Genomic DNA, 72,089 nt, shown 5'->3' on the forward strand with positions numbered 1-72,089 from the left:
GCATACAACTGTTTGAGGAGAGAAAAGTATCCTTTGCCCTGCTATTTGAACGCTCCTACCATGGTCGAGGTAGCTCGGTTAGAGCTCGTGTAGAACTGTCTGAAACCTTTGAGGAGGTATGTATTCATAACCTCAATATAATGAACACTGTTAGTCGAATAAGTTACAATTGCTAATGCGCTCCCAGTAGTGATGGCCCGCATCCTATTTGTGACGTGCAAGTAACTCGCATATAGTGACTTCGACATCAAATTATTAATGAGCTCACAGAATTAACAGTATGAGAACTGGAAGGATCTGAAGTACACATTGTACCTGTTGCTTGCGGCATTGGTGTCAAAAATTTGGAAGTATGGAAACAGCGTGGGCTATTCGCATTTAAAACATGTTTCTCAAACCACAGAGATGGTGAGAGTATAGTCTGGTGTTCTGTACTGTAATGCAGCATTGTGGAAATTGCCAAGAAACTACTTACCATACAAAGGACTTACTTCCCAAGATATCATAACCGTTACAAATACATTAATACAGGATATTTCAGTTGCATTACATATATCAGAAACAGATATGAATATTACTGAACGTGTACGACGAATTGTGGAGGCAGTTGCACAGTTAATTTTACACCACTCTGTCGAAGCTGTAAAATACACTTTAATAAGGGTGTGCACAGAAAGAAAGCGAGCTACTTGTGCAGAGGGGCCAGCGTGAGGCGGCTTGATCCAGCATAGAAAATATCCCATTGTTATGTAATGAGGCAACACACAATGGCAGCCAGGTGGTGGCAGCGACCTGCGTGGCCGTGCATCTGACAGCGAGCCAGAATGAACACGACATTGTTTGCCCGCTTTTGGCGGGCTGGTTGACGATGTGCTGCACCGTCAGAATCGAGGCGTATGCCCTGAAATCTTTCTCAGACGATTTTGTAGAAACTTATCAGTAACAAAAAAAATTTCATGTTACTTGTAGTGTCATATGTCATCTTCATGGTGAAGTGCCCAAAATTGCAAAAAATTGTCATACTTCTTGAGATATTCTTGTTTAAATAAGAAGCTGCATGAAATTCATAAAAGTCTGCAGTGAAAAATATGAGTCGCTATGATTTTGCATTTAGTGCATGTTACACGATATGTTGCTGTGAATGAAATTTAACCAAGATATTGAAATTTCCTTTATACTTGGGAGAAGGTGTCTGTCTCCAGTCTCGAGAAAATGGAATTTCTGTAGCACCTGCACTTCAAACTTCACACGCTTGAGAACAGAATATACATAACAAGCCTCATAGCTCCTAAACCTTCTGAGATATCTATACGAGATTTTTGCAAGTCGTACCACAAAAAGAGGAGGGTATTTTACTATATGGTTAACTACAGAACTTTCTTATCTGTGGTTGTATAATAGAGGCACTGGTTGTTATTTCATTTTTTCAGCAGAGTTGTGTAGTTTTTAAGTGCCTTTGACACCTATTGAATAGAGCATTTGCTACTATGGAAATGAACGTCTAATTTCTTATCTTGTATGACACAGTGAGGTTTCCTATAAGGTAATGACCACTCTGGTCACCCATTGCTTGTTGATCGCTTTCAGACCTAACTATTTTCTGGAGGAAGGAAAATTTTTCTTTGTGCTCTAATGCTTTTAGGTAATTTTGAAATGATTTTAGGTGCATGATTTATACAAATATATGGGCCCGTTTTCATATGGACTTTCAACATTTGGCGTCATTTTATCCACTAAAATAAATAATTTCGAAATATTCACTGTTACGATAAATCAACCTATAATTCGATAATTACGACACAAAATAATAAAACAATATTTAATTATACATTGGAGTAAATATGACCAACAACTCCAATGAATTCTTGGAGTCACCAGCTGCTGCACAGTACTGTATTCACTTGCTGATATTTTTACAGTGATACCCAACACGTAGAAGCGCATGTGCACGATGAAAAGATTGAACATTCACAGATGTGTACATGAGGTTTGCATTGAAGAAAAATATTTCTGTTGTAGATAATACACGCTAAATATTAATGTATACAATTGCAGCAAGGACTCATGAAAGAGTAAATAAGACACTCTGTTTCAGTATTCTATCACAATAGCCATTTCAAAGTGAGTTTGTGCAGTTTACACTTGTTTCGGTAAAAAAGCAAAATTATACCTGACTACAAGAGACATGTAGCCTTTCCTTATAACTGATGAAGCTTCTTTCACATGAGAAATGGTTAACAGTTCAGACAAAAATAAATCGCCAAAGCCCTTAGAGTTTTGACAGAATCCTGTAATCCACAGTACTTCTAATAGTGAAGGACTGGGATGGAAATTTAGTAAAGAATTTTCTCCCTTTCTTTCATCAGAGAAACGTAAAAATAATTCGCTGCAAATGGTGTATCATATTTCCGTTTCCATCCCCTTTCAGAGTGAAGTGGTGAACTAATCGTGAATAAAAAAGTTATAAATATATGTAGTCTGTCTGTAAGAAAATAAAAGATGATTGTGGTGCAGAAGTTCACAACTTCTCTCTGAATATGTTACACTATTTCCTGCGAATTGTTTTCATATTTCTCAGATGAAGAAAGGAGAAAAAAATGCTTTGGTAAGATTCCATGTCAGTCATTTACTATAAAATGTATGATGGGTTAAGGAATTATGCCAAAATTTCAACAGAATTGTACAGTTATTTTTGTTTGAATTGTTAAGCTTTCCTCCTTTACAGAACCATCATCAGTTATGATTAACGGTTACATTTTTGTTGTTGGCAGGTTTAATTTTGCTTTTTTGCCAAAACACAGTATAATGTGTACAAACTCGCCTTGCAGTACTATAATTCTGAAACAGTGTCGTATTGCGGTTGGCGACCAGAGAGATCAAAAGCTTACAGAAAACATCATTGTTTCGGTTCACAGTAACATAAGGGAAGAAATTCCATGTTTATTTTCATACTAGCGAATTCTCTTTTCAATAGCTGTTGAAGACACTTAAAAAAGCACAGTACACTGGACTGAAAAATAAAAAAAAAAGAAGTAGCTTCTGCTATATCGCCGTAGATAAGAAAGTTTTTTATTTTAACCATATAGCAAAATACTAGCCCCTTCGCACGCTATCAATTTCCAAAATCTCATATCGATATCTCGAACAGATTAGGATATATAAGAGATGTTATCGATATTTCATTCTCATGCATGTGCGGTCGGCAATGAACGTGCTAGAATTCCATTTTCTCGAGATAGGAAACAAGTAGCGACCTCCTCACAAGTCTAAAGAAAAATTCAATATCTTAACTAAATTTCATTCAGAGCAACATATGGTGTAGTATGCATAAAACGCGAAATTGTAGCGACGCTATTTGTCATCACATACTTTTTCGAACTTCGTGCAGCAATTTACTGAAATGAAAATATCACAGTAAGTATGACCATTAGGAAGACGATGGGCACTTCACCATGAAGATGAGTAGCAGACTAACCAGCGTTCTTTGTATGCACCCATTGGCGTGTATAGCCACGCTGGACGGCGCGGCGAATCGGTATGCAGACTACCGGCTTTCATTCTGAGCCAAGAAAAAACGACGCACTTCGGAGTTACCCGAATGGGACGGAAATCGGTAGATATGATGCACGTATACAGACAAACGAATGATTACAATTTCAAAAAAACTGGATCATTTGTTCAAGAGAAAGAGCTTCACAAATTGAGCAAGTCATAAACTCATTGGTCCGTTTCTGGCCCTTACGGAAGTAGTTATTAGGCTTGCCATTGCTTGCCAGAGTTGTTTGATATCATCTTGGATGGTTTAGTGCCAGATACTGTCCAGTTGGTGCATTAGAACGTCAAAATTCACAGCTGGTTGGAGAGCCCTGCCCATAATGCTCCAAATGTTCTCAACTGGGGAGATCCCGGAGACCTTGCTGGCCAAGGAAGGATTTGGCAAGGGCGAAGGCAAGCTTTAGAAACTATAGCCGCGTGCGAGCTTCATTGCTGAAATGGAGACAAAATAGGGCGTAGAATGACGTCTACGTACCACTATGCTGTAAGGATGATGCGGATGACAACCGAAGGGGTCCTGCTGTGAGATGAACTGGCACCCCAGACCATCACTCCAGGTACTCGGGCCGAATGCCGTGCAAGTCACATTAGTGTCCCACCGCCGTCCGGGGCGCCTCCAGACACGCCTTCACTCGTCACAGGGCTTCAGTTCGAGAACGGGATGCATCACTGAAGACAATTCTACACTCATGCTCATAAATTAAGGACAATTCCAGAATGTGGTGCCACACAACGTGACACTACACACTGGCGCTAATAGCATAGGCACATAGGGAACACACACGACACAGATCTCTAAGTCCACGGTATTGGTGATAAGTTGAGAAAACCGTCCCGAAACACATGTGCAACAAAATACCACTGCTTCCTCCGCATGTACCCCGACATCAATATGGGATATGATCACCGTGCACACGTACACAGGCCGCACAACGGGTTGGTATACTCTGGATCAGGTGGTCGAGCAGCTGCTGGGGTATAGCCTCCCATTCTTGTACCAGTGCCTGTCGGAACTCCTGAAGTGTCCTAGGGGTTTGAAGACGTACAGCGATACGTCGACCGAGAGCATCCCAGACGTGCTCGATGGGGTTTACGTCTGGAGAACAGGGAGGCCACTCCATTCGCCTGGTACTCCTCCACGATGGCAGCTCGATGGGGCCGTACGTTATCATCCGTCAGGAGGAAGGTGGGACCCACTGCACCCCTGAAAAGGCGGACATACTGGTGCAAAATCACGTCCCGTTACACCTGACTTGTTACATTTCCTCTGTCAAAGACATGCAGGGTTGTACGTGCACCAATCATAATCCCACCCCACACCATCAATCCACGACCTCCAGACAGGTCCCTTACAAGGACATTAAGGGGTTGGTATCTGGTTCCTGGTTCACGCCAGATGAAAACCCGGTGAGAATCACTGTTCAGACTATACCTGGACTCGTCCGTAAACATAACCCGGGACAACTGTTCCAATGACCATATAATGTGTTCTTGACACCAGGATTTACGGGCTCTCTTGTGACCAGGACTCAGTACGATGCACCTTGCAGGTCTCCGGGCGAATAACCATGGCTGTTTAGTCGTCTGTAGACTGTGTGTCTGGAGACAACTGTTCCAACGGCTGGGGTAAGGTTCCGAGCAAGGCTACCTTCAGTACTCCTTGGCCGTCTGCGGGCACTGATGGTGAGATATCGGTCTTCTTGTGGTGTTGTACATTGTGGACGTCCCGTACTGCAGCGCCTGGACTCGTTTGCTGTCTGCTAGAATCGTTGCCATAATCCTGAGATCGCACTTTGTGGCACACGAAGGGCCCGTGCTACGATATGCTGTGTTTGACCAGCCTCCAGTCGTCCTATTATCCTACCACTCATAGCGTCATCAATATGTGTTCTTTGAGCCATTTTCAAAAAACAGTCACCCGTAGCACGTCTGAAAACGTCTGCACACTTGTTAGCTGCACCGTACTCTGACTTGCACCAACACACCTCTGCATATGTGAACTGCTGCCAGTGCCACCATGCAACGACCGCAGGTCAAATGCACCTCATGGTCATACCCCGAGGTGATTTAAACCCGCAAACCGCCCACCAGAGCATTTTTTCACCGTGTATCAGCATTATCCTTAATATATGAGCATGAGTGTACTTCAGTCAATTATATTCCACGTTGAAACACATCTGGAGACAATCTTATATTTCACTCTACACTTCTGTGAGAAGTGACATGGCCATTAGCATCAGCATCAAAGTTTCTCGTTGACGTCACCTTATTTGTCTGTTGATAACGAAGCTAAACGGAGATAGATTAATTACGTATTTTCGGGAAACTATGTAAAGTAACAAAAAGAATGGTTCAAATAGCTCTGAGCAGTATGGGACTTAACATCTAAGGTCATCAGTCCCCTAGAACTTAGAACTAATTAAACCTAACTAACCTAAGGCAGGATTCGAACCTGCGACCGTAGCAGTCGCGCGGTTCCGGACTGAAGCGCCTAGAACCGCTCGGTCATAGCGGCCGGCTGTAACGTAACATCCTGTGTTTTATGGGGCATGTTGTTGCAATGAGTGACCGCACAGTGATTTGTCTACTCTTATTTACTTCACCAGTAATTCAGTTTTCAGTACAAAACTTCAACTCGCAACACGAACTATATCTCTACCCGCACACGAAAAGCGCACTACTTAGACACGGCAGCTAGGTGTCTTCACTATGACGTCACAGCAGGCACCCCTGGCTGACCGAGTTCTGGGCGGGAAGCTAGGGTACATCCCATTGGGTCTCAGGCATTGTCACATACTGAAACAAAGTGCATTCACAGAGAACGTATATTACATAACGCAAAAATGCAGATTCTCTTGTGTAGGTAATTTTTGTGTGCTATTCGAGCTGGTGAACCGTGCGCGCATTTCAAATGAAGCAGGCACGCGCGTGGTTGTGAACCTGTAAGTAGCAACACAGCTCCAACAATGCACCATGTTCGCCTTTGTTCTCTATTAACATTAAACTACGAAGAATAACCAGTACTGCAGCAACGACTGAGCAGCATTGCTCCACGGCGGTAAGCGAGTCTCTCTTATAATACTGGTTACTTTTCGTGTTTTGTCTGCAGCTCATGGTCTTGTGGTGGCGTTCTCGCTTCCCGCGAACGGGGTCCCGGGTTCGATTCCCTGCGGGGTCAGGGATTTTCCCTCCCTCGAGATGACTGGGTGTTGTTGTTGTCGTCATCTTCATCATGACTCATCCCCATTACGGTCGGAGGAAGGCAGTGGCAAACCACCTCCGCTAGGACCTTGTCTAGTCGGCGGTGCGGGTCTCCCGCATCGTTCTCTGGCTCCTCGGAGTATGGGACCCTATCATCATCTCGATGTTTTAGTGTCCCTGTTAATAAATACGGATAAAGCATATATCGCATTAGACTAATTACAGTGCGTTCCAAAGAATGGACACGTAAAATTCCGCTTTAATAATAATTTGGTTTGTAACGGGAAACAAACCGACTCTTTCCGTCGACTCTAGCCGTCGCTTAAAGCCGTGAAGAGCAGTATTTGTTGGGGGAGAGTCGAACTACACATGACAAAAGTGAAATTTTAAGTATCTGCCGAAACACCAGAGAAAACGCGCCAGAGAGCTTTTAGGACGGACACCATGCATATATTGTAGCCACTTGCTGACAGTGTATTTTACCTCTGAACAGGAAATGTGTTCCCTCCTAAGCAAATGTTAGTGTTGCATAAACCTGAACATCAGTTGTCGCACTGGCTTGAGAAGAAAAACGGATAAAAAAGACGCTAAATTTCTCTATCTGCATGCTAGCAACAGATGAACAGGCGTTAAGGGAGGATGTTGAAACGAAGCTGGAAAGCACTTGTTCTCGGAAGTTGACGTTACATAACATAGCTGCACTCCAAATCTAGCCCTCCCCCGCCTTCTGCCCACCCACTCCCTCCATCCCCCACTGTGTTCACCTGGTCTGTAATAGTGGACGGTTGTCCGCCACAGAGCTAACGACATTTTTATAGTTCCTATTGCAGTAACACACCTGTTGCAGTACCATTCTGTGACGGACCTCAATAGGTTTCACGATTTCACTACTGCAGTGCCGTGCACATCGACGATTTAGAAGCCACGTTTGCACTGCCTCTACTTTCCGTAGCGTCTTCTGTTGACGTGTAGGTAGCTCTTGTGAACAGCATTCTGCTAAGGATTATTTTGTTTTCCGACCACTGCCACATTTTCACGTAAGTGAGCTATGCATTTTCACCTGCCGACGCTGAAAACTAGAAGATTTACCACGCAGTACTATTTGAAGCTGCAGACAACAATCGACTACACTTCATGAATTCTGAGTCTTTCTTAGATATACTATTTACAAGCTTACCCTGTTCTTGTCGATCCTGGCACAGCATATTGTAAGCAGAAATGGTTTGTAGTATTCTTCTCTTGTGTGGCATAGAAAGGTGTGAACCATTTGGCCAGCAGCCCAGTTATGTAAATAATTTAATTTCAAATACAATTCTAAATCATATATCACGACAAGTCCTTCTACATCATAAATAATGATGAAAATGGTCAGACCGCTACCATATTTTTCATTCACAAAAAGCACTTTAAATATAATACTTACTCTTCTGAGGTAACAATAATGATCGATGTACACGTAAATAACCAAACTAACACTACGTCTGCTGTGCCTGTGTGAAATGTGTAAAAAATAAAATGTTTCCAATACCGTTATCTGTCAATCACGGGTTTGGAAAGACTGTCCATTGCTTTCTGAACTGCCCTACAGATCTTCTGCAGTCTCGCTCATACTGAAACAGATTTGTTAGCATTCTGCTACTATTTATAAGAGTATCATTTCTGTCTTAAGTAGTGGTTGCCTGTCTGGAGCATTCCAGATATCGTCTTCTGTAATGTGACCCTAACGCGTGAAGAGCCAAACTGATTGCAGGAACTGTCTCATTGCTATGTGTAATATTTCTTCTTTCTTCTTCCCTGTCGCCTGTTCTTTACTTCTGTATGTCAGGCGAAAACTGTGTGTTTTATACAGCTTTAACCGTGTCAAAGTATTTTCTTACACTTCAGTTCTTTGTTTTTGTACCGTATACACAGGACGTCACATCCTTTAGGGTCGATGTAATACAGACTATGGGGCGTCCGTAACTGAGTTTTTCAATATAATGAGCTAATAGTTAGGAATAGATATTCATTTATTTAATTAGCAAAAATAACTTTTACCTAATAATAATAACTTAGGCGGCTGGAGTGGCCGAGCGGTTCTAGGCGCTACAGCCTGGAACCGCGCGACCGCTACGGTCGCAGGTTCGAATCCTGCCTCGGGCGAGGGTGTGTGTGATGTCCTTAGGTTAGTTAGGTTCAAGTAGTTCTAAGTTCTAGGGGACTGATGACCTCAGCAGTTAAGTCCCATAGCGCTCAGAGCCAATAATAACTTAACCCAATAACTACTATGGCGAATAAGATTTTTACGCTCTCTCAGTAATCCCAGTGGTCTCTTGGCAATGAGAAGAGGCAGCTAGGAGCATACCAAGTAGTCCCTTTTAAGTTTCTGCATGGGTGTTATAAACACACAGTGTCTTGTAACGTCATAAGATAAAGTACACAACGCAGACATCACAGGCGATTGCGTATTATTTTTCTAGGCAGTACCACCAGTCTCGACCAGAAACATAAGCTGTTTGCAAACGTATTCCAACAGCTCTTAAAATGCTCATTCCTGACAATTGCTTCCTTACCTAAAAAACTCGGTGTAGCGTTATCTACTATCTCAATGACTTTGGCTCAAACCATGACTCGAGTCTGCCCACGTGGTTCGTCCCAGTAACCTATTACCTTACGTACGAGTTGGATACTTTTATGTCTGTCATGCATTTTGTGCTGTTGATCTTTAATACTGATGCAGATACAAGCTGTTTTGAACTGACATGTATCCTGTAATTGATGTCGTTTCATATCAGAGAATAGTGTATTGTCTGACTGAAACTGATTATACTTTTAGGTAATAAAATGACATACAGCTTTTGTACAGCTCATGATTTTTCAAACATAGGGGCTGACAAATGAAAACGAAACATATGGAATAAAGCAAGTAAAGTGATTATTCCAGAATGAGATTTTTCACTCTGCAGCGGAGTGTGCGCTGATATGAAACTTCCTGGCAGATTTAAACTGTGTGCCGGACCCAGCCTCGAACTCGGGACCTTTGCCTTTCGCGGGCAAGTGCTCTACCAACTTTTTTTATTTTATTTTTTTATTATTATTACAGACATTTGAAACGTGCACACTGTAGTCTCGTCTTGGTCTGCCTCGACAGTTTTTAACCTCTACACTTCCCTCCTTTACCAAACTGAAGACTCCTTGATGGCTCAGATTGTGTCCTACCAACCGATGTCTTTTATAATTATGCTACAGATATCTTTTCTTTACAACTCAAGTCACTAGCTCTCTGTTAGTTATGCGATCAATTCGTCTAAGTTTCAGCATTCTTGTGTGTAAGCACTTGTCGAAAGCTTGTGTTCTCTTTTTGTTTGAAATTTCCATCAATGAAATGTGACTTCCTTGCTGGCACTTACATTTGGAAAACCTTAATCTTTACTATGTAACTTTTCGTATCATTACTTTCAGAAAGATAGGTGCTGCACCCTGTGTAAAACCTCGTGAAATTAATCACGGAAGTTTACCAACTGAGCTACCCAAGCACGGCTGACGCCCTGTCCTCACAGCCTTACTTCTGCCAGTACCTCGTCTCCTACCTTCCAAACTTTACAGAAGCTCTCCTGCGAACCTTGCAAAACTAGACTCCTGAAAGAAAGGATATTGCGGAGAATGAGATTTGCACTCTGCAGCGGAGTGTGCATTGATATGAAACTTCCTGGCAGATTAAAAGTGTGTCCCGGACCGAGACTCGAACTCGGGAGTTCGAGTCTCGGTCCGGCACATAATTTTAATCTGCCAGGAAATTTCAAAGTGATTATTAGTGAGACATGACTGTCAATGCCTTCATGGCAAAATGTTTTCCTACGGAACCATGACTGTACCCAGGCCCGCCAACATGTTGCCAAGGTTGTTTTAACTGCACTGTAGGAGATTCGCTGCGAAGCCCTTACACATGTCAATACAGTCCCGATCTCTCCCCGTACAACTACCATATTTTTGGAGCCATGAAGACAGACATTCGTAGCTTTTGATCCGCTTAAGACGAAGAGGTGGACGCCTGGTTAGAATTACGATATCTTAGGCCATTGCAAACATTTTTCCGTGAAGTCAAAACCGTCTTGTCTCACAGTAGCGTAAACGTATTGATAGTTATGGCGATTACTTTAGAAATAATAAACAGTTTACTTATTTTTTCCTATTGTCTGCCCCTTATCTATTTAGAAACTGTAAATCACTACCACCTTAAAAATGTCACTGTCCTCGACTTATTGCTCGATATGGGTTATTCCGCTTTATATAGTGTGTAACAGGTGTAAGTGCACATAATTTTATATATGGGACCTTAGTATGTACACACATCAGCGTGTGCATTGTTTATTCTCTGTGTCGAACGGTCTCCCCACAAACACGTCACAAACTTTAAGACCTGATATTTTCTGCCCAGCAATAACTGCGCCACTAAGTCCACTGCATCTGCCAGTATAGAGTATCAGTTTTGCGTCCATCCCTCCGCACTTGAACAACTTCTAAGTAGGATGTTTAGGTTTTTATGTTGGTAACGCTACGTAGTGCTCTGTATGAAAATCGCTGACTGCACTGTGGGCAGTCTGTGGCTGGTTGGACTCATTGTTGGAATATTCGCTTGGTGCAGTTGGAGATGAGAGGCCAGCAGTGGTGGATGTGGAGAGAGAGATGCGAGAGTTTTGAGAACGGACGATCTGAACGTGTGTCCGCCAGATAAAGGAGATTTGTAAAGAATGAATTGATAGATATATACATGATGACTTTTGAACACTATTAAGTTAAATACAATGCTTGTTCTCTATCAAAATGTTTCATTTGATAACTATGCCTGTCAGTAGTTAGTGCCTTCAGTAGGTAGAATCTTTTATTTAGCTGGCAGTACTGTCGCTCGCTGTATTACCGTAGTTCGAGTAACGAAGATTTTTGTGAGGTAAGTGATTCATGAAAGGTATAGGTTATTGTTAGTCAGGGTCATCCTTTTGTAGGGATTATTGAATGTCAGACTGCGTTGCCCTAAAAATATTGTGTGTCAGTTTAGTGAAGCCGGCCGCGGTGGCCGTGCGGTTCTAGGCGCTCCAGTCCGGAGCCGCGCTGCTGCTGCGGTCGCAGGTTCGAATCCTGCCTCGGGCATGGGTGTGTGTGATGCCCTTAGGTTAGTTAGGTTTAAGTAGTTCTAAGTTCTAGGGGACTGATGACCACAGCAGTTGAGTCCCATAGTGCTCAGAGCCATTTAGTTTAGTGATGATCAGAATAACTAAAGAGAAAAATGTCTAAGTACGTTCAGGTTTGCTCAGCTGTTTGAAAAACATATAACGTAAGAGGTTTACCAGCATAGTAATATAAAATTTTCCAAAGGGGACGTTTCAAACTGACCTGCTACACAGGGGAAAATAAGCATTAATGGTTTCGTTTTATCACATGAACTTGGAGGTATTAACCAACCTAAAAAAGGACAGCTTGTAACAGCTGTAATTATTAGTCTGAAAATGACGAAAATACTGATGTAACATCTGCACTTACACCCATTACGCCCTGTAGATTTATACACTCCTGGAAATTGAAATTAGAACACCGTGAATTCATTGTCCCAGGAAGGGGAAACTTTATTGACACATTCCTGGGGTCAGATACATCACATGATCACACTGACAGAACCACAGGCACATAGACACAGGCAACAGAGCATGCACAATGTCGGCACTAGTACAGTGTATATCCACCTTTCACAGCAATGCAGGCTGCTATTCTCCCATGGAGACGATCGTAGAGATGCTGGATGTAGTCCTGTGGAACGGCTTGCCATGCCATTTCCACCTGGCGCCTCAGTTGGACCAGCGTTCGTGCTGGACGTGCAGACCGCGTGAGACGACGCTTCATCCAGTCCCAAACATGCTCAATGGGGGACAGATCCGGAGATCTTGCTGGCCAGTGTAGTTGACTTACACTTTCTAGAGCACGTTTGGTGGCACGGGATACATGCGGACGTGCATTGTCCTGTTGGAACAGCAAGTTCCCTTGCCGGCCTAGGAATGGTAGAACGATGGGTTCGATGACGGTTTGGATGTACCGTGCACTATTCAGTGTCCCCTCGACGATCACCAGTGGTGTACGGCCAGTGTAGGAGATCGCTCCCCACACCATGATGACGGATGTTGGCCCTGTGTGCCTCGGTCGTATGCAGTCCTGATTGTGGCGCTCACCTGCACGGCGCCAAACACGCATACGACCATCATTGGCACCAAGGCAGAAGCGACTCTCATCGCTGAAGACGACACGTCTCCATTCGTCCCTCCATTCACGCCTGTCGCGACACCACTGGAGGCGGGCTGCACGATGTTGGGGCGTGAGCGGAAGACGGCCTAACGGTGTGCGGGACCGTAGCCCAGCTTCATGGAGACGGTTGCGAATGGTCCTCGCTGATACCCCAGGAGCAACAGTGTCCCTAATTTGTTGGGAAGTGGCGGTGCGGTCCTCTACGGCACTGTGTAGGATCCTACGGTCTTGGCGTGCATCCGTGCGTCGCTGCGGTCCGGTCCCAGGTCGACGGGCACGTACACCTTCCGCCGACCACTGGCGACAACATCGATGTACTGTGGAGACCTCACGCCCCACGTGTTGAGCAATTCGGCGGTACGTCCACCCGGCCTCCCGCATGCCCACTATACGCCCTCGCTCAAAGTCCGTCAACTGCACATACGGTTCACGTCCACGCTGTCGCGGCATGCTACCAGTGTTAAAGACTGCGATGGAGCTCCGTATGCCACGGCAAACTGGCTGACACTGACGGCGGCGGTGCACAAATGCTGCGCAACTAGCGCCATTCGACGGCCAACACCGCGGTTCCTGGTGTGTCCGCTGTGCCGTGCGTGTGATCATTGCTTGTACAGCCCTCTCGCAGTGTCCGGAGCAAGTATGGTGGGTCTGACACACCGGTGTCAATGTGTTCTTTTTTCCATTTCCAGGAGTGTATAATAGTGCATAATAATTTAAATAAATTCTTATTTGTATATTACTCTCCGAAGATCATTTCCTACTTATACTATTATGATTTGGTGCTCAGCAAATACAATCATTGACAGTTGGTCACTAAGTATATTAAGTCAGAAATTTTAAACTTATATTGCTACTTCGAATTATGAATATATCGTACATCATAACAGATCTCCTTTTGTCCCAGTACCTAGTGTTTCTGTTGTTTCATCATAATGGGCTTGCGTGTTCGACATCAGAGTATGTGGCATTCCTGTGTCATCGGTCATTTTCTGCTCTACATTCCCACGTCCATGTTCAAAAATTGTAAATGTATAAGGAATACACGAAGTTAAATAAAGAAGTTTTCAATGCGGTTGTCAATGGGACCCCTTTTATTGTGTGCACAAACATACGTAGACACATGCTCCAGATGAAAAGCGTTTCCACGTCAGATGTCATCGTCGGGATCGAGCATGACGGTCATGTGGAGCAGCGACAGTGGGCAGGACTCGTGCAGGCGCTCACAGCCCCCCTCCAGCACGTGGTACGGCTGCAGATGCTGGGCCTCGTCTGCTGGTACACTGGAACATAAAAGAGAGCCGCGATCGCAGTTCTCATCCCGTAGAGTTAGGTGCTACATCAACCCAAAGATTCATTCACTTGCAGCCAAAGTGAGGCACATAGTTTCAAATGTGTTTTATTTTCAGGCCACGCTCCGGATATGTTATAGATTCCAGGCAGGAACTGACTAACATAGGTAAATATGAATTGGAGGGAATCAGACTGCAGACCGTAACTAACTAACTGTAACATAAATTCAGTCTCTCAGGCAAAGTTTTGCTAAGGTGGCTCGATCAGTGCCCATAACGCTACGATATTCTTGTAAGTAGAGTAGATGGTACACTATCACTGAATGCAATTAATGACCTCCTGCATAATTTACGTGCCACTGCCCTTTGATGTAGAAAACACTTGTACTTTATACACTACTGGCCATTAAAATTGCTACACCACGAAGATGACGCGCTACAGATGCGAAATTTAACCGACAGGAAGAAGATGCTGTGATATGCAAATGATTAGATTTTCAGAGCATTTACACAACGTTGGCGCCGGCTGACATGAGGAAAGTTTCCAACCGATTTCTCATACACAAACAGCAGTTGACCGGCGTTAACTGGTGAAACGTTGTTGTGATGCCTCCTGTAAGGGGGAGAAATGCGTACCATCACGTTTCCGACTTTGATATAGGTCGGATTGTAGCCCATCGCGATTGCGGTTTATCGTATCGCCACATTGCTGCTCGCGTTGGTCGAGATCCAATGACTGTTAGCAGAATATGAGATCGGTAGGTACAGGAGGGTAATACAGCACGCCGTACTGGGTCCCAACGGCCTCGTATCAGAAGCAGTCGAGATGACAGGCATCTTATCCGCATGGCTGTAACGGATCGTGCAGCCACGTCTCGATCCCTGAGTCAATAGATGGGGACGTTTCCTATACAACAACCATCTGCACGAATAGTTCGACGACGTTTGAAGCAGCATGGACTATCAGCTCGGAGACCATGGCTGCGGTTACCCTTGACGCTGCATCACAGACAGGAGCTCCTGCGATGGTGTACCCAACAACGAACCTGCGTGCACGAATAGCGAAACGTCATTTTTTCGGATGAATCCAGGTTCTGTTTACAGCATCATGATGGTCACATCCGTGATTGGCGACATCGCGGTGAACGCACATTGGAAGCGTGTATTCGTCATCGCCATTCTGGCGCATCACCCGGCGTGTGGGTATAGGGTGCCATTGGTTACACTTCTCGGTCACCTCTTGTTCGCATTGACGGCACTTTGAACAGTGGACGTGTCTCTACCCTTCATTCGATCCATGCGAAACCCTACATTTCAGCAGGATAATGCACGACCGCCTGTTGCAGGTCATGTACTGGCCTTCCTGGATAGAGAAAATGTTCGACTGCTGCCATGGCCAGCACATTCTCCAGATCTCTCACCAATTGAAAACGTCTGGTCAACGGTGGCCGAGCAACTGGCCAGTCACAATAAGCCAGTCACTATTCTAGATGAACTGTGGTATCGTGTTGAAGCTGCATGGGCAGCCGTACCTGTATACGCCATCCAAGCTCTGTTTGACTCAATGCCCAGGCGAATGAAGGTCGTTATTACGGCTAGAGTTGGTTGTTCTGGGTACTGATTTCTCAGGATCTATGCACTCAAATTACTTGAAAATGTAATCACATGTCAGTTCTAGTATAATATATTGGTCCAATGAATACCCGTTTATCATCTGCATTTCTTCTTGGTGTAGCAATTTTAATAGCCACTAGTGTATTACTCCTGTACGTTACCGAGTGGTCAGCTTCGCTTCATGGTGCTCATGGTGCTGAGAAAACGACCATTGGCAGCGGTGGGCTTCAACAGGGGCATTCTGTCGGGACACACCACATTAACACACCCGTTATACTCCGTGTCAAAAGGTCATGATATTCTAACTGACGACAGCTTAATTATGGTTACTGGAAAAAGGACAGTCTCATGGTCTTACAGAAATGAGTCGTGGATATTTTATTTATATCGCTTCCTTCCTTTTGTAGATGTTTCGGTTTCTCGCACACCTTCCACCAATTTATAATTAATCTTTGTACTACATATTTGAAAATGAAGTGAGCTGGAACTGTTTTCAAGTTTGTTTGTAGTCTATGCTCACCTGAATATCCGGTGCAGCAGCTTCTGCACGAGACCCCGTGGCTTCTCGAGGCTCGCCGCTTCACAGATGGCTCGCAGCACGCATGCGCGGCCGTCCAGACCGTGTCTGTGGGTGAGAACACAAGTATCATCTCAGAAAACGGTGTTTTCCTGAGCAGCACTGACAGAGAAAACATTGATCCGGCTGCAGCACTAGCTTCTAATTCTATATATCTGTCTACTTATTCTGTGCTATAGTTTGTATAAGGGTCTGAGATGTTTCATCCGCCTCCTTCCTCAGATGCCACAAATGCTGCAGGTGAAGCGATCAGTGCTACCGCAAGAAAGTGCAAAAGTCAAGATCATCTGTTTTAAAAAACGCACTCGTCGGTTCAGGGCGATATAGTTGTTTTATACGGAGAAATGCATCAATCCAGTCTTGGACTCAAGACCGCAACTACAACAACTGCTGTAAAATTGGTACCAGACAGTCATAAGACGTTAATCATAGCAGTGAAGTGCCAGTCAGTTGTATGGAATCGACGCCGTCGACGGGTCGATCTAGAGACGTGACAGAAAGGCAGGAGTGAACCAACGTGTTTTGACGTGCCCGTAATCACACCGCGAATTAAGCTGCCCGATTTGTTGGTGTGTCAACGGGGACTGTCCAACATGCTGTTGTTGTTGTCGTGGTCTCCAGTCGGGAGACTGGCTTGATGCATCTCTCCATATTAGTTTATACTGTGCTAGATACGTCATCCCTGAGTAACTACTGAAACCTACATCCACTGCTTATTGTACTGATGCCCAGGTCATCCTCTACAGTTGCCCCCCACCAATCCATACACACACACACACACACACACACACACACACACACATACACACACAGGCCGGCCGAAGTGGCCGTGCGGTTAAAGGCGCTGCAGTCTGGAACCGCAAGACCGCTACGGTCGCAGGTTCGAATCCTGCCTCGGGCATGGATGTTTGTGATGTCCTTAGGTTAGTTAGGTTTAACTAGTTCTAAGTTCTAGGGGACTAATGACCTCAGCAGTTGAGTCCCATAGTGCTCAGAGCCATTTGAACCATACACACACACACACACTTCGGTTAAAAACATTTATCTTTGAAGAATGCTTAAATAGGCTCAGTGCAGTTACAGTTCAAATGGAAATAGAGCTGCCATAGTTGCTAGGCGAGAGAAGCTTGAGAGTGAAAGAAGAATATGGTTCAACATCTTGTATGGGGTATCACATATCGCTACCACCCCACAGGCGTCGTAACGTTGCCAACAGAATTGCAGATCTCCGTCAGACGCAAGTAGCGGTCGTGTGGCATCTGGCGGACCCAATGGTGCTCGCCTGCTGAGCCACACCTGCAGTGGCTCCATATCATAAGCGCCCTCAGCCGCCGCGATGTAGCACGGCCGGCAGCAGGCACACAGCCCACCCAGACTTGGGGTCTCTCTGCTACGCGGCACTCCGCGGACGCCGCCTAGTCAGTGCCTGACACCATCGTTTGTGCTTTACTTCAGAGAGACTCATCTTTGTCGCTACTGCATAAGCTGGATTCTGTTTCTTACTGTAATATTTCAACATTAGAACACAAATGTCCTTCAGTTATCTAATTTTACAAACGTTCGCAATTTTTAAGACATAGAAAAAGTATCTAGCATTTGTGGACTTAGAGTAACCTTTTGGCAATGTTGACTGTAATACCTTCTTTGAAATTCTGAAGGAGGCAGGGGTAAAATATAGGGAGCGAAAGGCTATTTACAATTGCTACAAAAACCTGATGACAGTTACAAGAGTCGAGGGGCATGAAAGGGAAGCAGTGGATGGGAAGGGAGTGAGACAGGGTTGTAGCCTATCCCCGATGCTATTCAATCTGTATACTGAGCAAGCAGTTAAGGAAACAAAAGAAAAATTTGGAGTAGGAATTAAAATCCTTGGAGAAGAAATAAAAACTTTGAGGCTCGCCGATGACATTGTAATTCTGTCAGAGACAGCAAAGGACCTGGAAGAGCAGTTGAACGGAATGGACAGTGTCCTGAAACGAGGATATAAGATGAACATCAACAAATGGAAAACGAGGATAATGGAATGTAGTCGATTTAAATCGGGTGATAATGAGGGAATTAGATTACGAAATGAGACACTTAAAGTAGTAAATGAGTTTTACTATTTGGGGAGCAAAATAACTGATGATGGTCGAAGTAGAAAGGATGTAAAATGTAGACTGGCAATGGCAAGGAAAGAGTTTCTGAAGAAGGGAAATTTGTTAACATCGAGTATAGATTTAAATGCCTGGAAGTCTTTCTGAAAGTATTGTGTGGAGTGTAGCCATGTATGGAAGTGAAACATGGACGACGAATAGTTTAGAAAGAAGAGAATAGAAGATTTCGAAATGGGTGCTACAGAAGAATGCTGAAGATTAGATGGGTAGACCGCAAACTAATGAGGAGGTATTGAATAGAATTGGCGAGAAGAGAAATTTGTGGCACAACTTGACTAGGAGAAGGGATCGATTGGTAGGACATGTTCTGAGGCATTAAGGGACCACCAATTTAGTATTAGAGGGCACCACAGAGGGTAAAAATCGTAGGAGGGAGACCAAGAGATGAATACAGTAAGCAGATTCAGAAGGATGTAGTTGCAGTAGGTACTGGGAGATGAAGAATCTTGCACAGGATAGAGTGGCATGGAGAGCAGCATCAAACCAAGTCTCTGGACTGAAGACCACAACAACAACAAAGAAAAAGTAAGCAAAAATTGGTAACACATTTTATTATTAATTGTCACTAATAAACAATACAGGCAACAGTTTATAACCACAGAAACAATAGTTTTTGACAACAATGAGAACATTTATTTCGAACAATTAGTGCATAATTGCGCTCGATGCTCTTTACAAAATGCGTTGCACAAAAGGTTCTCATTCTTCTGTTTTTCGACGGACGTATGTGGCAGATAGTTCTCCTCGGGGCAGATGATGCTCCAATATTTCCACCTATGTTCTCACGATGGAGTTCGATTCCAAGAACAGACTGTATAGTGAGACGCAAGTCATTTGATATTCTTGGTATGTGTAGCTTGCTTTGCATCCATGATGAGAGTAGCTCTTCACTCAGTCGTATTAGGAAGTGTTTCCTGTTTGGGACATCCTCCTTTTCACGGGCGGTGTTGTGAACGTGAATTATTCACATATTAACACACATAATTTTCAAAATTCCGTAAAACACAGACAAAAGCCAGCGTTTAGTCTTCCGGCTGCAAGAAATGTTGCGTGACATCTGGTCTCAAGAATCAACGACCTTTTGTGTCGTTGTAGCAATGAATCACCCTAGGTTTCTTAGTTACTTCATCTATTTCAGCTTGGTCTATTTTATTTGGCTTAGGTTTATATGAGACAAGAGTCACAGATGAACATGGATGTTCGTATCTCTCTCTTCTTGGTTGTAAGTAGTTCTGGAGGTATTTCTCGCTTATTGTGTCTCAAAGTACCAACGAGAGTGAGGTTCTCATTTAGCAGATCGTCGGATAACTTATTAGATGTGACCCACTTATCAAGTGTAACATTTCGGTTAGATCCTCTCTCTGTCTCTCTCTCTCTCTTTTATAGATCTCCTTTACGTAGTATTCTCCAAATGGCGGGCCGTTAGTATCTGTGCCTTTGCCGAGATATGGAGAAGCATCAACCATATATTTTGTTTCTGCTTCACACGCCCTGACAATTTTAATCTCATAATTAGCGTGCTTTTTGGCTATGAACATGCGAAACGAATATCTACCTCGAAAAGCAAGGAGTTGTTCGTCCACTGTAATGAATGAGCCTGGTTTGTAATAGTTACGGCAGTTGATAACAAATTCATCCCATAATTCCCTGAGCCGGCCGCGGTGGTCTAGCGGTTCTAGGCGCTCAGTCCGGAGCCGCGCGACTGCTACGGTCGCAGGTTCGAATCCTGCCTCGGGCATGGATGTGTGTGATGTCCTTAGGTCAGTTAGGTTTAACTAGTTCTAAGTTGTAGGGGACTGATGACCATAGATGATAAGTCCCATAGTGCTCAGAGCCATTTGAACCATTTTAATTCCCTGACTCCTGCAAATGGACCGGACTGCTTTCGTTCTTCACGAGTCAACTTATCATCAAACCTCAGACAAGAAAATAAAAACTTAAATCGCTCGGAACTCATGGCTGCTTTATATGTAGGGTTACATAAATTACTGTCAAACCAAAGCTGCTGTCAAGATCAGGGTACCAATTATAGCTTTTAATTCTTAATTGGAAGTTGTACTCTGAGTTCTCTTTGGATTTTGATGTTTTGATCCTCATTACCTCCTTGTTCGTGTGATTTACTATTAATTGTAACATACCATCTGTGAAAAATAAAGAAAATATGTCTAACAGCGTAGTGGCATTCCTAGCGCGATTGATATGGGATTGAATATTATGAATAATATCCCTTTGAGGTGTACGCGCTGTCTATTTTTTTAGGAGCCAGCGACGTCAATTCCTACCCTGTTCGAAGCCGAATGATTCAGTCATTGCCATCGAAAGATGAAGAAACACTTTTACCTGAATTTGAAATGACGGGTGAAAATGTTGACGAGGAAAATGAAGAAACATTCCTGGATCGCTTTTTTGATCGCAACAGAGAATCGCTCCCTTTTTCACCAGAATTTGGAGGGTCTCTACCAAAGATTTTAATTTGGCGTTCTTCACCCTCGCCATCTGTAGGGTCAATATCATCATCTTCAACGTTATCATCTTCGCTTTTCGAGTCGTAAATGTTGCTGTCATTCTGCTCTTGCTTCAGCTCATGAAGTAATTTCCTTATTTTATCTCTCAGGTTTGAGTCATTTGCCTGTAGTAAATCTGACATCTGAAATTAAATACGAGATAGTAATAGACTGAGTTTATAAATTCTCGTATTATCATCTCAGTAAACAAAGCCTGGATCATGTATAAAATTAATCATAAATCCATATTGCGAGCATTACTAACCTTATAAGATGAAACGAAGTTACAAACGATCGTAAAAATGACGACTTTCAGAAAAGCTGTCACTGTTTTCTAACCAGTGCGTGGAGTTCCTTCTTGGCAATCATAAGCACATAAATCAGTCTCTAATGCTGGGAAGGTACTGACGAGATGGAAGCGCTTGTGACCTTCCCGCGCTTTTCAAGCAACAATGAAGAATTGGCAGTCGTAATAATTACGAACGTTAGTGTTCTAGGTTTAATAAGTCTTAGTACACTTAGAGAGATACAAGTTAAGTAAACCTTTTGATTACTGTGTTAACTTGTTCGCTAATCATTTCTGCTCTTGTCCACCTTTCCAAAGACAACAGCTCCCGCACCACTCTGAAGCCCACCTCTTCTTACTGCTATATACGAAGTCATACACAAGACTGTCCACACTGAAGTCATTAGAGGCGAAGCAAAAGCTCGGGAAATGAACCATTCGGGAACTCTCCGTAGTCGGTTTAAGATCATCGAGGAAAATCTAAATCTCGATAGCCAATCGGAGAGCCTCTCGTCCCAAACGAGTGTTGAGCGGCATTGCACTGCATCAGCGCGCAGTTTGCGAGTTGTATGCTGGACTGAGACTAACTGGAAAGAGATATGGGGCGTTTTTGGTATGGGATAAACTTAGGCGGGAGAGCTTTTCTCTGCGGTGAACCACGGGTGAAATTTCTTAGTTGAAAGCAACCTTAGTGGGAACGTGTGCAAATTTTACGTGGCAAAAAGAAAAACGGCGCTTTGAGATGACCAGTTTTAAATAAACGAGGAAAGTTTTCACCTGTTTGTAGAGTCGTATTATCACTGGTCGAACAATCCAATTTACACAAATATTTATTTAATTTAACTCTGTAAAGATCTGAACGCTTGCAGAGATTGATCTTCACATGAGGAAAACGATTCATTGGTATTTGATTGAATTTCTTGATGGATTTCGCACTAGCTATAGCACTGCGGAATTGATATACAATGTTATACGAAACACGGGGAGTAAGTCAGCTGCAACCCGTGACCTGTTAGCCTTTGTGACTTCGCGAAATCGCATGTGTGTCAGTAGCGCCACAAATATTATCACTTTTCGGTAAGACAGCTACAATAACAATAATGTAGATACCACATTGACCTAAAAAGCAGAATTACATAATGTGCTAGGCAACATTTAGTAATCTTTGCAAAGAAATAGTGTGTTAGCTGTAGTACCTTACCTTATACAGAATCCACGAGATACACGGGAATGCAAATTACCGTTGTTTCACTCACAATACGTTTATATAAGTTAAAGGAGTGAGCCGCGTTCCCACAAAGCAGGACAAATACAAAAGCAATTGATTATTTTAAATCAAGTTCAATCCTTTAGAGATTAGTTAATTATTTCATTTGCAGTGAAACTGTTTGCGCTTGGTGTAAATTTTATCCAAAGAAGAGGCGACATCTCCAATAGCCGTCAGATACAAGTACAATGTTAAGCTACAGTACATTGGACACCTCTATTTAAATGTGATACAACAGCGAACATTCACAGACATAATTATCATTGGCCATTCCCGACCACATACTAAGAATCTGCCACTCGCTATTACGTCCAGTTGAAATTCAGTTCACTGTCAACAAATGCCCTTGTCGTTTGCACTGAATGCAAGAACACAGCCCAGATTATAAATTCGATAGAGGTAGAGCAGTTTCTAGGCTGGTCAGGTGAAGCGTGTAGCTAACACTGGAGACATGGCTGGAATAGACAAACTGTTATCCGGCTACTGTGGACAGATGGTCAATGGAATATGGAAAAGTAGGTGCAGTCCTCACCAGTCAATATTCTTCCACTCTTCGGAGGAGGAATACATAAGAAGAGAAATATAAACCAGAAAAATACTATCTCAGCCACCATCGCTCCACACTCTCCATTCGTCTGACCTCGTGGTACTATTCAAACGAACCACTGCTTGATGTTTGTGATGTCAGTTTATAACCATACTACACTTGCTTCTGTAAACTAAACGTCAAGATTTTTATAGTACGCCGAGCGCAAACTTTAAATATGAAATAGATAAAACATTAAAATGAAGTAATTCTTTTCAAAACACCTCTTATTAAAAGGTTTTCCCAAATATTCACATTGTGGGGGTATTGTGCGTTCCCATCAATAAGGGAGAGAGGAGAGAGAGGGCTAGCAAGACAAACTTTCTTACGGAAGAGAGTGACCACATCTATAGCTTAAAGTTGTTGTGACAAGTGTTAACTACACTCTGCGGTCCGTGGAGGGCTGTTGTTTACACTACGCAGGCTGAAAGTAAAATTTTAATAAGCAGTGCGGCTTGATACTTGATAAGGTGTTCGTCGCTGATGCAAAAATTAATCAGGAAACAAAATTCAAAAACACAAGATACGTTGGTAGCTCAAAAGGCAAGGTAACAAGTCTTCCGCGAGAAACATCTCATTCAGGAAACAAACAAGTACCAAATTTACTAAGGCGCTGGTATGCACATTTGTTTTCCACGTAGTGTCGATGGTTGTCGTATTATTTGTTCCATAGTTAAACCAATCTGTCGATACCGGCATCAAAGAAACCAGGAACCAGGTCTAGAAGCAGCTTAAGAAGAGCCTTCTGGACGTTTGCATCTGTTCTGGAGTGGCAGACGGTCAGATGCGTCTGTAACGGTTCGAACAGATGGAAATCACTTGATGCGGAATTCAGATTTCCATGAAGTAATGAGTGCTGTCGACAAGGGATCTCAGATCGATTCCACATTACTAGATTTCCAGAAGTCTTTTGATACCATTCCTCACAGGCGACTATTAATCAAATTGCACGCATATGGAGTATCGTCTCAGTTGTGTGACTGGATTCGTGATTTCCTCTGAGAGAGGTCACAGTTCGTAGTGATAGACGGCAAAAAGTGCGGGGTCATCCACATGGGTACTAAAAGAAATCCGATAAATTTTGATATACGATAAATTGCATAAATCTAAGGTCTGTCAATTCGACTAAATACCTAGGAATTAAATTACGAGCAGCTTAAATTGGAAAGACCACATAGATAATATTGTGGGGAAGGCGAAACAAAGACTGCGCTTTGTTGGCAGAACACTTAGAAGATGCGATACACCCACTAAAGAGACAGCCTACATTACACTTGTCCATCCTCTGCTGGAATATTGCTGCGCGGTGTGGGATCCTTACCAAGTAGGACTGACGGAGGACATCGAAAAAATGTAAAGAAGGGCATCTCGTTTCGTGTTTTCGTCAATAAGGGTGAGAGTGTCACAGATATGATACACGAGTTGGGGTGGCAGTCACTGAAACGAAGGCGTTTTTCTTTGCTGCGAGATCTATTTACGAAATTTCAATCACCAACTTTCTCTTCCGAATGCGAAAATATTTTGTTGACATCCACCTACCTAGGGGAAATGATCATCATAATAAAATCAGAGACATCACAGCTCGAACGGAAAGATTTAGGTTTTCCTTTTTCCCACGCGCCATTCGAGAGTGGAATGGTAGAGAAGTAGTATGAAAATGGTTCGATGAACCCTCTGCCAGGCACTTAAGTGTGAACTGCAGAGTAACCGTGTAGATGTAGATATACCGGACCAAAACGCACTTAACCGAAGTCGTATGCGGTCGCCTGTAGTCGTTCAGCAAAACGACACCTGTCTAAAACAGTCCTTGTCGATTCCTCTGAATCGCCTTCTGCAATCTTTCCAATGTAGTACAATAAGAGGTAGCATGCACGGAGACTCAACCAGCAACACATCCTGGTGCCGCATCCTGGTGTATACAACTTTCTGTGCGAATACCGCTGTCTTTGCGAGTCGATGCGGTGGAGAAATGGAACACCCTTCCCCTGATAACTCGGTAAGTGCTGGAGGGGCAGCCACATTCCCTTTGCTTCATTCTGATTTACCAGTGTCCTGTGGTAGTACAAAGTGTTGTGCGCGATATACATTACACTGCCAATGGAGATGATGAGATCGCGAGGAATCTACCTCAAATAAATGCGACGATCGCCTTGAATGAATACTTAGACACTGCTCACGTTGTCGCCTGTGGTGGATGCGTTTGATTGCGCTCACTGTTGTACGTCTGGCACATCTGTTTTGCCTTCATCAAATTTGTAACTCCAAAACAGTACCTGTTTTCGCGATATTACACTCGCTCTGTAATCTACGTCCAGTCGTCGATGAATTGCAGCTGTGATCGTTTCCTTTCGACGCAAAACACTTATTAGACTTAGCATTTCAAACGTCGACAGTATACTCAGCAATGCCTCCGACTTGAAACTCTACCGACGAAGCATTTTTTTATGTCATCAGTCTTCTGACGGATTCAATGCGACCCGCCACTGTTTCCTCTGCTGTGCCAGCCCCTTCATCTCGGGGTAGCTTTTGGACCCTTCGTGCTGAAGTATTTCTTGAATTTATTCCAGTCTCAGTCTTCTTCTACAGTTTTTAACCCCAACAGCTCCATCTAGTACAATGGAAGTTATCATCTGATGTCGTAACACATCTCCTATCATCCTGTCGATTCTTCTAGTCGGTGTTTTCCAAATGTTCCTTTCTTCGCCCATTCTGCTAATAGCATCCTCATTCCTTATCTTATTCGTAAACCTAATTTTCAGCACCCTTCTACAGCACCACACCTCACACGCATAGATTCTCATCTTTACTGGTCTGCCCTCAGTGAATGATTCACTAGCATACAGTGCTGAGTTCCAAACTTATGTTCTCAGAAATTTCTTCCTCGTATTAAGGCGGATGCTTGATACTACAACACTTTTGTTGACCAAGAATGCCCTCTTTGCCTACGCTAATCTGCCTTTTATTTCATCCTTGCTTCGTCCGTCAGGCGTTATTTTGCTGCCTATATGGACTTTGGTTTTCATTCCAATGGGATATGAAGCTAGAGTTATTGAGAAGCTCGATAATGACGCTGAAAACGAGAATGTAATGGTAGTTTTTAAGAAGTAAAGAGGCAAGTATGAGAACTATTACAATGCCTATCCAAATCAGTTATTCAAAACATCGTAACAAGCCACATGATCATTTCCGTTTCTCAAAAAGTATCTCATGTACAGCCTGTCAACAGCTAGAAGTAAATGCTTCAGGCTCATTTTCGCCGTAGTGTAAACGATGAAACGTGACAAAGAAATATTATTACTCACTGCGAAATAAGGTGTTCCAGATCTCCGTAGACGTCTCTTCGGAATATTCGTTTTAACGGGAAGTCTTTCGCACCTGTAGGCAGTGGATAGTTGACTCTGAATCCGTAAGCGAAGGCGAAGAGATTGGTGTACGGCAATATGTCTTTCTTAATGTTCAGTCGCACCTGCAGAGATAAAGAAAATTATGTAACAAATTTACATTTCTTTATAAATTATTTTTCGAAAATGGTGCTTAAATATTCTTAGTGTGAAAAGTAAAACATAGCAAAGTCTGAAGCACAAGGCTATTGAATGAGAAGCTCATTAGTAAAGAACTTTTGGAAACAGTCAGACATGTTACAGTGGAAAAATATGCACTAACTACAATGGAAAATGATATCCTTCAACACCTTGCCCGGACGATACGAAGCTGATATTCCAATATTCCCAAGCCTGTTGCGGTGTCTTCATTAAAGTTTAATCCGTATGCAAGATTATTTTCAGTAATTTAAGTATACAGAAACATTATATTAGGTCTACAACTTCGCTGCCGCCGTTTTTCAACACATGGCAGTAGCGGCAAGTCGTGATGCAGATGGTAAGTCGTGTCATATAATAATCTGAGGCGTTTGTAAACATAACGCCATCAAAATATTAGTCGATTTGTAATTGCAATATAAAGTTGTTCCTGAGTGAATATGTCAACTTACGAGCCTAGTTCTCGTCACTGCCGGGAAGTTTTAATTTTCTGTTTTAATACGAAGTCGTCTGCGGCTGAAGCTCAAAATGTGGGGTAAGATCTGTAGTGAACGAACGTGCAGAGAACGGTTTAAAAGCTTCAAGAACAGTGATTTTGATGTGGAAGACCGGCATGACGATGGAAGAGAGAAGGTTTTCGAAGCTACCGAAACCGGTGGACAGAATCACAGGATATCGTTATCGAATACAGTTGCTGCGTTTGAGTCGAACACTGAAAGACAAACCACCACAGTATAGTGATAGACATTAAAATATGATTTTGCAGTATGGCAGTGCTCGTCCCCACGTCGCAAAACCAAGCAAAACATACTTGGAAACGTCTAAATGGGAAGTCCTACCCCACCCGCCGTATTCTCCAAACACTGCTTCCTCTACTTACCACCTTTTTCGATCAATGGCACACGGCCCGGCTGACCAGAACTTTCAGTCATACTGGCATGTGCAAAAGCGGATCGATTCATGGATCTCCTCAAAAGAAGTCCAGTTCTTCCACCGCTGGATTCGTATGCTGCCCGAAAGATGGGAGAAAGTAGCGGCCAATGATAACAACTACTCTGAATCGTAAATGTTTGTAATTTTTACAATGAAGCCTCAAACATCGAGAAAAAAACAGTGGAAGCAAAGTTGTAGACCTTGTACATGTAATAATATAAATTCCGCGTAGCTCAACGGTCTGATGCGAGTCTTTTAACTGGCACAGCTTTGGCAACTTTCATGTCGTAGCTTACCACACTATTCAATCGGAGAAAGGGGGCCTAAATTTTAACGTGAAATCCGGATCACGTGTCGCTCCTAGCAAATCTCCAGATGACAGAGTTGCAGGCTAGGTTAAAGGTCGACTCAAGCATTCCGTGGTCTGACCAACGTTTAGTTCCATGACCTGTCGAGGCACGCATATTAGAACTAGACCCGACTTCTAATTGGCTGTTGGTTGAGTCTAACTGTACTGGAACATTTCAGACGGAAATCGCGGCACAGTATAATAGGAGGACATCATGGTGCGTCTTATCGCCATCTTTCGGACTTTGAGTAAGGTCAAATCACTGGCATGGGCGATATGCGATCATCGCACGGAAACATTGTGTAGACAGAGGGCTCAGCCTCAGAGCAATAGTATGATACTAAGAGTAAGCACGGATCTTTGCGGAACATCTATACTACGAGGAGACAGTAGGATTGTTCGATTGATTCTGACGAATATAGGGATGACAACAACTGAAATTCGGGTGGACGTCACAGGCAGAGTGTCATGTCATCAAGAACCGAGAGGAACAGGTTACTGGAAGGTAGAAACCGAGTCAGTGGTTCACTGAGTGGCACTCTGTGATATCAGCGAAGAGTCTTGAATCAGATCGATAGCAACTTGTACGCAGACGACCTGATGAAAGGTGAAACTAAGCAGTTATTCTAGTGATTCATACCTCCATAATTATTGAAATTGTGGTTTGAGGAGCTATTGTATACGACAACAGAAATGATTTTGGGAATTATTGATGAGAGCCTGAACGTTTGCCAGTATGTGGCGAGAATGGTACACACTGCTCTCGCAACCTCTATGGAATGCGGCACCTAATGACAAATTCCTTTGTAATGATTCCATGACCTAAAAACGCCTTGAAGTACGTACGGATCCTTGACCGGCATGCTCGACACACTCATTTGTTATCCAAAAGGCACGTCTGGGGTGCAATACTACGCTCGAGCCAGCGTTTCTCAAACACAGAGCATGTATTTCATGTGTGTTAAAACGTTCTCAACACAACATTCAGACGCTGTTTGCTTCCATAACGTGACGAATGCAACAGTGTATTCATACTGATGTTGATGATGGACTTCTTTCCGAACAAAATGAAAGTTCAATCATTTGATACCCTTTATATGATGGACGTGTTCACAGAATTTTATAAATGTCGGCCCTATGCTTCATGATGTAAACGTCGCCCTTATAAGAACTTATTTTCGGTCACAAAAAAAGCCATTCCTAGTATGAAAAATAGTGTTCATACGTGGTTGCTGTTACGGGTGTCTAACGTTACCGGAATTTTTCATGTAGAGGTCACAAACTAGAATGCCCAAAAGACGACATTCAGACGTTCTTAGGCGACACGACGTGTATGAGAGTGTATTCGTTTTTTTTTTTTTTGTAAACATTTTTGGAAAACAGTGATCAATTAATTATTATATTTTGACTTAAGTTCAGTCTTGATCACACCATTTATGTTTTAATGATATAGGTAACCGGTTTCGGTTCTTTCTACAAAACCATCATCAGACCCATGGCTCCCTTAGGATGGTAGGCGGAGCTCTCCTCAGCTGCTACGAAGTCAACTGATCAGTTGACTTCGTAACAGCGAGGAGAGCTCCGCCTACCATCCTAAGGGAGCCATGGGTCTGATGATGGTTTTGTAGAAAGAACCGAAACCGGTTACCTATATCATTAAAACATAAATGGTGTGATCAAGACTGAACTTTAGTCAAAATATAAGAGTGTATTCGTGCCTGATTTAGATGATGGACATGAGTTCGAAATGGAATGAAAGTTTTATCATTGAACAACCATTATGCGATGAAAACTCCGCGACGCTTGATAAGTACCGGAAAGGTATAACACTTTGCTTTTTCAATTAAGATTTTCTCCAACATTGTCCTCACTCAACTTACTTACCCACATTTACCAGGGGCCCACAATATGACCATCCACACACACACACACACACACACACACACACAGAGAGAGAGAGAGAGAGAGAGAGAGAGAGACAGCAGAGCCACTTACATCTTTTCCCCGCGTCATTAGCTCATCAGTGTCTATTTTCTAAGAGTTCTTGTTTTGCTTTACTTTTGTAAACCTACGCCTGAAGAGGGGCTACTGTTTATCCGATGAGGAGATTTCACAGGTATTCTGTGGACTGAATAGGATGCGTGATTTAAAGTTGCCCCTGAAAAGGATGAGAGTGTGTACAGAGATGAAATTTGTGTGAGATGTGTCGATATCCACGCAGCACGCCAGGAATTTTAAAGATAATAGATATAACTCGCAAGAACCTCCCACATGAACTAAACCTCCAGAAATGTCACAGTTTAGCCACTGAGACCATAGAAGATGGTTTTTTTTTTTTTTGTTTTGGTTTTACGGCGCAAAACTGCTATGGTCATTAGCGCCCGGTCCGTGACTTAGGAAACAGTAAAAACCGAAAATGGAAACCAGCAGCAATGGGAACGAAGCTCAAAAAATTGGAGAAACTAAAAGCAGAAGGGAGGCTTAAAAATCCACTACAGAAAGGGGTTGGTTGTCCCCAAAAAAAAAAGCTTCAAATGACTGACGTTATTTCCCTGGCACTAAGGAACTCGAGAACGCGATCGGCCGAGCGCATGTCATCTGCTAAAATTGACGATATATCAGGCGACAGCTGTAGACGGGCGCGTAACGGAGTAAAATAGGGGCACTCAATTAAAAGGTGTCTTACCGTCCACAGCTGAGAGCAGTGGGGACAGAGTGGGGGAGGATCGCCGCTTAAAAGATGTCGATGGCGAAAAAGACAGTGCCCTATCCGGAGTCTAGTTAAAATTACCTCCTCCCGACGAAGCACAAGGAAGAGCTTTCACGTCCCGCAATTTATTATGGGGAAGTGTCGACCAATGTGCGTGCCATAAAAGAACAACACGACGACATAAAATGCTCCGTAGATCGGCGAAGGGAATCGATTGAATAGCTGGCCGAAGAAGAGAGACTGCAGCCTTGGCCGCTATATCGGCCGCCTCATTTCCACCGAAACCAACGTGTCCCGGGAGCCAGAGGAACGCCACCGAGACGCCTCCCAGGTGGAGCAAGCGCAGACAGTCCTCAATCCGATGGACCAGAGGGTGCACAGGGTAAAGAGCTTGGAGACTGAGGAGAGAGCTGAGAGAATCTGAGCAGATAATGTACTGTATCCGCTGATGGCGGCGGATGTAGTGGACAGCCTGGAGAACAGCGTAAAGCTCCGTAGTATAAACCGAACACTGGTCGGGAAGCCGAAATTGATTTGGGGCGTCGCCAACAATATAGGCACTCCCTACACCTAACGATGTTTTCGAGCCGTCAGTGTAGATAAATGTGGCTTCCTTCATTTGTGCACATAGAGCAGCAAATGCCCGACGATAAACAAGTGAAGGGGTACCATCCTTTGGAAATTGACAAAGGTCACGGAGCAGGCAGATCCGGGGACGGAGCCAAGGCGGTGCTGTACCCCAAGTTGTCAAGAAGGTTTTAGGAAAGCGGAAGGAAAGAGAATGGAGCAGTTGACGGAAGCGGACTCCCGGTAGTAGTAGGGAGGAGGGGCGGCCTGCATACCCTACATCAAAGGAGGCGTCGAAAAAAATGTCATGGGCTGGATTAGTAGGCATGGAAGACAGATGGCTGGCATAACGACTCAGAAGGACTGCTCGCCGATTGGACAGCGGAGGTTCAGCAGTCTCAGCATAAAGGCTTTCCACAGGGCTGGTGTAAAAAGCTCCAGACACTAAACGTAATCCAAGGTGGTGGATAGAGTCGAGACGACGAAGAATAGACGGCCGAGCAGACGAGTAAACTATGCTTCCATAGTCCAATTTCGAGCGCACTAAGGCGCGATAAAGGCGGAGAAGGACCACTCGGTCCGCTCCCCAGGAGGTACCATTCAGGACACGGAGGGTGTTGAGCGATCGCAGACAGCGAGCCGAAAGATAGGAAACGTGGGAGGACCAGCACAGTTTTCTGTCAAACATAAGACCCAAGAATTTAGCGACGTCCGAAAACGGAAGGTTGACCGGTCCTAGATGTAAGGAGGGTGGAAAAAACTCCTTACGTCGCCAAAAATTAACACAAACGGTCTTACTGGGAGAAAAACGGAAGCCGGTTTCGATGCTCTAAGAGTGGAGGCGATCGAGACATCCTTGAAGACGTCGTTCAAGAAGGCTGGTCCGTTGAGAGCTGTAGTAGATCGCAAAATCGTCCACAAAGAGGGAGCCCGAGACTTCAGGAAGGAGACAATCCATAATTGGATTCATGGCAATGGCAAACAGTACAACACTTAGCACGGAGCTCTGGGGTACCCCATTTTCTTGGGAGAAAGTACGGGAGAAAGTAGTGTTCACCCGCACTCTAAATGTGCGCTCTGCCATAAATTCGCGAAGAAAAAGGGGCAGCCGACCTCCAAAGCCCCAAGAGAACAGTGTGCGGAGGATGCCTGTCCTCCAACAGGTATCGTATGCTCTATCCAGATCAAAAAATATTGCTACTGTTTGGCGTTTCCGGAGAAAATTGTTCATGATATAAGTGGAGAGAGCAACAAGATGGTCAACTGCAGAACGATGCTTTCGTAGACCGCATTGGGCAGGTGTTAAAAGACTGCAGGACTCCAGCCACCAAGCTAAACGGCAATTCACCATACGCTCCAAAACCTTACAGACACTACTCGTGAGAGAAATGGGGCGATAGCTAGAGGGGAGATGTTTGTCTTTTCCAGGTTTCGGAACACGAACGACGATAGCGTCCCGTCATCGTCTGGGAAAAGTACTGTCGGTCCAAATTCGATTATAAATGCGAAGGAGGTAACGCAGACTATGGGGTGATAAATGCGGCAACATTTGGATGTGGATACCATCCGGTCCTGGGGCGGAGGAGCGAGAAGAAGAGAGTGCATGTTGGAGTTCCCGCATGGAGAAAACAGTATTATAGCTTTCGCGATTTTGAGAGAAGAAAGCAAGAGGTTGCACTTCCGCTGCACGTTTCTTCTGGAGAAACGCTGGCGGGTAATTTGAAGAACTCGAAATCTCAGCAAAGTGTTTACCCAAGGAGTTAGAAATTGCGACGGGGTCCACTAACGTATTACGCGCGACAGTGAGCCCAGAGACTGGGGAGAAACTATGGGCGCCTGATAACCGTCGAATCCGACTCCAAACTTCCGAGGAGAGAGTGAAGGTGTTAAATGAGCTAATAAAGAATTTCCAGCTTGCCTTCTTGCTATCGCGGATGACGCGACGGCATCGCGCACGGAACTGCTTATAGCGGATACAATTGGCCAAAGTAGGATGGTGGTGGAAAACGCGAAGAGCACGTCGCCGCTCACGTATTGCGTCATGGCATGCCTCGTTCCACCAAGGAACTGGGGGGCGTCGGGGCAATTCGGAGGTGCGTGGTATTGAACGTTCCGCAGCTGTAAGAATAACGTCGGTAATATGTGTGACCTCATCGTCGACGCTAGGAAAGTGACGGTCATCGAATGTCGCTAGAGACGAAAAAAGTGTCCAATCGGCTTGGGCAAACTTCCAGCGTCGCGGGCGCATATAGGGCAGTTGAGGCTGCAGTCTAAGGACACATGGAAAGTGATCACTCGAGTGTGTATCATCAAGGGCGAACCATTCGAAGCGCCGAGCTAGCGGAACAGTACCGACCGTAAGGTCCAAATGAGAGAAATTTGTCTTGGAGGCAGACAAAAATGTAGGGACCCCAGTGTTGAGGCAAACTAGATCCGCTTGGTGGAAGACGTCTAGTAATAGTGAGCCACATGGACAAGGATGTGGAGATCCCCAAAGCGGGTGGTGGGCATTGAAGTCCCCAACCAGCAAATAGGGGGGGTGGAAGCTGACCAAGAAGATGAAGGAGATCAGCTCGTGCCATTGGTGTGGACGATGGAATGTATACAGTACAAAGAGAAAAGGTATATCCAGAAAGGGAAAGACGGACAGCGACAGCTTGGAAGTAGTGTTTAAGTGGATTGGGTGATAATGGAGAGTATCATGGAGAAGAATCATGAGTCCTTCATGGGCTGGAGTGCCTTCAACAGGGGGGAGGTCAAATCGGACGAACTGAAAATGGGGGAGAACAAAGCGATCATGGGGACGCAGCTTTGTTTCCTGAAGAAAGAAGATGACCGGCGAGTAGGATCGTAAGAGGATCGACAATTCATCCCGATTGGTTCGAATGCCGCGGATATTCCAGTGGATAATGGACATAGGGTGAACAGAAAATGGAGGAATGTGACCAAGGTTGCCGTCAACTCAATGACTGCTTAGAGCTTGCGACCGACAGCATGGAATGGCATTCAGCCGAAGGCAGAAGATCCTGATCCATAGGTTGTTCTGGAGCAGCTCCTGCCACCAGCGATCGGCCGGTTGATCAGCCGCCAGCAGTGCGCCTCGGCGACACAGAAGATGGCCGAGGGCGATTTCCGCCAGGTGGTGCTGTAGATGGGACACGCCTTGGCAGAGAAGGAGATGAACTGGGTTTCTTAGCAGCCTTCTTGGAAATATGTTTAGATGGAGGAGGAGCCGATGGTTGTGAAGTTGGGGTACGTAAAAAATCTTCACGAGTATGCTCTTTTTTCGAAATCTTGGTGTCTGACTTTTGGGCTCGAGGTTTAGCAGAACCCGATGAAGGGTGAGCCATAGAGTGGGCAGGCGAAAGTGGTGAGGTTGAACGGACGATCTTTGCGCTGGCCGATCTGACGACCGTGGCACTAAAGGTGAGGTCGCAAGTCTGCGTGGCCGCCTCCTTTGTCGGCCGAGGAGAAGCAAGGACAGTGCTATATTTTCCTGTCTGAGGCACGGTGGGCTGTCTACTGGCGAATAATTTTCGAGCAGCAAAGGTCGACACCTTTTCCTTCATTCTGATTTCCTGGATGAGCTTTTCATCTTTAAAAATGGGGCAATCTCGAGAGGAAGCAGCGTGGTCACCCATACAGTTGATGCAGCGAGGGGATGGAGGTGGACAAGCACCCTCATGGGCATCCTTGCCACACAAACACATTTGGCCGTATTGGAACAGGACTGGCTGGTGTGATTGAACCGCTGACACCAATAGCAACACGTAGGGTTTGGGGCATAAGGGCAAACAGAAATTATCTCATAGCCTGCTTTGATTTTGGATGGGAGTTGAACTTTGTCAAATGTCAAGAAGACAGTGCGGGTTGGAATGATGTTCGTGTCAACCCTTTTCATAACTCTATTAACAGCCGTTACGCCCTGGTCAGACAGGTAGTGCCCCCATCGAGGGAGCGTGTATAAACGACTCCACGCGAGGAATTTAAAGTACGGTGCGGTTCCTCCCGGACAGGGAAGGTGTGGAGAACTGAAGTACGCTGCAATTTTTGTGCCTGGAGGGCACTGACTGTTTCTAACAACAAGGTGCCATTCCGTAATCTGGAACAAGACTTTACAGGACCTGCAATTGCGTCGACACCTTTCTGAGTAATGAAAGGGTTGACCGTGGAGAAGTCTTGACCTTCATCAAACCGAGAAACAACAAGGAACTGTGGCAACGATGGAAGAACTGTCTGTGGCTGAGACTCAGTGAACTTGCGCTTGTGAGCAGACATAGTGGAAGGTGAGGAAACCATTGCGGAAGAATCCCCCATGATTACCGGCGTCTCCGATGGCGCGCTCCTCCCTTTTGGGGGCCCTCTCTGAGGGCACTCCCGCCTTAGGTGATTGTTCACACCTCAGGTCACACCTCCCGACAAACGGGAGGAGGGACCACTCGGCACTTTCGGAAGGTATCAGCTCGGGTAATCACCCCTCCCTGGGCCTGGCCGTTACCAGGGGGGACGTACGTGTCCTACCTGTCTACCCGGGGCGTGGAATTACGCGTTACCTCGTCACCGGCTACGCACGAAAATGCGTGGGTCGGCCTTCAGACACGCACAGGGAGGAAGAAAGAGAAAGGGAAAAACAAAGAAAGGGAAAGGAAAGAGGAGAGGTCTCAAACGCTGCAGCGGAGAAAAGGGTAAAGAGAAGGACAAAGGAAGGATGAAGACATACAAGCAGAGAAGGCGAAGAATGCGTTAAATTTACGAGTGTCCGTCTCCGGATGTAGGCACAAACCATACTCCCAGAGGGGGAGAAAGGGAAGGAAAGAGCCAGAGGTGAGGGAAGGTGGGGCGAAGATGGGGGATAGGGAAGGATGTGGAAAAGGTATGCAGCCCGGAAAGGAAGGAGGGCCACATTAGCTCGGGGTTCCGTGCTCGCTATGCACGTATCCACAAAAGAGTTGTGGACCCCGTGGGGGGATAGAAGATGGTATAAGAAGCGTACAGTATTACTGGCCGTGCTTTTACACCCGAGTTTTGCGGAGATTATGACAATCCATCCTTGAACTATTTTCGTGTGTCGCCGTCTATAATTCTTTCTACCTGTTCTGCCGAGAAGTTCTCTAAGTTTATGTCCCTCGCAAAGGCAGTGGCAGCGTGTCGGGTTCTGTGTAAAGTGCAATTTTACATCCTGTGATTTTAAATGATCAATCGGGAATCTATATGGTTCGGAATAACGTTCAAAATGAATGTCATTATGATGTATTTATTTACTAAACACCATAAACTGGTAATGTCGACAGATCTGATAATGATTAACTGAAATCTAGCAATTTCCTGAGAGCATGGTCTTACGACAGAACTAGATCAGAAGGCATCCTATTGGCAACTGACTATTATGGCGCACAACCTGTGTCTCGTACTTGCACTCGTTATATTTCATAGCCGTTCGTACATTTTCTTTAGCTTAAACAATATTCATTTTTGTATTAAGATGAAAGATTTCTGGCGTTATAATATTGTTGCAAGAAAGTATTTATGACCTGTAGGGTTCTCCTAATATCCGTACTGGAAAAAGCGGATTTATTAAACAAGATTACTTGCTTCGCGCAAGAATGACTGTTTTCCCTACATGAAATCTTTCGCCTGACTGTCTGCGTTCCGCAGTACCACTTACTCTCTGAATGCTACATGATGTCTACAGGCGCGATACAAAACTGTTGAAGTGGACAATAAAAAAATAAAATGTGGGTTAAACCGAAGTGGTACCTAACAAACTACATTATAGAGATGGAGATCTTTACGTCGAATATGGGTTGAAACGTTAAGATATGCAAGCCCTTTGGTATTGTTCTAGAGGAGCAGGCTGTATGTCGATACTGAAATTCAATGTTCCCTTCGTCTTCGACGACACAAACAAAACTCTACTACACTCGTCACATGACGAGTAAATTCATTACACTAAACTGATACAGATAAGGTACCTACACCCATACCTGCACATCGCGATGGCGAGGTCTCAGTGTGCGCAGTGAAGTTTCCGGCTGAACAATGCGACACGACTCTTTACTTTTTTTTCCATGGCGAGCATAGGGACCGAGCGAGGTGGCACACTGCTTACCACAATGGTTCAAATGTCTCTGATCACTATGGGACTTAACTTCTGAGGTCATCAGCCCCCTAAAACTTAGAACTATTTGAACCCAACTAACCTAAGGACATCAGACACACCCATGCCCGAGGCAGGATTCGAACCTGCAACCGTAGCGGTCGCGCGGTTCCAGATTGTAGCACCTAGAACCGCACGGCCACCCCGGCCGGCTTACCACAATGCAATTGTGTGCAGCAGGACAACATTTGAAGTTCCCGTCCGGCCATGCAAATTACGTTTGCCGCGATTTTCCAAATTCACTTAAGGCAAACGCCGGGATGGCTCCTTTGAAAAGGCGACGGTCGATTTCCTTTTCCATTCTTTCGCAATCCAAGCTCGTACTAGGTCCCCAATGACCTTGCTATCGACGTTAAACCCCAATCTGCCTTCCGTCCTTCTTTCTTTCTAGCATGAGAAAGCATCAGATGGTTCATGTTTTGATAAATAAGTTATTTATTAGGAAGTTCAAATGGTTCAAATGGCCCTAAGCACTATGGGACTTAACATCTGAGGTCATCAGCCCCCTAGACTTAATACTACTTAAACCTAACTTACCTATGCCGGCACGGTAGCGCAGCGTGTTCGGTCAGAGGGTTAGATACCCTCTGTAATAAAAAACTGAGTGAACGGATCAACGAAGAACCAGAACGGGTGTCATCGGACGTCCGCCCCGAACATATTCAACGAACAATATAGAACAAAATGAGACAAAAAAAAACCTAAGGACTTCACACACATCCATGCCCGAGGCAGGATTCCAACCTGCGACCGTAGCAGCAGCGTGGTTCCGGACTGAAGCGCCTAGAACCGCTCGACCACAGCGGCCAGTTATTAGGAAGTATCCGTTATTTGAAAATGCATTAGGAAATTTAATATTTCATAAGTAATACCCTTAGACATTCGTCTATGTAAAAAAGAATACAACGAATTAGGTATTCATTGCAGTGTTATTTCTATAAAATACTTGAAGAACGATGCTTAGCTCGGTACGAAACGTCCAGTGTCGTCAAGAAAAATAAATTCAAAAGTAATAAAAACATCATAATTTCTTTTGGTTTCCATGTGGGCTACTTTACGAAACATTTTTCATTTAAAGAAAACTTTTGTGCTTCTTGTTACACTTACCATGTTCTGATGACTGCAATGATTAACAAGTCCATCTTTGTTAAACCGATTTGTCATTTATTTATTTACTTTTGCCTTCAGTGATAATGAGTGTATTATTTTGTATATTCAACGGGAACAATCAATCGCTCTGATTACTAAATTGTTTGATTTTCACGTGTGAACCATGAACCCCGAGAACATCTTTGTCAGTTGTGCTAAACAACGAGCTAATAATTCGCAATACAGATCGTAAAACTAAATAATTAGTGAAATAAAGTATGTTCTTCCGTAAAAAAACCCTCTAATGAATTCAGGAAAGACAAGTCTGGCTACATATACTCCTTTTCGTATCAGGAAAGCATTTTCATTCCGTCGGAATCGCCTTTCCTGTTTACAGCAAGTCAAACGTGAAGCAACATTGCCTCTATCCTACATAAGTACGTTTTATTTACGAGATACTGTCCTGACGTCACTACGTACGTACGGAAATCCGTGACATCAGCGGCGCCCCAGTTCCTATTAGCTACTTGTCGTCTCAGCTAGCTGTTCCGCGCTTCGCATTGGCTCAACTCTAATTAGCACGTATCGTCGCAAATTCCAAAAACAAGTAACCTGTATGAGCAGCTCATTGTGGCAAATGACTAATGCAGACACTCGTGAGTACACACCCGCACACGCACACACACACGGAGAGAGAGAGAGAGAGAGAGAGAGAGAGTGAGAAAGAGAGGGGAGGGGGAGGGGGCCAGCGAGGGAGACTACACACGGGCGCAGGGGCCTAACGAACTTCGCTAACAAAGTGAGCACCACCGCGGATCGTGACCGACATACTGACGCATGCGGACGTCAGAAATCTCTTTTGTGCTGATGCCCGAATGCTCTTAACCCTTACAATCACTAACATACTTTCCTCCTTCCCGATAAAACATCGTATACCCAAACATTTCTCCAGTTAGTTACAACAGGCTCTTAATAGCACCGTTTTGTAATATAATAACTCTTCGCTTGCATCCACTTTTCCTATATAAATTCGAAAAGTAGCGTGTATCAGTGTTTTGGACTAGAGGCAAATTCTGACTCTGAAGAGGTGCAGCTTGTCTAAAACATCTCCTCACTGCCATACTGACTGCAATGAACTCATTCTGTACCACGTTCACACGACTACTTCAAGTATGGTCTGAGGTACCGTCTGCAATCGCAGTTGCTTCTTGATGTTATCATTAACCGACATAGGAGCTAAACCTTTGCTCACTACGTTCAATATTACCATCTTGACATCAACCACATTTAATGCAGGCTGTCTTCCGGAAGTGAAAGTGGAAATCTATACATAGTTAATTCACAATTTGGATTTTCTAAACAGAAACTTTCCACAGTAGATTTTTCTGTTGCGCTTATTACTAACGCGTTGTAACATCCGAGCAGTAACACATATATGTCTGATATATACTGGCTCACACACACTGTTGTGATAGGTTTCCTCTCATACGGACGTATTATCTCTACAAAATCGTTTACAGTCTACGAATGACATTGCAGGTACATTACTTACGACTGAATGAGAAAGTAAATATTGACAAACGCCATTTCACAACATACACTACTGGGCATTAAAATTGCTACACCACGAAGATGACGTGCTACAGACGCGCAATTTAACCGACAAGAAGAAGATGCTGTGATATGCAAATGATTATCTTTTCAGACCATTCACACAAGGTTGGCGCCGGTGGCGACACCTACAACGAGCTGACATGAGGAAAGTTTCAAACCGATTTCTCATACACAAACAGCAGTTAACTGGCGTTGCCTGGTGAAACGTTGTTGTGATGCCTCGTATAAGGAGGAGAAATGCGTACCATCACATTTCCGACTTTGATAAAGGTCGCATTGCAACCTATCGCGATTGCGGCTTATCGTATCGCGACATTGCTGCTCGCGTTGGTCCAGATTCAATTACTGTTAGCAGAATATGGAATCGGTGGGTTCAGGAGGGTAATAAGGAACGCCGTGCTGGATCCCAACGGCCTCGTATCACCAGGAATCGAGATGGCACGCATCTAATCCGCATAGCTGTAACGGATCGTGCAGCCACGTCTCGATCCCTGAGTCAACAGATGGGGACGTTTGCAAGACAACAACCACCTGCACGAACAGTTCGACGACGTTTCCAGCAGCATGGACTATCAGCTCGGAGACCATAGCTGCGGTTACCCTTGACACTAATGGTTTTTCGGTTCAATCCAGGTTCTGTTTACAGCATCATGATCGTCGCATCCGTGTTCAGCGACATCGCGGTGAACGCACATTGGAAGCGTGTATTCGTCATCGCCATACTGGCGTATCACCCGGCGTTATGGTATGGGGTGCCATTGGTTACACGTCTGGGTCATCTCTTGTTCGCAATGACGGCACTTTGAACAGTGGACGCTACATTTCAAATGTGTTACGACCCGTGGCTCTACCCTTCATTCGATCCCTGCGAAACCCTACATTTCGGCAGGATAATGCACGACCGCATGTTGCAGGTCCTGTACGGGCCTTTCTGGATACAGAAAATGTTCGACCGCTGCCCTGGCCAGCACATTCTCCAGATCTCTCAACAGTTGAAAACGTCTGGCCAATGGCGGCCGAGCAACTGGCTCGTCATAATATGCCAGTCACTACTCTTGATGAACTGCGGTATCGTGTTGCATGGACAGCTGTACCTGTACACGCCATCCAAGCTGTGTTTGACTCAATGCCCAGGCATATCAAGGCCGTTATTACGGCCAGAGGTGGTTGTTCTGGGTACTGATTTCCCAGGATCTATGCACCCAAATTGCGTGAAAATGTAATCATATGTCAGTTCTAGTATAATATATTTGTCCAATAAATACCCATTTATCATCAGCATTTATTCTTGGTGTAGCAATTTCAATGGCCAGTAGTGTATAACGTTGCGAACTTTAGGAAGTTAAATCCCCACTGTGTTTGAGCATCTTCAGTAACTTTTACGCAAAAGAAGTCGAATACGACATTATATTTCGATTGGTGTATACTCGTTTTTGTGTATGATAACGCAAGACCGAAAAAGGGTAAATTAGGAGCATTGCAGATGTGTTGTGGTAAAAAATTATTAAAAACCAAACGATATATTAATTACCAAATCCGGAGGTAACCATCTACGTGGAGAACTGAACTGGTAGCCTGATCAATGTAGGTGTACAGAACTAACGCAGAAAGGAAAATAAAGTATAAAGTCGTTACAGTTTTCAAAAGATGTAAATAGAATCTAAGTCCGATTCTGCAGCTGAGTGGCCAGCGCGGCTTACTGCCAAGCGAAGGGCAGTGATCGATTCTCGTTGGTGGGAGGACTCGAACGGGCTGCAGTGAGATTCGTGAGGCCAACTGAGAAGACCCACGGCCGGGTAATAGCGGCTCCAGGTCATGAAAACTGACAACGGCCTGGAGAGCGGTGTGCTGAATCCACGCTCCTTCCGTACCACATCCTATGACACCTTTGGTAGAAGATGACACGGTGGTCGGTCGGTATCGATGAGGCCTCCGGAGCCTGTGGACAGAGTTTAAATACAGTCTAAACATTCTAGGGAGTTTCTAAGAAGAGTTCAAGATATTATAAAAAAAAATTGCTGGCCAGAAACCACTACTGGTGTGCATTACTGAGTTATGACGATGCTCAGAAAACTGGAACAGAGGGGCCCAGTGGTCGAGACAGCTGACTCTCATCTAATAGTATCTGAGTGCGAATTAAAATTTTCTGTGGCTTTCGTAAATCATCCGTGGATAATGCCTTATTGGTTCCTTTGTATAGCCGATGGACGAATGATTTCATTCTACATCCTTATCCAAATGAGAATTTGTAAATTATATAATTAACAGCACAATATTTGATAGAAACATTACTGTGTTAGCGGGATGAATGGCTGTGTAGAGACAGCCAAATAATAATAAAATAAAAAATAAAAAAATTGCAGTTTTACGTCTGCAGCACGGCACGGAAGTACAATTTGGGTTGGCATGGGGACTTAGAAACGGGGATCTCTTGAAGTGTGGTGTCAGAGGTAAATTTTAAAAGCTAAATGGAAGATTAATTGGGAACTGAAGTATTAGACAGAGAAGATGAAGAGAGACATGTAGAAAGTTTTCCTACTAGGAGAGGGATCTGGCTTGGTAAAGTCTGACTAATGGTTAAGATGGGTGGTCTTTTTGTACCTAACATTAATATTATGAGGTTGAGTGTAGGAGATACGTACTAGGAGTAGTCATATGGTTTTAATTATCACTTCGTAAAAAAGTACTTAATTACTTGCTTGTTTGTTTGTAAGTGCATGTCTACAGCCTCGGCACACCCAGATATCCCCACGACACTGTAACATGGGACGCTACCAGTGAAGCCAAAACAAAATGGCGCAGGCTATTGGCAAAGACCAGTACTGTACGATGTTTCATTTGCTACACTGGGAAGGGAACAGCCCTACGACAATGCACACTAACTAGGGGAACACGACAAGTGCCCTAACCCGATTTCCTAGAAACTTAACTCACTGGAAGAGGAGTCAAAAGCAGCGAAAACGCATCTCGACTTATCCGTAGATACACGACCGTTTTTGAGAAAAGAACCGTCAAAGTATTCGAAGAATTTAGATGTCTTTTAGCATGCGATGAGCTCGGTGTCGCGGCCTACCAGATTTGTGCTTCGTGTTCGAAACCAGCTTATTGTTTTTATTTTATTTTATGTCCGTAAAAGGTTACTATACGAATGTTTCTTATCGAGGTAAGGTATACAATGGCATTATATTAATCTTAAAATTATAACTGGGTTTCACAAAAAGTGTCATGCGATTATTGTATACACTACTGGCCATTAAAATTGCTACACAACGAAGATGACGTGCTACAGACGCGAAATTTAACCGATAGGAAGAAGATGCTGTGATATGCAAATTATTAGCTTTCTAGAGCATTCACACAAGGTTGACACCGGTTGCGACACTTACAACGTGCTGACAAGAGGAAAGTTTCCAACCGATTTCTCATACACGAACAGCAGTTGACCGGCATTGCCTGGTGAAATGTTGTTGTGATGCCTCGTGCAAGGAGGAGAAATGCGTACCATCACGTTTCCGACTTTCATAAAGGTCGGATTGTAGCCTGTCGTGATTGCGATTTATCGTATCGTGACATTGCTGCTCGCGTTGGTCGAGATCCAATGACCGTTAGCAGAATATGGAATCGGTGGGTTCAGGAGGGTAATACGGAACGCCGTGCTGGATCCCAACGGCCTCGTACCACTAGCACTCGAGATGACAGGCATCTTATCCGCATGGCTGTAACGGATCGTGCAGTCACGTCTTGATCCCTGAGTCAACAGATGGGGACGTTTGCAAGACAACAACCATCCGCACGAACATTTCGACGACGTTTGCAGCAGCATGGACTATCAGCTCGGAGACAGTGGCTGCGGTTACCCCTGAGGCTGCATCACAGACAGGAGCGCCTGCGATGGTGTACTCAAGGACGAACCTGGGTGCACGAATGGCAAAACGTCATTTTTTCGGATGAATCCAGGTTCTGTTTACAGCATCATGATGGTCGCATCGGTGTTTGGCGACATCGCGGTGAACGCACATTGGAAGCGTGTATTCGTCATCGCCATACTGGCATATCACCCGGTGTGATGGTACGGGGTGTCATTGGTTACACGTCTCTGTCACCTCTTGTTCGCACTGACGGCACTTTGAACAGTGGGCGTTACATTTCACATGAGTTACGACCCGTGGCTCTACCCTTCATTCGATCCCTGCGAAACCCTACATTTCGGCAGGATAATGCACGACCGCATGTTGCAGGTCCTGTACGGGCCATTCTGGATACAGAAAATGTTCGACTGCTGCCCTGGCCAGCACATTCTCCAGATCTCTCACCAACTGAAAACGTCTGGTCAATGGTGGCCGAGCAACTGGCTCGTCACAATACGCCAGTCACTACTCTTGATGAACTGTGGTATCGTGTTGAAGCTGCATGGGCAGGTGTACCTGTACACACCATCCAAGCTCTGTTTGACTCAATGCCCAGGCGTATCAAGGCTGTTATTACGGCTAGAGTTGGTTGTTCTGGGTACTGATTTCTCAGGATCTATGCACCCAAATTGCGTGAAAACGTAATTAGATGTTAGTTTTAGTATAATATATCTGTCCAATGAATACCCGTTTGTCATCTGCATTTCTTCTTGGTGTAGCAATTTTTCATGGACAGTAGTATAACATATCTGTGTATGGTATATTCGGGGGTTACAATCTTTTTAAATCCTCATATTCTTATATTACGTTCTTATTTCGATTCTTACGTTCTATTCTGATGTGTGGTCTTCAGGAAGATCTGGTGCACTTAGTGCGGTGATACCGGTCGTAGAAACATTCGAAAGACAGGAATTTCGAACACCACGAGCATCGTGCGAAGGTAGGTTTCCCAAAGAGACATTTCTCCGTAAGAAGCTCACTGGGAAAAAAAGCGTCGTTAACATTTCTGAAGGTTTCATGCGCTGGTAGTAACTTCGCGGCAAATGACCATAACAGATCATTTTTCGAAAACTGGCGCTTACAACTGATTAAAAATCCAGATCGACTACAGAAATTTCACCGAAAAGAATTACAATCAAGTTTTCATTCATTATTGTTTTTTCTTTTTTCATTTTTCTCTAAATTCATTCACCATTCATAAATACAAATAAGGAGAACGTTGTTAGAATATGAAAAGAAAAACATTCGTTTGGCAGTGCACTACGGACGCAGGTACAGAAAGTAAAAACAGAAATTAAAATAATAAATTGGTTTCGAATACAGTGTGCGGGAGCTTGAAACCACTACGCTGATCACAGTGCCACTGCTTTGGCTGCTTTCTTTGTTCGCGAAAAGGAATGTAGTTAATCGGGAAATTCTGACCGTCGTTTTCCCAGAAACGTTTCTACATTCAAGCCGAGACACATGTTCGCTTCGACCGATGACCTCAGCAGTTTGGCCCCTTAGGAATAAAAAAATAAAAAAAAAACGTTCGCTTCATTTGACCATTCTTCCCACTCAACAAAGGTTCTGGCAAATCGGACTACGCTTCTTGCCGTGTTCACCCTAGAGGGAGCGTACGGCAACAGTGCACCACCTGCTGACGCAGTTGTCAAGTAGGTCCGTTTGACGAAGAATGAAATGGCACACTATGTTTGATGAACAGTGAGGCTAAGTGAAAATCCTAGTGTTCCAAACAGGCACATCACAAGTGAGACGAAAATGGAGTAAGGGGAAATTAGTCACGGATCAGATTTCTGCATCTTACACAATTTTTTTAAGCTGAAAAAGTCGCCACACTCTTGTGTTCTGTGACGGCTCAAAAGCATTCAACAATGCCAGCGAGCGGAGTTTAAGGGCGCTCAGTGCAGAGGTTATCAGCAAAATCCGTCCGAAACGAGGTAGCTCCGGAAATGTTGCAGCCATGTCAGGACAATTCAAATGACTTCCTCAGTCTCCTAATAACCAAGGAACAGCGTGCAGCACGAAGCCCATCGAGGCAAAGGATAGAAGCAAACAACTGAAGTACACTGACGAACCAAAACATTACGACCATCTGCTTAGTAGCTTGTCTGTCCGTTTTGAAACCAAATACACTCCTGGAAATGGAAAAAAGAACACATTGACACCGGTGTGTCAGACCCACCATACTTGCTCCGGACACTGCGAGAGGGCTGTACAAGCAATGATCACACGCACGGCACAGCGGACACACCAGGAACCGCGGTGTTGGCCGTCGAGTGGCGCTAGCTGCGCAGCATTTGTGCACCGCCGCCGTCAGTGTCAGCCAGTTTGCCGTGGCATACGGAGCTCCATCGCAGTCTTTAACACTGGTAGCATGCCGCGACAGCGTGGACGTGAACCGTATGTGCAGTTGACGGACTTTGAGCGAGGGCGTATAGTGGGCATGCGGGAGGCCGGGTGGACGTACCGCCGAATTGCTCAACACGTGGGGCGTGAGGTTTCCACAGTACATCGATGTTGTCGCCAGTGGTCGGCGGAAGGTGCACGTGCCCGTCGACCTGGGACCGGACCGCAGCGACGCACGGATGCACGCCAAGACCGTAGGATCCTACGCAGTGCCGTAGGGGACCGCACCGCCACTTCCCAGCAAATTAGGGACACTGTTGCTCCTGGGGTATCGGCGAGGACCATTCGCAACCGTCTCCATGAAGCTGGGCTACGGTCCTGCACACCGTTAGGCCGTCTTCCGCTCACGCCCCAACATCGTGCAGCCCGCCTCCAGTGGTGTAGCGACAGGCGTGAATGGAGGGACGAATGGAGACGTGTCGTCTTCAGCGATGAGAGTCGCTTCTGCCTTGGTGCCAATGATGGTCGTATGCGTGTTTGGCGCCGTGCAGGTGAGCGCCACAATCAGGACTGCATACGACCGAGGCACACAGGGCCAACACCCGGCATCATGGTGTGGGGAGCGATCTCCTACACTGACCGTACACCACTGGTGATCGTCGAGGGGACACTGAATAGTGCACGGTACATCCAATCCGTCATCGAACCCATCGTTCTACCATTCCTAGACCGGCAAGGGAACTTGCTGTTCCAACAGGACAATGCACGTCCGCATGTATCCCGTGCCACCCAACGTGCTCTAGAAGGTGTAAGTCAACTACCCTGGCCAGCAAGATCTCCGGATCTGTCCCCCATTGAGCATGTTTGGGACTGGATGAAGCGTCGTCTCACGCGGTCTGCACGTCCAGCACGAACGCTGGTCCAACTGAGGCGCCAGGTGGAAATGGCATGGCAAGCCGTTCCACAGGACTACATCCAGCATCTCTACGATCGTCTCCATGGGAGAATAGCAGCCTGCATTGCTGCGAAAGGTGGATATACACTGTACTAGTGCCGACATTGTGCATGCTCTGTTGCCTGTGTCTATGTGCCTGTGGTTCTGTCAGTGTGATCATGTGATGTATCTGACCCCAGGAATGTGTCAATAAAGTTTCCCCTTCCTGGGACAATGAATTCACGGTGTTCTTATTTCAATTTCCAGGAGTGTAGATCACTGATTCGATTACTACCACAGGTCCGATGCAAGCGCAGGAGAATATATCCCATAGTACAATACTGTTCCTAAAAGTCCGTGTCCCTGGCGCCCTGTGCGTTTCGAGCCGCCATTCACCTCGATGACTATGCGGAGACGACCATCGACCTAGTGTAGCAGAAATGTGATTCACGCCAAGAGGGGAGACGTTTGCATGGATCGACGGTCTAATGCCGATGGTTCCGTGACCAATGCACTCATAACTGACCGCGTCGTTGAGTCAACATGTGAACACGTAGGAGTGATCTTCTGCACAGCTCCATGTTCAGCAATGAACGATGAACGGTATGCTTTGAAACACTTGTGGGTCTACAAGCATTGTTCTCTTTCGGCAGAGATGCCACAGATCACCATCTAATCTACTTTACAGAGTAAACAAGCCTCCGACCCCGCGTTCTGTGAAGAGTTGTAGACATCCAACCATTTAGCGCCTAATGGTAGTTCCACTGTCCTACCTCTTTCCGTAGATGCTCACGACAGTAGCACGTGAACATTCGACCAGCTTCGCCGTTTTGGATATACTCGTTCACAGACTCTGCGAAATAATAATATCCCCTTTATCAAAGTCGGTTATCTCAATGGATTTCCCCGTTAGCAGCCCATATCGTCGCTGGGTCGATCCTCCATCCGTGTTACCGCGTTACCGCATTCCGTGTCGGCAGTGCCAACTGGCAGCATCCAGCATCGCAGTGGGCAGTGGTCATAATGTTTTGGCTTATCTGTGTACGTTCAATCACCACCGCCGAGAAATGCAACAAGCGAGAGATCATCCGACAAAGTGATGTTGAATGGTTTTGTCGGAACTGCAATGGTGTGCTACCAACAAGATAAGGTCGTAAAGAGCAACCGCTGCAGGAACAAACTGGCAAAATGTCCTCACGAGCCGTCTGGAGTGGCCGAGCGTTCAAGGCGCTACAGTCTGGAACCGCGCGACCGCTACAGTCGTAGGTTCGAATCCTGCCTCGGACATGGATGTGTGTGATGTCCTTAGGTTATTTAGGTTTAAGTAGTTCTCAGTTCTAGGGGACTCACGACCTCAGAAGTTAAGTCCCATAGCGCTCAGAGCCATTTGAACCATTTTTGTCCTCACGAGGTTACAAGAGGTTGTAAAGACGAAGTGTCGGGGGGAAGCTGTTCGTGCTCCACTTTATCGCCCCAGATGACAAAGATGCTGCTTTTCTGGCCTATCAAAGTTTGGCTCATCTCCTTTTTACTCTTATCAGAAGACCCTGCGTAGGAGACATTTCCAGAATCTCTCGAGGTGGGGCGTTTCCTGAACAACTGAAATGTAGATTTTAACACCACAGTCTCCACCTAGTCACCCGCTGTTGGGAAAAAGTCGTCCGATTGAAGTGTAAGTTCGTGGAGCATGACTGACACCGTCAAGAAGATCCATGTTCGCGGGTATATTTTTTTCGAGGTGACGGACAGAACATTACGACTTCGCCTCTTGTGGCTGGCGTTCCAGCTGGTGAGGAGAGAGAGCTGGCCGGACAACTCACCCAGCAGGTGGTACCCTCGAGGAAGACGAGTCTGCGCTTGACGCGCGCGGCTCGCGGCTCCGCCCCCGCAGCCACCACGAGCAGCAGCAGCAGCACGCCGCTGGCGCCCCGCATCCCGCCGCCGCCTCCTACTCGCTCGCCGCCTCCGCACAGCCGGGTCGCCGCCGCCCGCTCGCCGCTTCCCGCTGCGTGCTCCACTCTGCGATCGCTACGTGCGTCTGCCGCTTGTTTGTCGCGGCGTTTTAGCGCCCGCGTCTTTCACGTGGGTGCCGGCTGGGTCCATACAGTTCCCGCTATTACTCGCTTTCCGGGTCGACCGCAAGGGCCGTGCGTAGCGTCTCGCATGAAACGAGAGCATACTCCTCGAAGGGAGATTCCTCCGTAGTTCCTAACACTGTCAGTGCAGAGAGAGCGATCCGTTATTTTAATGAATGTGGATTATTTTTTTTTTTTTTTTTTGTAAAATATTTGCTGGCCAAGCTCGCTTATGGTAAAATAGATAACTAGTTTCGACGGTTTCCGATCATCTTGAGAGCTGAGAGATATTGAAATAACGGTTTGCAAGACAGGACTTGCATCAATATTAGTGGTATTTAGAAAAGAATTTAACAAAATTACTGAACAGTGCGTACTACAATACAAAAAGGCGATGTCTAAGTGCTGCCTACTTCTAGCGCTTTCTCCACCTGTGAGGCTGAGCCCTTAACGCCGGGTCAGTCTGTTTACAACCAGCTGATGGTCGCTGGCATCTGGCAAATATGACTCTATTGTATGGCGCTTCCAGGCACGACAACACTGCTCGTCTTTACTCACTATATACTCAGGTTGCAATCATGAGTTCTAAAGTACGCCTTAAATGTAATGTTTTCTTCTAACTTAATGATAGTATTTTGTCATTTGTGCATACATAGGCTCACATTATCTACATCTACATCTACATGGTTACTCTGCAATTCACACTTAAGTGCCTGGAATAGGGTTCATCAAACCATTTTCATACTACTTCTCTACCATTCCACTCTCGAATGGCGCGTGGGAAAAAGGAACACCTAAATCTTTCCGTTCGAGCTCTGATGTCTCTTATTTTATTATGATGATCATTCATCCCTTCGTAGGCGGGTGTCAAAAATATGTTTACGTATTCGGAAGAGAAAGTTTGTGATTGAAATTTCGTAAATAGATCTCGCCGCAAAGAAAACCGCCTTTGTTTCAGTGACTGCCACCCCAACTCACGTATCATATCAGTGACACTCTCACCCCTATTGCGCGATAACTGGAAACGAGCTGCCCTTGTTTACGCCGGCCGAAGTGGCCGTGCGGTTAAGGGCGCTGCAGTCTGGAACCGCAAGACCGCTACGGTCGCAGGTTCGAATCCTGCCTCGGGCATGGATGTTTGTGATGTCCTTAGGTTAGTTAGGTTTAACTAGTTCTAAGTTCTAGGGGACTAATGACCTCAGCAGTTGAGTCCCATAGTGCTCAGAGCCATTTGAACCATTTTTTTGCCCTTGTTTACACTTTTTCGGTGTCCTCCATCAATCCTGCCTGGTAAGGATCCTACATCGCTCATCAATATTCCAGCAGAGGAAGGACAAGTGTAATGTAGGCTGTCTCTTTAGTGGGTGTGTTGCATCTTCTAACTGTTCTCGCAACAAAGCGCCGTCTTTGTTTCGCCTTCCCCAGAATATTATCTATGTGGTCATTCCAATTTAAGTTGTTCGTAATTGTAATTCCTATGTATTTAGTCGAATTGACAGCCCTTAGATTTGTGGGATTTATCGTATACCCAAAATTTATCGGACTTCTTTTAGTACCCATGTGGATGATCTCGCACTTTTCTTTGTTTAGTACCAATTGCCTCTTTTCGCACCATACAGTAATCCTCTCTAGATCATTTTGTAATTGGAAATGATCGTCTGATGATTTTACTTGACGGTAAATTACAGCGTCATCTGCAAACAATTTAAGGGGGCTGCTCAGATTATCACCTAGATCATTCATATAAATCAGGAACAGCAGAGGGCCTATGACACTACCTTGCCGAACGCCAGATATCACTTCTGTTCTACTCGATGATTTACCGTCTGTCACTATGAACTGTGACATCCCTGAGAGGAAATGACGAATCCAGTCACACAACTGAGACGACGCTCCATATGCAGGCAATTTCATTAATAGTCGCTTGTGAGGAACGGTATCAAAAACCTTCTGAAAATCTAGGAATATGGAATCGATTTGAGATCACTTGTCGACAGCACTTATTACTTCATGGACAAGAACGATATTTTCTGAATCCGTGTTAGTTATGTGTCAATAAGTCATTTTCTTCAAGGTGATTGATAACGTTCGAGTACAGTATATGGTCCAAAAGCCTAGTGCAAATTGAGGTCAGTGATACGGGCCCGTAATTCAGTGGGTTACTCCTATTTCCTTTCTTGAATATTGGTGTGACCTGTGCTACTTTCCAGTCTTTAGGAACAGACCTTTCGTCAAGTGAGCGGTTGTATATGATTGCTAAGAAAGGCACTATTGTGTCTGCATACTCTGAGAGGAACCTGATTGGTATACCATCTGGCCCGGAAGAGTTGCATTTCTTAAGTGATTTGAGTTGTTTCGCAATACATAAGATATCTACTTTTATGTCACTCATACTAACAGCTCTTCTGGTTTCGAATTCTGGAATATTTACTTCGTCTTCTTTCGTGAAGGAATTACGGAAAACTAGTTATGAGACGGTCCGACAGAAGCTTGGAATATAAAGTCTTTCGGAAGGCAACACATACGAACAGATATTTACATAAAAATTCTAATCATCATCCACAACAAAAAAGGGGTGTCATAAAAAGTCTTATCGATCGAGCGGAACGGACATGTACACCTGAACATTTGGATGCTGAAGTGAAACATCTGAAGCAGGCTTTTGAAAAAAACGGCTACTCAAGAAAAGAGATAAATAGAATTTTGCGTCCAAGGAATAGAAGACCAAAAGATAAGAATGAACCACAACGACAGAAAAATACAGTAGTTCTCCCTTTCATTAAAAACGTAACAGATCGGATCGGTAAGATTTTACGAAAACATGACATAAAACCTGTCTTTAAACCAACAAAGAAAATAAGTCAAGTACTACGATCTGTGAAGGATAAACGCCCTCCCCTGTCGACATGTGGTGTGTATAAAATTCCATGTACCTGTGGTAAAGTTTGTATTAATACTACCAAAAGAAGCATAAACACGCGACTGAAAGAGCATAAAAGTCTTTGTCGACTTGGAAAAATAGAAAAATCAGCTGTAGCGGAACATGCTCTTCAACCAGGCAACCACCAAGTGAAGTTTTCGGATACCGAAGTTTTATCTACAACGTTAAATTACTATCCACGGCTATATAGAGAAGCTATTGAAATTTATAAACATTACGATAATTTTAATAGGAAAGAGGAGGCTATGAGACTTAGCGATATATGGTCAGTGGCTCTACAAAATTGTTAACAATTTTTATCTTTGACAAGGTGGTAATCGATAGTCAAGCTTATCTTTGCTATGGATTCTCACTGTTCATCAGGTGTCACCTGAACCACGCCCCCCTTTCTCACAATATATAAGTCGCTCTCAGACACCAGACCAGTCAGTCGGCAAGACTCAGCGGAGCAGCGCCTCTGAGGAAGTCCAACACAGTCCTGGACGAAACGTAAGGAGCAGAAAAGTTCTTGGACCACGACCTCACATCCCGGAAAGTATATCAACAGCCTTGTCACCCGGTCGTGAAAGCCTTCATTCTACAAACTGAATTTAGTAACTCCGCTTTAGTGGCACCATCATCGGTAACATTTCCATCGCTATCGCGCAGTGACGGTATTGACTGTCTTTTGCCACTGTCGTACTTTACATACGACCAGAATCTCTTTGGTTTTTCTATCATATTTTGAGACAATGCTATTAAAAGCATCTCGCATTGACGTCCCCACTAAATTTCGAACTTCCGTGAAACTTAGCCAGTCTTGGTGATTTTGCGTTCTTCTGAATTTGGCATGCTTTTTTCGTTACTTCCGCAACAGTGTTCTGACGTGTTTTGTGTGCCATGGTGGATCAGTCCTGTCTTTTATTAACTTATGCGGTATGAATCTATCTATTGCTGTTGATACTGTATCTTTGAATTTGAGCCATATCTGGTCTACACTTACATAATTAGCTTGGAAGGAATGGAGACTCTCTCCTAGGAAGGCATCAAGAGAATTTTTATCTGCTGTATTAAATAGATATATTTCGCGTTTATTTTTAGTGGTTTTGGTTGATATGGTTTTGAGCCTCACTACAATGATCTTGTGTTCACTAATCCCTGTATCCGTCATGACGCTCTCTATTAGCTCAAGATTATTTGTGGCTAAGAGGTCAAGTGTGTTTTCGCAACCATTTACAATTCGTGTGGGCTCGCGAACAAACTGGTCAAAGTAATTCTCAGAGAAAGCATTTAGCACAATTTCGGATGATGTTTTCTGTCTACCACCGGCTTTGAACATCTATTTTCGCCAACAAATCGAGGGTAGATTGAAGTCTCCACCAATTATAGCTGTATGACTGGGGTACTTATTTGTAATGATTTTCAAGTTTTGTTTGAAGCTTCCAGCTATTATGATGCTTCTGTGTCCGTTTTACGTCATTTTTAGATAGCAGATGCACTTTACAGTTGACATTCTCTTGCGTTGTTAACAACCAATTGACAAATTGTCCTCTTATCTTAGACACAGCTTTTTGTATTGTGGTATGTACTGATCAACAATTTCGTTAAAACATTCTCTAAATACCATTAATGATGAATGCAATTCCTATCTTGTAATACTTCAATCCAATACATTTCAGATCTGGATATGACTGTAAACGGTCGAAACTACTTATCTATTTCTCTATATCCTCTGATGGCTGGTAAGTATTTAAAAGAAATCAACATTCATCATAGATTCATCTACCTGTGATAGAGACTGTGGCGATCGATCACAGGCTTGCGCTTACCGTTCTCTTCGGGCAAAGCGTGAAGCTAACAGATGCCTTCAAACTTCCTTTCCACCCCCGACCCTATCCCTTTCCTAGGAAGATCGTTCTTACTCCCACACCGCGTCTTTCCAGACAGTAAGTGATATGTGTACCAAATTTGGCCCAAACCGATAGGTTAGTTTAGGAGGACACGTGGAAGATACACACATACACACCGTTTTAGAATATCTGTGGATTTTACCGAGTTAAGTCAGTAACAACGCAGGGAAGTTCCACAGGAAAATTCCAAGGCTACAATTCACTGCATTTCTGATCCACCTCGCCATAACTGTAAATTTTAGATTTATTTTTATGTATAAACCATAAATATAAACCTAACACTCTCATTGTTGATAAGACTGGGTGTAAACACGATTAGCTAAGTTGGCATATGAGGGGCAACGATTAATCATTTTATCTCACCATGCGACGGAATCAGTGGTACAGCGTGTGAATATCAAGGCAAGGCGTTGTGGTGTCGCCTGGCCGTTGATTGAGAGCAGACAGATTTTTTATCTCTGCATGCTCGTGTAGCCATGGCTTCGTGGGCAACGCTCAGAGCAGCTTAACGTGTTTCTAGTTCGTCACTTCCTCCCTAACCTCTCCAGGTGAAACAACCCACCAGTGGTCGATGCAGCCCCACTGTCCTGGCTGGGGCACCCACTCGTTGGCTTCTAATGCTCATTCATCGTTTCCGTCTGCAGTAATTAAACTGAAGATGCGGCATCTGAGTTATGAGTGCAGCCTGGAGCTCAGGTGGCTGGAACAAAGTAGAATATTAAATCTAAAGAGAAACTACCTGCCACGACTTGGAAACTAAGGATATCAGAGTGGCAGTTAACATCAGGATGAAGCAGGAATCAGACTCAAAGTCTGAAAACTGAGTAGAAATCAGAATTACATATCTCCAGAACGCACAGGCAGAATAAATACCCACTCCGAATCACTTAGCATCATCTCGCATGAAACTCTCCTGAAAGAATCCTCAGAACGAACCTCAGAATGACTATCTACATGGCTGTCTAGCTGACATTAAAAAATCTTTCCCCCCAGAGGAATCCTTCTCTGTACACAGACCCTTCAAATGGTGTCTTTAGAAGAACCGCAAATGATCTCTTGAATCTTACTGCTCGGCAGCTTTGTTCTTCTTCCCCAACTCTTGTCCTCCAGGGTGTTGAATTTACGGTCATACCAACTTGCTATTGCTCAGTTACCAGTGTCACCTCACGAACGATCGACTATGGTTAACTCCACCGTGTCAGCTTTGGTTTCAGGGTGGTAGCCTTCTCCATATCGCTTTGAAATGTCTGTGGACTATTACAGGTAGATGTCGAGCACGTGAACTAGGGTGGCGTTTCCACGCCGTCGCCACAGTTTAGACGCCAGCCACCGCTAGCAGTCAGTCTGTTCCCTTGCCCCACCCCCTTTTTCGTTTTTCATGTTTTCAGTGAGTCTTTAAATGGGACACACCTTTCAGTGAGAAGCACAGCACCTGTAATTCTCATCTGTATGTCTTCTGTAGCTTTGAGCGAAGTATCAGGATAACAACGCATGGCGTACGTGGAATCTCTTACTCCAGAGCATCGGGCTGTAAAGTATTCCAGTAAAAATTCTTTTTAAAAGTAGTTACATGTTTGAAGCTTTTTAAAGGGCAATTCAGAGTGCTCTGAGATGAATCAGCAGGCATAAGATCGATTTTACCGGACGTAAAATAATTATTTCTATTTATCTAGATAACTTTTGTGGCGGTACGCCACATAACGTGATAAAAATGATATTAAATAACATCGCAAATACGAGTATACCAAAAGTGACGTTACAACGAAATATGTTATTGTGTGAATTTTCAAAAATATAAATATTATCACTTCTCAGAAAAATAACAAAGACTCTGTAATCACATAATATGATCTGCGAATGTAATTGCAATATCTGTTTTTTTTCTTTTTTGCAAAAAGATTTTCTCTCTTCCCTTTTGTTTTTGTGTAGTGTAAGAAGCCATTTTGTGACGAGGCACGAAACCGTGTAAGTTTCATGTCATATTTAGCCTAAATATAATCAAATATTACTTAATAGTGTTGTCAAATTTTGTATACACCAGCTCAGCTCATGAAGTGGCAAAATTAGTACCTTTATGCAACTTTTATAGGGGGACATTGGTGCAGAATTCAGCGCCATTGCCCTAAATGATAACGGCCCGGAGTCGTAATAAATATCTTAAAATTCTCTGTTTTTTGACAAGTAAAATTAAATGTAGGAGATTCCTCTTGATTAGCAGTTCTTCCTTTGCAACAATAAAAGTTATCAGTATTTCCAATATTGAATCATATTTAAGTAAACTTGAGATCAGTAAATTTTTTCGCTTAACGAAATCGTGAGAATCTCCTCAGCGTTGCATTTTCTCGAAAGAAAAAATTAACTATCAAAGATTAATTTTAATAACAAATACAGTCATATACTTGCAATTTTGATTATCTATTGCGGTCTAACTGTGTTGGTGAGGCAGTAAATTCCACAGGGCAGTGACTGCGTCACTGCAATTCACTTTGGAGGTGTGGCGGTGGGGACTTGTAGTCCCGTACCACCCTCTGACGGTGATAGTACTACATGAGTCAGGCAGAAAAATTTTGCCCAACATGGGCAGGTGATAGTGGCATCTTCTAATATAAAAACAGCGTGTCGGGCAAATTAACTGCGAGAAGCATCGCAACTGAGTCATTGACGTAAATAGTTTACCAGTTGTGAAGCAGGCAAAATAACATTAATTTCAACTTTCCATAATATATAAAAACCATTACATAAAGCACCACCACACTGTGGGTAATTAAGAGTTTATCAGAGGTAAATAAAATTTACTGGATAAAACAACAGGTACATCTCGATTCTATCCTCATACACTCCTGGAAATGGAAAAAAGAACACATTGACACCGGTGTGTCAGACCCACCATACTTGCTCCGGACACTGCGAGAGGGCTGTACAAGCAATGATCACACGCACGGCACAGCGGACACACCAGGAACCGCGGTGTTGGCCGTGGAATGGCGCTAGCTGCGCAGCATTTGTGCACCGCCGCCGTCAGTGTCAGCCAGTTTGCCGTGGCATACGGAGCTCCATCGCAGCCTTTAACACTGGTAGCATGCCGCGACAGCGTGGACGTGAACCGTATGTGCAGTTGACGGACTTTGAGCGAGGGCGTATAGTGGGCATGCGGGAGGCCGGGTGGACGTACCGCCGAATTGCTCAACACGTGGGGCGTGAGGTCTCCACAGTACATCGATGTTGTCGCCAGTGGTCGGCGGAAGGTGCACGTGCCCGTCGACCTGGGACCGGACCGCAGCGACGCACGGATGCACGCCAAGACCGTAGGATCCTACGCAGTGCCGTAGGGGACCGCACCGCCACTTCCCAGCAAATTAGGGACACTGTTGCTCCTGGGGTATCGGCGAGGACCATTCGCAACCGTCTCCATGAAGCTGGGCTACGGTCCCGCACACCGTTAGGCCGTCTTCCGCTCACGCCCCAACATAGTGCAGCCCGCCTCCAGTGGTGTCGCGACAGGCGTGAATGGAGGGACGAATGGAGACGTGTCGTCTTCAGCGATGAGAGTCGCTTCTGCCTTGGTGCCAATGATGGTCGTATGCGTGTTTGGCGCCGTGCAGGTGAGCGCCACAATCAGGACTGCATACGACCGAGGCACACAGGGCCAACACCCGGCATCATGGTGTGGGGAGCGATCTCCTACACTGGCCGTACACCACTGGTGATCGTCGAGGGGACACTGAATAGTGCACATTCAAACCGTCATCGAACCCATCGTTCTACCATTCCTAGACCGGCAAGGGAACTTGCTGTTCCAACAGGACAATGCACGTCCGCATGTATCCCGTGCCACCCAACGTGCTCTAGAAGGTGTAAGTCAACTACCCTGGCCAGCAAGATCTCCGGATCTGTCCCCCATTGAGCATGTTTGGGACTGGATGAAGCGTCGTCTCACGCGGTCTGCACGTCCAGCACGAACGCTGGTCCAACTGAGGCGCCAGGTGGAAATGGCATGGCAAGCTGTTCCACAGGACTACATCCAGCATCTCTACGATCGTCTCCATGGGAGAATAGCAGCCTGCATTGCTGCGAAAGGTGGATATGCACTGTACTAGTGCCGACATTGTGCATGCTCTGTTGCCTGTGTCTATGTGCCTGTGGTTCTGTCAGTGTGATCATGTGATGTATCTGACCCCAGGAATATGTCAATAAAGTTTCCCCTTCCTGGGACAATGAATTCACGGTGTTCTTATTTCAATTTCCAGGAGTGTATAACTGAGTGACTGAGTGAATGCAGAAGCTTATAGCACAGTTGTTAATTACGTTCTATAGACTACTTGAGCAGTTCTTAACAATGATTTACACACTAAGCTAAAACTCGGTTCGCTTTTTTCCAATTTTATTTGTATCTCCTGTGACATCATCATCTCAGAAGCGAGGAAACAAATGGTGTCTGTTCTGAGTATATGTGTGCTGACAGCAGAAGTTTTGGGTCAACCGTGGAATTCCATGAAATTCTCAGCCTGTAATAATGCTAAAAATTTGAAACTACTCTTAAATTTTTAGCTGCAGCTATATATCTCACCATGAGCAGTTCCAAGCTGAAGCCCATTACCAGATACATGTGATTACCTTACTCTCATCAAAATGGTACTTTATGTGTCACGTCAAGAAGCTATTACTTTATATTTCTCACGGTAAACTTTTTGTTGTTTTAATTTGTTCTGTACGATTTAGTACTATTTTAGTTTTCCAGCTTATGTAATGTTATGAAACTAGATCACTGTGATGGAATCAGTGCCACTGCTTAGGAGAAACGTCATCTCTCATATTGTTGCTGCGGTGTTCAGTGCAAAGACTGGTCTGATGCAGATTTCCACCCTGGTCTATCCTGCGCAGAGCTCCTCATCCCTTCACAACTGCTGCAGTTCCTATCTCTTAGAACATACCAACCTTAGTTAAGTCGTGGACTTCCTCCACAATTTTTAGCACTCACACTTTCTTCAGTTACCAAACTGACAACTGCCTTACACCTTAGGATGTGACCTACCTTTTAATCAGGGTGTGCCATAAATTATTTTCTCCCAAGTCCGATTCAGATCCTCTTCATTAATTTTGCTATATACCCATCTAATCGTTAACATTTTTCTGTAGCTTCACATTTCATAAGCTTCTATTCTCTTCTTGTACGAATTTTATATCGCACACGTTTCACTTCTGTTCATGTCTACACTCCCGACAAATACCTTAAGAAAAAACTTCCTAAAGCTTAAATTTATATTCGCTGTTTAAAAAATTCACGTTTAAGAAATGTTTCTGTTGCTGTTGCCAAACTACATTTTATAGTCTTCATCAGTACTTCTGCTACCAAACAATCGAAACTCCTCCACCACTTTTTAAGCTCCATTTCCTTCTTCAATTTCCTCATATCAACTAATTTCATTTAATTTTATTCCATTATCCCTTCTTTACTTTTGTTTGTTTCACCTTATAGTCTCCTTTCGAAATACCATCCATTCCATTCAATGGCTCTTACAAGTCCTTTCCCGTCTCTGAGAGGAATACAATGTCAGTGGCAAACTTCAAACTTTTTAATCTGAAGAAATTACGTTTTTTCGGAGACTTTATTTTCGATAAGGACAGAAGGTTAAGCAATGGCACAAATTTTAATTGATTGCTTCACCTTCTACCCTTATCAAATCCAAAGGTTTTATTTTCTGCCTTCAATTTCAGTTATTTCCAAATTTCTCACTGACTTCCTTCAAATCTTCTGCAGTGTACAGATCGACTAAAACAGTAGGTGCGCTACAACCCCGTCTCATTCCCTTCTCAATCACTGCTTTCCCTTCATATTATTGGCTTATAATAGCAGTCTGGTTCCTATACAAAGTGTAGGTGACCTATTATGTTCGATATAATTGGTACGGGGAAACTAAACTGGGAAAATGCGAGGGTTGACTGAAAAGTAATGCCTACATCTTCGTAACTCTTTAACAGTTGGCAGCATTGGTATGCGGCAGCTATTGGCTTGTTCCGTAGTCTCTTCTCTACAGCTCCAGTTGGCTGGAAGCCTTAGCATTGAACGGTTGTGTTGTTACAGTGTAAAGTGTGGAACCCTGCGCAGACGGTCGGTCAATGTGATTTAAGCAATGCGCAGACATTGAATTTTTGACAGTGGAAGGTGTCACCCCAAAGGAGATTCATCAGAGAATGAAAGCAGTTTATGGTGATTGTGTTGATGTGAGTACTGTGCATCTTCATTCTCGTAACGCGAGAGGAGTTCATGGCAAATTTCAAGTCTGTGCGCTTTCATTTCAGGAGTCAGCATCCGGGGGTACCCATTGTGTACAGATCTTCCGATAGCCAATGAAAGCAATAATGTGACCCACACGATCTTGTGAAATGACGATTGTGCTTGCAGTTTCTCTCTGAGTGACACGACGATGGTCCTGAATCAATCTGTTAACATTTTGCTTGTGAAACTCGGTGATTGCTGTCACAGGACGTCCAACTCTTTCTTTGTCACTGAGGTCAGATGTTCTCGCCTCAACATCTTTAAACTTACTCGCCCAACGACACACAGTACTCAAATCAACACAGTACCATAAACTGCTTTCATACTCTGTTGAATCTCCTTTGGGATGACACCTTCTGCTGTCAAGAATTCAATAACTGCACGTTGCTTACATAGCACTAACCGACCGTCTGCGCAGGGTTCCATACTTTACTCTGTCACACCACAACCGTTCAGTGCTACTGGAGCTGTAGAGAAGAGGCTGCGGAGCAAGCCAGTACCTGCCGCATACCAATGCTGCCAACTGTTGAAGAGTTACGGAGGAGGAGGCATTGCTTTTCAGTCAAACTTTGTATTTACTGACATAGTTATGCTGAATGTACAAACTCCAGGGCCTTTAGGCAAGTATAAGTACAACACAAAAAGTGCTTTTTGGAGTATCTTTCAATACTAATCACTTAACACCATATACAGGGTGTTACAAAAAGGTACGGCCAAACTTTCAGGAAACATTCCTCACACACAAATAAAGAAAAGATGTTATGTGGACATGTGTCCGGAAACGCTTAATTTCCATGTTAGAGCTCATTTTAGTTTCGTCAGTATGTACCCCAACGGGATCAAATTGTAAATTTTCACAATCAACATGTGTGGGCTGACGAGAATCTGCACGCAATTGTGCAATCACGTCATCAACACAGATTTTCTGTGAACGTTTGGGCAGGCATTGTTGGTGATGTCTTGATTGGGCCCCATGTTCTTCCACCTACGCTCAATGGAGCACGTTATCATGATTTCATACGGGATACTCTACCTGTGTTGCTAGAACATGTGCCTTTACAAGTATGACACAACATGTGGTTCATGCACGATGGAGCTCCTGCACATTTCAGTCGAAGTGTTCGTACGCTTCTCAACAACAGATTTGGTGACCGATGGATTGGTAGAGGCGGACCAATTCCATGGCCTCCACGCTCTCCTGACCTCAACCCTCTTGACTTTCATTTATGGGGGCATTTGAAAGCTCTTGTCCACGCAACCCCGGTACCAAATGTAGAGACTCTTCGTGCTCATATTGTGGACGGCTGTGATACAATACGCCATTCTCCAGGGCTGCATCAGCGCATCAGGGATTCCATGAAACGCAGGGTGGATGCATGTATCTACATCTACATCTACATCTATACTCCGCGAGCCACCTTACGGTGTGTGGCGGAGGGTACTTATTGTACCACTATCTGATCCCCCCTTCCCTATTCCATTCACGAATTGTGCGTGGAAAGAACGACTGCTTGTAAGTCTCCGTATTTGCTCTAATTTCTCGAATCTTTTCGTTGTGACCATTACGCGAGATATATGTGGGCGGTAGTAATATGTTGCCCATCTCTTCCCGGAATGTGCTCTCTCGTAATTTCGATAATAAACCTCTCCGTATTGCGTAACGCCTTTCTTGAAGTGTCCGCCACTGGAGCTTGTTCAGCATCTCCGTAACGCTCTCGCGCTGACTAAATGTCCCCATGACGAATCGCGCTGCTTTTCGCTGGATCATGTCTATCTCTTCTATTAATCCAACCTGGTAAGGGTCCCATACTGATGAGCAATACTCAAGAATCGGACGAACAAGCGTTTTGTAAGCTACTTCTTTCGTCGATGAGTCACATTTTCTTAGAATTCTTCCTATGAATCTCAACCTGGCGCCTGCTTTTCCCACTATTTGTTTTATGTGATCATTCCACTTCAGATCGCTCCGGATAGTAACTCCTAAGTATTTTACGGTCGTTACCGCTTCCAATGATTTACCACCTATGGCATAATCGTACTGGAATGGATTTCTGCCCCTATGTATGCGCATTATATTACATTTATCTACGTTTAGGGAAAGCTGCCAGCTGTCGCACCATGCATTAATCCTCTGCAGGTCCTCCTGGAGTACGTACGAGTCTTCTGATGTTGCTACTTTCTTGTAGACAACCGTGTCATCTGCAAATAGCCTCACGGAGCTACCGATGTTGTCAACTAAGTCATTTATGTATATTGTAAACAATAAAGGTCCTATCACGCTTCCCTGCGGTACTCCCGAAATTACCTCTACATCTGCAGATTTTGAACCGTTAAGAATGACATGTTGTGTTCTTTCTTCTAGGAAATCCTGAATCCAATCACAAACCTGGTCCGATATTCCGTAAGCTCGTATTTTTTTCACTAAACGTAAGTGCGGAACCGTATCAAATGCCTTCCTGAAGTCCAGGAATACGGCATGAATCTGCTCGCCAGTGTCTACGGCACTGTGAATTTCTTGGGCAAATAGGGCGAGCTGAGTTTCACATGATCTCTGTTTGCGGAATCCATGTTGGTTATGATGAAGGAGATTTGTATTATCTAAGAACGTCATAATACGAGAACACAAAACATGTTCCATTATTCTACAACAGATTGACGTAAGCGAAATAGGCCTATAATTATTCGCATCTGATTTATGACCCTTCTTGAAAATGGGAACGACCTGCGCTTTCTTCCAGTCGCTAGGTACTTTACGTTCTTCCAGCGATCTACGATAAATTGCTGATAGAAAGGGGGCAAGTTCTTTAGCATAATCACTGTAGAATCTTAAGGGTATCTCGTCTGGTCCGGATGCTTTTCCGCTACTAAGTGATAGCAGTTGTTTTTCAATTCCGATATCGTTTATTTCAATATTTTCCATTTTGGCGTCCGTGCGACGGCTGAAGTCAGGGACCGTGTTACGATTTTCCGCAGTGAAACAGTTTCGGAACACTGAATTCAGTATTTCTGCCTTTCTTCGGTCGTCCTCTGTTTCGGTTCCATCGTGGTCAACGAGTGACTGAATAGGGGATTTAGATCCGCTTACTGATTTTACATATGACCAAAACTTTTTAGGGTTCTTGTTTAGATTGTTTGCCAATGTTTTATGTTCGAATTCGTTGAATGCTTCTCTCATTGCTCTCTTTACGCTCTTTTTCGCTTCTTTCAGCTTTTCCTTATCAGCTATGATTCGACTACTCTTAAACCTATGATGAAGCTTTCTTTGTTTCCGTAGTACCTTTCGTACATGATTGTTATACCACGGTGGATCTTTCCCCTCGCTTTGGACCTTAGTCGGTACGAACTTATCTAAGGCGTACTGGACGATGTTTCTGAATTTTTTCCATTTTTGTTCCACATCCTCTTCCTCAGAAATGAACGTTTGATGGTGGTCACTCAGATATTCTGCGATTTGTGCCCTATCACTCTTGTTAAGCAAATATATTTTCCTTCCTTTCTTGGCATTTCTTATTACACTTGTAGTCATTGATGCAACCACTGACTTATGATCACTGATACCCTCTTCTACATTCACGGAGTCGAAAAGTTCCGGTCTATTTGTTGCTATGAGGTCTAAAACGTTAGCTTCACGAGTTGGTTCTCTAACTATCTGCTCGAAGTAATTCTCGGACAAGGCAGTCAGGATAATGTCACAAGAGTCTCTGTCCCTGGCTCCAGTTCTGATTGTGTGACTATCCCATTCTATACCTGGTAGATTGAAGTCTCCCCCTATTACAATAGTATGATCACGAAACTTCTTCACGACGTTCTGCAGGTTCTCTCTGAGGCGCTCAACTACTACGGTTGCTGATGCAGGTGGTCTATAGAAGCATCCGACTATCATATCTGACCCACCTTTGATACTTAACTTAACCCAGATTATTTCACATTCGCATTCGCTATCCTCGCTAACGGAGGACATTTTGAACATTTTTTGCAACAAAGTGTTTGAAGTTACGCTGGTACGTTCTGTTGCTTTGTGTTTCCATTCCATGATTAATGTGATTTGAAGAGAAGTAATAAAATGAGCTCTAACATGGAAAGTAAGCGTTTCCGGCCACATGTCCACATAACATATTTTCTTTCTTTGTGTGTGAGGAATGTTTCCTGAAAGTTTGGCCTTACCTTTTTGTAACACCCTGTATATTCAATATTTCTTCAGAAAATTTACTGTGACAAGGAGAATTCTTGAACACTGTAGTAAACAGTACAGATATGTAGAACGTCAATAATCGGAAGACGAGTACTCAGATCCCTTGCTGGACGATGTAACTGGTAGAACGAGCCGCTACATAGCACACGCTAAGTCTGTACCAAGCACGAGTATCGAAAATGTTAATATTCCTAGATGCAATCTCAAAATGATGACGAAGTCCAGATGTGCCTAGCCGGCAGAGTCCGGTCCCCGGGGGCGCGAAGTTTTGGTTGAAGAGCGGCGGTGGACGACAGACTGGACGGCGACAGCGGCGATGGCTCTGGCGAAGGTCATCGGTTCTCGACTGCCGATATCACTGTCTTCTGCTGCCCCAGGGCGAGCTTAAACACTCGCCGTGCGGAGTACTGTAACTTTCTGATTGGCTTCATGGCTGGGTCTCGGAAGCAGAAAACAGTCTAGATCGGCGTGCACCGACGCTGTCTGGGCTCGACGATTGCTATGTTGGCGCGGCCGCCGCCGTCACCCTTTGACGTTATGCCCGCTGACTTTTTAGCCCAGTTCCAGTGCGGCCGGCAGACATTAGGCCGCCGGCGCTCCGCAGTAGGTGCGCCACGGCGTCAAGTTTCGCTCGGTGTATTTTATATCTGCTGCCTTCAGGCTGTCGAAGAGTGTGTTGCGAACATTGTCAAATGCTTTCTCTGAATCTGCAAACGCTATAAATGTAGCGTTTTTCTTTCCTCAACCTGTCTTGTAATGTAAATCGTAGGCTCAGTATTGCCTCGCGTGATCCTACATTTCTCCGGAAACCAAACTGATCTTCCTCGAGGTCGACTTTACCCCTTTTTCCATTTTTCTGTAAATAAATCGTATCAATATTTTGCAACAATCAATTATGAAATTTTAGAATTGGAGTAGTTACTCTCTTGTTGACGGCTAATGATATTTCATCAGTCTCGTACATCTTGAAATACCAGGTGGAACAGTGTTGTCACAGCCCGCTCTTCCAAGGATCTAAATAATTCTGAGGAATGTCTTTTTCTCCAGGGACCTTATTTCGAACTAGGTCTTTCAATGCTTTGTCAATTACTTCTCCCAGTATCATAACTCCTATCTCATCTTTATTTACTTCTTCTTCCCTTTCTGTAACATTCTATTCAAGTTCATGTCCCTTGTACATCCCCTTTTAATATTCCTTTCCCCTTTCAGCTTTCTCCCCTTTACGTAGCACTGGCTTCTCGTCCAGGCTCTTGATGTTCCGACAACGGCGTCTCTCTCTCTCTCTCTCCCCTTTTCTTAAGGCCTATTTAATTCTCTTACATACAGCTATTATCATTCTACTAGTCACGTAACTTCTGCAACTTTGCCCTCTGTCTTATAGCCATACCTGTTCATCCATTTTTTACTTTCTGTTCTGTCAGTCTGATGGTTTAGACGTCTGTATTGCCTTTAACAGCTTAATTCGCTACGGTTTTACATTTTCGACTGTTGCGAATTAAATTCAACGTCTCATGTAATATCCAAGGTTTTCTGCTGGTCTTTTCCTTCTTAATTATTTCATCCTCTGCTGGCTTGTCTATTTCATCTCTCAAAGCAATTCGCTCGTCTTCTATTGCATTCCTTCCCCTTTTCCTTTGTGGAACGCTCAACAGCCTCTGGTTCCCTCAATTAATCCAGGTTTTCTGCTGGTCTTTTCCTTCTTAATTATTTCATCCTCTGCTGCCTTGTCTATTTCACCTCTCAAAGCAACCCGCTCGTCTTCTATTGCATTCCTTCCCCTTTTCCTTTGTGAAACGCTCAACAGCCTCTGGTTCCCTCAATTAATCCAGGTCTCATCTGCTTATCTGCTTATTTTCCTACCTTCATGCAATTTCTTCCATTTCGACCTGTAGTTTAAAGCAAACAAATCATCGTCAGAGCCGATTTCCGCGCCTGAAAACTTTTTAAAGTTCGAAATTTAAGTCGAAATCTCTGCTTTACAATTATATAATTTATCTGAATCTTACCTGTGACAGAATACTTCCACGAACACAACTTGCTCTCGAGATTCCTAAATCAAGTGTTTGCAGTGATTAAATTATGTTTATTGCATAATTCCCCTTTTATTCCTTTCCCCCGGTCCATATTTTGCTGTTACTTCCTCTGCTCTTCCTTTTCCTATCATCGATTTCCATCTCCCATCACAATCACATTTTCGTCTGCCTTAACAATTTGAATAATCTGTTTTGTGCCATCGCACATTCTTTGAATCTCTTCTTCATATGCAGAGTTAGTAGGCTTGTGAATCTGTATTAATGTTAATATGTGTTGATTTCGTGTTTATCTTGCCTTCGGTAATACGCTCACTATGCTGCTCTTTGTAGCTTATCCATATTCCTTGTTTCTTTTTCATTATTAGACCTACTCCTGCATTACTCCTATGTGATTTTGTGCTGACAAGTCGTTACTCACCTTACCAGACGCTCTATTCCTCCTCCCAGTGCACTTTACTGGTGCATCGCAGCTGCAAACATAGTTTATCTGTATTTGTAAAGAACAGTAAGGCCCTGAATCCATCTGTTTTTGGTCTCTGCCTATACGTTCCCGTCACTGACTCACCTGTCTGTGAAAACATCTTTGCCACTGCAATGAAGCATTAATGAGAATGACAGTATTACATGCAAATGGGAATGGTATGCTGTTGAATACCGGCGATGAAAAGCCCAAGGTGAACATTTTTCTCAGAAAAATGACTGAAATCCGTGTAAATGACATGCGTACAGAAAAACTGCGATTCTTCCTTGTGTGAATTTGGTGAACATATTCATTTCTCATTAGCGCTGCTGTTGTTTTGGTTACTGTACGGTATGTGTAATTAATAACAGTCCATCATAGCTCAATGGTTATAGGTTTGTTGTAATTTCTTACGGTTTTTTACTTGTTCACTGACGTAACTGCGTTTATGAGAAATTTTACTGTATTTACATACTGTACTGCACTCAGAACGTGTTGATTGTAGATTCCTAGGTTTTTAACAAAAGCTTATGCCTTCGGTGACGTAAAGAGACATAACTGACGAATCCCACAAAATTGTCTACATGGCAAAAGCTATATTATAATTTAATAACGAGCCAAAGGCGTTGATTGCCGGGCTGTGGTTGTGAAAACATGAGACGGGTTTAACTCGCTGGTAATACATTTGAACTTCCCCTCAGAAAATTAAGAATGACTGTGCTGGAAAAACTTACTTTATTTGATACAGAAACAGCTGAGTAAAACGGAACGTACCGAGACTGTTTCCTCTTTACTCATTCTGATCATTTCTAAACTGACACACAATATTTTAGCGCAACCCATTCTGACTTTCAATAATCCCTACAAAAGAATAGCCCTGACTAACAATAATCTATACCTTTCATGAATCACTTACCTCACAAAAATCTTCGTTACTCGAACTACTGCAATACAGCGAGCGCCAATACTTCCAGCTAAATAAAAGATTCTAACTACTGAAGGCATTAACTGTTGATAGGAAGAGTTAGTAAATGAAAGATTTTGATAGAGAACAAACAATGTATTTACCTTAATAGTGTTCAAAAGTCATTATATCAGTTCATGACATCCAGTCTTACAAATTTCCTTTTCGTCCAGATCGCCCGCTCATAGTAACCTCTCAAAACTCTGGCATCTCTCTCCCCACATCCACCACTGCTGGTGGCTCACCTAAAAAAATGGTTCAGATGGCTCTAAGCACTATGGGACTTAACATCTGAGGTCATCAGTCCCCTATAACTTAGAACTACTTAAACCTAACTAACCTAAGGACATCACACACATCCATGCCCGAGGCAGGATTCGAACCTGCGACCGCAGCAGCCGCGTGGTTCCAGAGTGAAGCGCCTAGAACCGTTCGGCCATCGCGGCCGGCAGGCTCACCTCCAACTGCCCAACGCTACAAGCTGTTCACATCCAACTGCTCAACGCTACACTAGCAAATATTCCAACAATGAGTCCAACCAGCCACAGCCTGCACACAGTGCAATCAGCGATTTTCGTACAGAGCACTACGTGTCGTTACTAACATAAAAACCTAAACAGCCTACTTACAACGTGGATAATGTCCTCATGACCAAGTAATTAATATCCTGCAGATAAAAAAAAATCATGAAGTACCTGCCTCGTTGTTAGCTCGCCAAATATTTCGCTGATAATAGCTTGGCCCCACCAAGGATCTAATCTTGAGTATAGAGGATCATACATATTACTTTTTAAATCGAAAATTAATCAGTTTGTGTACTAATGTACTATATTTGAATATATGACTATCTGCTTATACTGCACAGTTGATTTATTAGCATTCAGGCACCATGTAGCTTCCTGCTATCATTTCCGTTTGGATATGCTTGTCATCATGTTTATAGGAGTATTGGGTTATTCATAAGTACCTCTGGGGTTTCACAAATAGCTGTACTAAAACTACAGAGGAAATAGAAAATAGATGCTTCAGTGGATAGAGCAAATTTTTAACTCGCATAAGAGTTGCTCTGTATGTACGCCGTCAGCGACACAGTAAATGGCAATAAGTTCCGTGTGATTGATTGATGTCTCTGCCCTGTTGCCAGGGATGGCGCAGCGAGAGAAGATCGCTTTGGGAATCGGTATGTTGCGTTCATTGTCTGTAGGTGTGAACCAATTCTGTTGTATCACAGATCGATACCACCCTTGCCGGCGCCTTGACGCACGTGTCCGACACACGCCAATAGCGGTAGCGCGGGGATCCGCTGGATCCAATGATGCGCGCCTGCTGAGCCAGTGAAGGATGGCCAGCGGCAGCTACACAGCTCAGTCTCAGTAGCAGTCTTCAGACTTGGTCAGCCGTCGACAGTCTGCTCAAACATGATTAAGGGGAGCCTCAAACTGCACGGCGCTCTTTAGTTTGCTTCTTCTAATAACTGATGTTATTGCGATTTGTCCCTTTTGTAAAGTTTCTTCGCAACGCCCTGGAGGAAGCTACAAGTTAAGTAAACCTCTGTTTACTGAGGTTAAATGTCCGCTAGTCATTTCTGCTCCTGTTGAGATTCCCTACGACAACAGCTGCTACACAACTCAGTAGCCCGCCTCTCCTTACCACTATGTACAAAGTCGTATACAAGAAGTTCTATGTCATAATTCGGAGCAGATGATTTGTCTACATGTTCTGACACGCAAGACCCTTGGTGGTGCACTCTGCAACTATATCATGGTGCGTATTATTAATAGAAACTCGGAGATATGTCCTATAAGTTGCTATTGTGTGTAAGTCTCGTAGTTTTTATGTAGTTGACTTTGGAAATCCTGGCGGTACTAAGCAATAATGCTGTATGTTACTCACATTAGAGCGATGATTTACGATACCGGCTACAGCGTGCTATAGTATCCTCCAACCGATACAGATTGATAATACTGGTCTGTAATTCTACATATCCGATTTCTACGTACGTGTATGGTGTCTGTTTTTTCGGACATGTCCAAAAGAACAGACACCATGGTGGATCGTGACAGTTGTGAAGAATGGAATTTCAATGGATTACAAATATCAGCTGTATGCGGGACTTTGATAGAAATCAACGGGAAGAGTTGAAAATTTGTGCCCGACCTGGATTCGAACCCGGGATTTCCTGCTTACTAGGCAGGCAGGAGTACACATCTGATGTATGCAATTTATTGAAATTCGATTCCTACGTTCTTTTCCAGCCACAGGAGATCTTTGCCGCACGAGAGATCCTCGACAAACTCGAGATAGGTAAGCGGCTAATACTGCAGTTATTCAGTGCTAAATCTAATAGGAATTTTCTCACTCTTCTTATCGCTTTCAGAATATATCTGTCCTATTTACAGTTCAAAGCAGTAATTCCCAATCGTGAATAGATTCGAAACAAGAGAACAAAATAAAAGTGTCTCAGTTGTAGTGGTAGGGTCTGTTGCTGCAGCCATGTCATGATAACATGAACTAATATGCCAAACATGGCCAGCAATGCATAAGCTAAATCTGCTTGAGGCACTCATCGTTGGACTGTGTAGACATGTTGCTACATTCGTCTACCAGTGCGATTTTCAAATCACGAGAGGTCCGAGATATGTTCACGCATTACACTTGACGTGTCTCGTACAGCATTCGACTGTAGGTGTGTGGGAATTAGCCTAGTGACCACGCAGTCCGCTCTGTTCAGCCGTCGTGCTCACGCAGCAGGGTCCCAATTAAGCTGGCTGTTCCCTGCGGCTATTCGGTGCGAGGAATACAGCTAATTACAGCCTGACTTGGTGTAGTGGCTCATCAGTACCCCGAAATGTCCTGACGCCCTGGCATGTGGGCATTTCGTTTCAGTTTGTGGAACGTACCTGCTCGAGTACAACAAAACTCAAACATTCCTACTTACCTTCTATTTGTGTCGGCCGAACACACTACAAAATATTTAAGTTCCTCCGCGTGATCGTATATTGGGCCAAGACAGTTTGTGAACTTTCGTCATCCTTTGTTTACATTGTTTACATACAAGTATTTAGGCCCATACTGGAAAACTCTTCAGGTTTGATACTTTATTCGCCATTTTATATTCCTCGAAATTTTGATTTTGTCAGAGATGAAAAAATACAAATTGGCCTGAAGAAAAACGCGTTTATTTTTACAAAACAATACTTTTTCTGTTTTCAACATAATTCCCTTGAACATTTATGCACTTGTTCCAACGGGCTACAAGCTTTTTTTATTCTGGCTGCAAAGAACTCTTTATCTTGATGTGTTAACCAATTTCCTGCAAACTTTTTCACGTACTCGTTGTCCTGGAACCTCTTCCCACGTAATGCCTCCTTCAGCGCACCAACAAAAGGAAATAAATCACTCGGTGCTAAATCAGGACTGTAAGGAGATGAAGCAGTACTTCCCAGCCCATTTTGTCGCTGGTTTCACGGGTTAGTTGAGCAATATGAGGAAGTGCGGTATCTTGATGGAGAATGACACCTCTCCACCGCGCGGAGTGGCCGCGAGGTTCGAGGCGCCATGTGACCGACTGCGCGGCCCCTCCCGCCGGAGGTTCGAGATCTCCCTCGGGCATGGGTATGTGTGTCGTTCTTAGCATAAGTTAGTTTAAGTAGTGTGTAAGTCTAGGGACCGATGACTTCAGCAGTTCGGTCCCTTAGGAGCTCACACACATTTGAACATTTTGACACCTCTCCTCTGAGATCCACGACGTCTCTCTCTCTCTCATGGTTGGCTTCACCTTGTTTAAAAGCAAATCCGACTAGT

The 72,089-nt window shown here is 44.2% G+C and overlaps 1 protein-coding gene across 1 annotated transcript; it reads right to left on the bottom strand.

Moving 5' to 3' along the window:
- Positions 1-14,151: 14,151 nt before the first annotated feature.
- LOC126413231 (uncharacterized) lies at positions 14,152-58,953 on the bottom strand. Its single transcript, XM_050083129.1, has 4 exons — positions 58,927-58,953; positions 26,608-26,771; positions 16,450-16,554; positions 14,152-14,306 (listed from the first exon to the last, which is right to left on the bottom strand). Exons 1-4 carry the CDS (start codon positions 58,951-58,953, stop codon positions 14,174-14,176), a joined length of 429 nt encoding a protein of 142 aa, XP_049939086.1. The 3' UTR covers positions 14,152-14,173.
- Positions 58,954-72,089: the final 13,136 nt, after the last annotated feature.

Source organism: Schistocerca serialis, chromosome 7 (genome assembly GCF_023864345.2).
Source record: "Schistocerca serialis cubense isolate TAMUIC-IGC-003099 chromosome 7, iqSchSeri2.2, whole genome shotgun sequence".
NCBI classification, from domain to species: Eukaryota; Metazoa; Arthropoda; class Insecta; order Orthoptera; family Acrididae; genus Schistocerca; species Schistocerca serialis.

Excerpts from the sequence above, each read along its gene's own strand:
- LOC126413231 (XM_050083129.1), bottom strand. The coding sequence starts at position 58,953 with ATGGGCTTCAGCTTGGAACTGCTCATG. Across the intron at positions 26,772-58,926 it reads TCAGCTTGGAACTGCTCATG|GTGCGACTGAACATTAAGAA; the intron begins GTGAGATATATA and ends TTATCTCTGCAG. Across the intron at positions 14,307-16,449 it reads CTGCTGCACCGGATATTCAG|TGTACCAGCAGACGAGGCCC; the intron begins GTGAGCATAGAC and ends TTTATGTTCCAG.